Raw genomic sequence first — 71,249 nt, 5'->3', positions numbered from 1 at the left:
AGACTCTTGGCCTCTTTCTGTCGTAGCCCCGGCAAGTAGCTCATACTATCCATTGAGGCATAATAGTCCATAGCTGATAGATTAAAGACTGTTATGGTGTTTATATACTGTACAGCTAGCCCATTTTTATTTAATGCTTGGATTTTTAGATAGGATTTTAACATAGTTTCAGAGCCCATCGATCCTTTTTATCCATCTCATCCCTCATGTTCTACATGTGAGAGTAGGGGTGCAAATAAGGCAGGTCGAACTGGGTCATGAGTAACCCAACCATGTATAACTCAATCCTAACCTAAAAAAATCGAATCCAGTTCGCACATATGGAGTTTTAAAATGAAAGAGTTAAAAAATTTAAACAACAAAAAATTCTAGCTTCATCGTAAGATATGAATATCTCTTTGGAAACATGTTCGTATTTAGCATGACATTTTTTTCCAACAAAGCTCATAAAGCAATTGAAAAGAATTTCAAAAGTTGAGCACTCCCTATGTATTATACGAATTATTATGTTTAAATATATCTAGTAGACTGAAACAGAATATGGATAGAATGCCAAGGCAGTCACGATATCTATCTACAATATAAAAGTCACACTTTGCATCTAAGGGTATCACTGAGCTATCTAGTTTGCATGTAAATAAAAGTATATCAAGAAGCTTGGATTGGTAGGATGTTGACAACGTTTATTTCTAACCTATTAATCGATGGGATGTTGACTATTCTCTAATCGGAACTTTGGAGAGTAGACTGTAGATGATTGACCGACTTAACATCACCCTCCCCCATCTTGGGTTAATGGGTATATCAAGTTCGGATCAAATCAGGTCGGGTAATAGGTCAGAAGACCCAAATTAGACCTATAGAATAATCAAGTAATGTTGGATCAGATCCGGTCAGAACTCTATAAACTCAGACTCGACCCAAAATGTAGAATGTGTCCAAATTTGGAACCTAGCCTCATGGGTTCTTAAATCGGGTTCAAATTGAGTCTATCAAGTCATGTTGAGTCATGGATCAACCCGACCTATTTACAGCCTTACGTGAGAGGAAATGTTGAGGAATAATAGATGCTTGGGTTTTAAAATAGAATCTTAACTGGAATAGATTTCATAAAAAAAGAGAGAAAAAGAAAAGACTTGTTTCACATGCATAAAGAAGCCAACTAGGAAGCATTTAGATGCCTAACTAGCTACTGCAAACATAATATGTATATATTTTTTTATGTCAAGAGATTCTTTTTAAGAAAGGGCAGAGTTTGGTCAGCCCCTACCCAATTTATTAAGATAATTAATTTTAAAAATAGCATGTAAGGGATTGAAACCTAGATTGCTAATATAGAACCCCTTGTTAATTTTATCAAGTAAATCATTTGGCATTATCAAATCAAGAGAGAGCAAGTATTGCACCTTACCAAGAAAAAAAATATTGCCCAGTTATTAAGATAGATTCTAAGATTCTCTCTCATGCAGCGCCTCCCTTTTTATGTATGCATGCGCGCAGCGGGCATGCAATCTTATCTTTGTGCAATGGGATTAGGGGTGAAATCAAACCAGGCTCGATGAAGCCTAGGCTCAATAATGAAGCCTAGGCTCAATCAATTTTGGTTGAAATAATTTTAAGCTTGAAATTGCAAGCTTGATTCAAAGGAAGATTCGATAAGGTGTGGTAATCGTCATGGGTTAGGTTGGACGCGGATCAGGTCAAAAATTCGTCAATCCGAATCCGACCTATTTATTTAATAGGTCAAAACTTCAGTTCTAAGCACCATCTATTTATTAAACTGATAATCTGATCCGACCCACATAATTAGCTTATTAAATAGGTTAAGTCAGGTTAAATAGGTTTAACCGATCAAGTGGATTTTTAAGATGTTGAATAGATTTAAACAAGTTATATAGATTAAGCGGGTTCGGTTAAATATGACAAAAACGAGTTAAACAGATTTTTGATGGAGTAAACATATTTGAAATAGATCAAATAGGTTGGATCATGACCTGACCCAATTATTAAATATGTTAAAATAAGTTAAACGGGACAAATGTCTAAACCTGAACTCAACCCATTTAGTAAATAGGTTTAGACAGGTTGACCCGTTCATAACCCACATCCATCTATGTAAAATCTGAACCTGCGCGCTTAAAGCGGACCGTTTGGATGTTGGTTTGATTGGTATGATTATAAATTGCCACCCATAAGTTTCAATCAGGTTTATTTCAAGCTTGACTCAAGCTTGAAATTGAAGACCTAGCAGATTTTTACCTACGGTCCATCAAACCATTAAGCTAGCTATCAAACTTGTACACTTCAGCACACTATTAAAAAGCTATCACGTTTTTTTCTTTTTAAGAAAACAAGTAGTCATAACCATAACAACCACATCATTGGATTGAATTCACAACCTAGTTATAAATATATATCATTAAGTAACTTCTAAATAAGCACACCTATTTCCCGAGTGTCACCAAGCCAAGTTTGATCGAGCTGGAGTCTGCTCCATCTTGCGCCTAAAACAGGGATGAATCCAACTCAGCATTCCATTCAAGCTTGATAAGCCTGGAATCAGGTCGAACAAGAGAGGCTCATGAACTGTTTGAATCAATTGCCGGCCCGGGTTTGCAAGACCCTGCATGCTGTATTTGTTTCTAAAATTTCCAACATATTTGCATATGCAAGCCGGATGCCATCTCTTAAATTTTCCCATCGCATGTTTATTTGCTGTGCGAGTGCAAATGCCGAAATGGGCTCGCGTGTGACGGTCAACAATCTCTTGTAGCCACTACAAAAGTTGTGACATTAGCTGAACAATAGCCCATGCACAAAAGATAATACCGACTTGATTGTTTACGGACTTTCGAGAACCTTTATCTTTGTTTCGATAAAAAGTGAAGCCGACTTGCATGATTAAATAACACTGATGCTGCTAGGCTGCCTGACCTTTTTGAAATATAAGCATGCTAGTTGGTTAAACGCACACTTATATATATCTTCTCTTTTGTGTCGTCTCTTTCGGTGGAATAAAGCAAAAAGAAATCTTCTTGCTTTTTTTTAAAAAAAAATTTTTTGGTTACAACGGATGATTCATAAAATTATAGTATGGATATATCCAAAAAAGTCAAAAAATACTAAGTCTTGGAGCGCTCTAGGAAACTTCCTTTTCCAACCCGTATCTGCAGCTCTATTAGCCTCTCTATAAACAAGCTTAGCCTAGAAGAAATCTTTTTGATCTTTGACATTGATAGATGGAAGGAAGGGTAATCTATGCTAAAGGTGGCATTTTGGATTGAGGTGCCATCCAAGTGCTTTCTTGTTGCATGGTCGCAATCGCTACCATCCTGGTAAAGGAATTAGCACGTTGCCATGCATGTGCATGGTCATTGCGAATGCTATCGAGTGGCGATTGATCTCGACTGGGTGGTCCTGCTCGGACAGCATCGTTTTGTTTCGATGGCTGTGATAGCGAAAAGCTGAAAGGTATGGCCGTATAGAATGGCAGCTTGATACGTTGAGATAGCCCATTCTCTGGGAGAATCTGATGCTGCTGGAAAATAAGCAATTTTTTTAGGGAATTTCAAACCAATTAGAGGCATGTTTGGTTGTTGGAAATTGAATATTGGATAACTATATATAGTAAGCTGAATTAGTTGGCTGCATTTTAAAGCGAAGCTCGTTAATGCAGATTGCCCTATAATTGCATTGGTCATGGTCCAGATTGAAACACTTCTTTAGAAGCTCAAATCAGATATAGTCTTAGAAACATATATAATATAATTTCAGAATTTAGACAACCCCAGAAGAAGAAGAAGAAGAAGAAAAAAGTACAACCACACAACTTCTTCCACTAGCAAGCAGAGAATTAACTCAAGCTGGCACCTAGACTCAACACCAGCCATTTGGATCCCTGCATGCTGAAAGTAAAACTAGTTTCAACCATCAGCCTTGTTTACTATATATGATTGCTCTTTCGGAGCAGTCTGGATCTGATCGCCAAGAAGTTTCTGCAATGATATGCTAAAAAAAGTGGTGCAAACTGGGTGGATCTAGGTTTTCTCCACTGCTTTTACTATGATCTCACAATAATTCTTTCACAGCAAGAAGAGCCTTCCAGTCTCACAAACAAGATATAAAGGAGAGCATCCTTGAATGCGTCTTTCCTGTGTTTGGCATGTGTGGAAAATCACGTATCATTTGCATAAAGAAGCAAGGGCAATAGAAGAATTCTCCTTGCCGCATTTCTTGATATGTTCGAGCTTAAAATCCCCAATTAACAGTAGTCTTCTCATGTCCTAGCTTTAGTAAACTTGCACATGAATTAAAGATTTACCTAGTAAAGTCGGTCGGAAGTATTCGACAGTACATAAAAACACATACATACATATACATGCATACATAGATATATCACACGCACAAAAAAAAAAAAAAAAACGATGGGTTTCAACAATGAAGGAGGAGCTGAACCTACTTTCTAAGAGAAGCTCGATTGTAAAGTTGTGGACCAGCTCCTACAAATGAACCAATCTCCTACTGGTACAAATGAAAGCAGGTGCGAACATCCAAAGAAAACAAAGCATGTGGAAGCAAGCAGATGGCATGATGCAGGCTAGAATGATTGAGGGGATTATCTATGCGAAAGCTCCCTATCTGTGAGATTGTCGTATCAACCGATCCCTTCTTTTTGTTAAACTCACGCTTGCCTACCGATCATGGACCATCATCCACAAAGATACTAAAATTTGGCTTGAGATACAAAAGCGTAATCCAACAGAAATGACCCTCTTAACAGCTCCTGGTGGAAGAAAGCTTGGTTTCAATCAGAGAAAGAAATGGGATGCGAATCATCTTTCAGAGCTTACCAGGGAGTGCAAGCTAGAAAGGCCTGTTATATATGGACCAATAGATGCCAGAGGGAAAAAGTCGCCACCACAAAAGCCCCTCCTTTACCTTCTCATTTCATTCTTTATGGCTAAAAAACTCTGATCACCCAGCTCAAAACAGCATCGATAACAAAATATACTACGCATCACCGATTTGACGCCATTTAAAAGGACAAAACTCCGTGGCTCCTAGTGAGCTTAATCATGGTGTATCTCGTGCGTTTTCTATATCAAGGTGATCATGCATGCGATGTAAGAGCCACGCAATATCCTGCCTCCCAGCAGCTGGCTAAGAGCGTCGATCATGCTTGCTGTGCCACTCGCACGAAATATGCTTGTACGAAAGCGCAGTGCGTATCATACAAGCAATGGAGCGGGATCCAACTATTAGTACGAATCAATGGTATCTCAATCTGCACTCAAGTCCAAGGTGGCGCAATTTTGCAGGGGCCATCGATCCGCTTCACGCTCCAGAAGACTTGTATTCCACTTCAGTATTTTGAACTGGTCGATCTCTGTATTCGAAATAATGAGAGCGTTGCTCATCAATCCTAATAGATATCATTGGACATTTCTTAATGGGACTTTCGTTTAATATGATTTATCCGACATGGCATGAGAACCTCGCCTCTTTTAATGAATCTCGGGAGAAGATCCACGTGGAATGTTGGATTTTTTTTTTTTTTTTTTTTTTTGGTACACGGGTTTTTCACATCAAGCGTATATGAGTATAACCAAAAAAATAAGAAAAAAAGGTTGACTAAATGAGTAGGGAACATCCGCCTGGTTCACTCAGAGGAAAGTCTCCGAGTAATAAGCCGCGTAGGAGGCCATCTAGTCAGCAGCTGTATTAGCCTTTCGATAAACATGCGTAACCTGAAGGAGTTACAATCTTCTGCCATCCATCGTATGTCAAGAAGCGAGGACTGCCCATCCGACTTGAAGAGGCGCCCGCATATTTCCTCGATCTCAGAGACCGAGTCGCCCTCCAGGTGGATGCACTCTGTACTCAAAGCATGTCTCGCGTAGGAAAGGCCCTCCCATGCCACCTATAGATCTGCTTCAATGATAGAGGAGTTGTAGATCCGTCGATTCAGCTGAACGAGGGATCCAGATGTTCATAGCTATTTTAGGAGAAGAGGATGGTGTGCTTTCGATCATAACTCTAGCCGCCAAAATGAGGCAGCTGCGCGACTACACTGAATTGTTCGAGTGCTACACAGCCCCAATTGAATGCGTCAGCTAAAACTCAGCCGATACCTGAAAGCTGTTTGCTGTTGGACGCAATAGCTCTTTCTCCCGCCCGAAGAACGAGTCCATGTGAACATTTCGCTGGCCGTCGCTGCTCCGCTCCGCGTGTATAAATAGCCAGCAAACGGGGAAGTTGGATAGCCATAGGTTCGCTACTTGCTTTCCGCTCCTGAACAGCTTAAGCTCGCTTCCCAGCTCTCCCCCCCCCCCCGACAAGAAAGAGAGAACTCACACCCCATCATTAAAGAACCCCAAAGTTCCCAAAACTCACTCCCTTATCCGAAACAGAGCAAAAGGAGCACATCGCCCAATTCTCCGCCGCATGCCATTGCCTCTTCCGGCGATAGCACCACCACCACCACCACCATCACCAGAAGATCCGGCGGCGGCGGCATCGGAGGAATAAAAAGAGCGGCGGGGATGATCACGTGGCACGACCTGTACACGGTGCTGACGGCGGTGGTGCCGCTGTACGTGGCGATGATCCTGGCCTACGGGTCGGTGCGGTGGTGGGGGATCTTCTCGCCCGACCAGTGCTCCGGCATCAACCGCTTCGTCGCCATCTTCGCCGTCCCCCTGCTCTCCTTTCACTTCATCTCCACCAACGACCCCTACACCATGAACTTCCGCTTCATCGCCGCCGACACCCTGCAGAAGCTCATCGTCCTCGCGGCCCTCGCCGCCTGGACCCGCCTCTCCTCCCGCGGCTCCCTCAACTGGGCGATCACCGTCTTCTCCCTCGCCACCCTCCCCAACACCCTCGTCATGGGAATTCCCCTCCTCATCGCGATGTACGGCGGCTTCTCCGGATCCCTCATGGTCCAGGTCGTCGTCCTCCAGTGCATCATCTGGTACACCCTCCTCCTCTTTCTCTTCGAGTACCGTGCCGCCCGCCTCCTCATCGCCGACCAGTTCCCCGACACCGCCGCCTCCATCGTCTCCTTCCGCGTCGACTCCGACGTCGTCTCCCTCGACGGTGGCCGCGACCTCCTCCAGGCCGACGCCGAGGTCGGCGGCGACGGCAAGATCCACGTCACCGTCCGCCGCTCCAACGCCTCCCGCCGCTCCGTCTCCATGGCCATGACCCCGCGCCCCTCCAACCTCACCGGCGCCGAGATCTACTCCCTGAGCTCCTCCCGGAATCCTACTCCACGGGGATCCAACTTCAATCACTCCGACTTCTTCGCCATGGTCGGCGGCGCCCCGCCCCCCCTTCGCCCCTCTAACTTCGGCCCTGCCGACCTCTACTCTCTCCACTCCTCCCGTGGCCCCACACCGCGCCCCTCCAACTTCGACGACGGCGGCGCCGCCGTCGGATCCCCACGCTTCGGACCTTACCCGGCTCCCAACCCGGAGATCTCCTCTGCCGCCGTGACAAAGAAACCTACAGCCACCAATCCGACCCTTCCGGCGCCGGCTTCAGAGACGCAGCAGCAGCAGAACAGAGCGGCCCACCATGACGCGAAGGAGCTCCACATGTTTGTTTGGAGCTCCAGCGCGTCGCCGGTATCCGAGGTCGGCGGGCTGCACGTGTTCGGCGGCGCGGACTTCGCCGCCCCGGACCTCGCCGGCCGGCTGGACCATGGCGGCGCCAAGGAGATCCGCATGCTCGTCCCGGCCGATCTCCCCCAAAACGGCGGAACCAAAGGTAATATATGTTTTTAACTGTTAAATAATCTATATTTATCTGTTTGCTCTTAGCTCTATTAAAATCAACACTTCCAAAGGAGCGGCGATACCGGAGTGTGTGGATTACGGATGTGGAGGAGAAGAATTTAGCTTCGTAGGACGGAAGGGATTAGAAGACTTGGAGGAGAGAGACAGGGAAAGCGGACCGGATGGGTTATCGAAGCTGGGGTCGAGCTCGACGGCGGAGCTCCACCCGAAGGGCGGCGGAGGGCCGTCCGACGGAACGAAGCACACCCACCCCCTGATGCCTCCAGCTAGCGTCATGACCCGTCTGATCCTCATCATGGTGTGGCGCAAACTGATCCGCAACCCTAACACCTACTCCAGCCTCATTGGCCTCATCTGGTCCCTCGTCGCCTTCCGGTTCTTCTCCCGACCAACTATTTTTTCTCCCCTTTTTTCAAATTTCCTCCCATATTTTAACCTGATTAGTTAAACAAATAATTAATTTTTTTAATACTGCTATGTGTACAGGTGGCACATAGCGATGCCGAAAATAATAGAGAAGTCGATCTCCATACTATCGGACGCCGGGCTGGGAATGGCTATGTTTAGCTTAGGTTGGGTTCTGAATTTTATATACATTCTAAAATAAACCGTATATTTGGGTTTTATTTTAAATTCGGAAGCAGGTCGAAGTTTATCCGTCGACAGGTGGGGCCAGAGGGGTGTTGCAAACCCTCAACTCCTTCATCCCTGTTTCCTTTGGTCCCAACCCGAAATAATGCCGAATATAATTATAGAACGGACCGGAGTATTTACTGCGACAGCATTTTATTTCTATTGATGATAATAATGTTATCGGACCCACGCAACTACTGGGTGGAATGATGCGTGTCAGTTGGTGTTTGCGGCAGGGTTGTTCATGGCGCTGCAGCCGAAGATCATCGCGTGCGGGAACTCGGCGGCGACCTTCGCGATGGCCGTACGGTTCCTCACCGGCCCGGCTGTCATGGCCGCGGCATCCGTCGCCGTCGGCCTCCGCGGCGTCTTCCTCCACGTGGCCATCGTACAGGTACGTTTCAAACTCCTCCTCCTTTTTATCTCGATCTGATGGCCATGCCGTCCCAATCTCTGATTCGAGGACCCTAAGTGTACCCAAGAGTCTCCCTGGATCTAATTTGTCCTTCGGTTTTTAACAGGCGGCCCTTCCGCAAGGCATCGTCCCCTTCGTGTTCGCCAAGGAGTATAACGTCCATCCCGCTATTCTTAGCACGGCGTAAGTATATTTAAATTAAAACAATGAAATCGGAAATTATACTTTGATCTTATTTTTGTAGCCAATCTTACGATGTTTGAAAAAAATTGTCAGGGTGATTTTTGGGATGCTGATAGCTCTTCCGATTACGATGGTATACTACATCATCCTGGGATTATGACGCGGTTTAAAGCGAGGAAATGTTATCATCATAATGGAAGTATACGCAACACGTGCGAATCCGTGACGACGAATTGCTCCCTAGCGCATTGCGGGTCCCACTACCGGTAAACTCTGGAGGAGAGTCGGAAAGAGAGCGGCGCGTTTTTCGGCAAAAGAGAAGCCGAATTATTCGTTATTTAAAATATTTGCCTCTCACATCTGTGTTTTTTTTTTTTGGTAAATAACCATCTGTGTTCGAAACTCAACTGGAGAATTACTTTTTTTATCTGTAATTCCATTATAGGGAAAGATTTTGTTTGGCATGAAGCACGAAAGCAGATTTTCTTCTTTGGTTGAAGTTTTCCTATAAAAAAAAGATGGCATTCTTATAAAAATAAAATTTTATATTTTATAAAACAACATTAGAGACATAAAAAATTTATTTTTTTCTTCGGTTAGAAATTGAGATATTTTTTCAAAACTGTTCTTAAATTATCAAAAATTATTGATAAAATTCTTTATTTTTATCAAGGATATAATAGAAAATTTATATTTTTTTTCAAAAAATAGATTTTTAACTAACAATAACCATTTTGACATATAAATTTTTATGATCAATCAAATATATTATTTTTATTTTTTGAGGTATCACATTTTTTTAAAAATTATTTTAAAAAAAATATTTTGATGTGAAATTTTTTTTTTTTGCGCGAAATCTTGGAAGTCTTTTTTTTTTGGCTAAAAAAAAGGGAGCAGGGGGGAGGAAGGGACAAGCCCAACCCCGCGTAGCAGCCCTCACTGGGCCCCCCACCCCGCTAGGAGAATGTTCGATGCGGGCAAACCGGGTCGTGTGTTGGGCACGCCAACCTATTTTACTTATACCCTCCTCATCCGTGAGCCGGCATGGTTATCCGACCCGACCCTCCGTGTAAGTACGTCACACCTGGCACCACCCAGGCTATCAGCCGACCAGTAGCACTTCCAGACCCCGTGTCCAGGCATGGAGCATTCGGTCCCCAAATTTAATCGACGTCCGTGCGTTTCGAACCTGGAACCATTTAGTTAGAAGTAAATGCCCCGTTCCAACTCAGCTACCACCTTGGTGGTTTGGAAGTCTTTGCACTGCGAACTCTTTCAACGGCGGAGCAGTAGGGAACTCGGGCTTTCAGGCGTCCCGCTTCTTCCCGCAAACCCTTTATTGTAAGAATTCCCCAACACGTGCATTGATCGGACGGTAACTTGCGGGACGGTGGAACATCTAGATTGGACCTTCCCTTGTCCTTTCATAGTTTCTGGTTTTGATCAGAGCCCGTCCAACTGTCTTATCTTAGAAGCCTCTCGAGGGCCCACCACATCATGACACGTCCAATCAAATGGTGGGGTTCGAATATTAACGCAGGAGTGCACTGATTGGATGCCAGTAACGCTAGTCATCGGGTTTGAGCGGTTCAAAATTAAGCCCATCCGACCCGAATCTAGGGTCCACCGAGCCTAAGTGCGTTGATGCAGGTCCGTCGTGATGGCGAAGGCATCGTAATGGATGACGGTGGACCCGAGGGTTCAGGGCTACCGGTCGCGTTTGTACGGCCGGTGATGAATCCCTGTCCTCGTTGGTCCGGAGAAAATGATGTTCATCCTCCAATGACCGAATTTGAGCTATGTTCACCTCCTCTGAGAATTGATTTCAGTATAAGATAATGAATTTAATGTGATTCTGATCCTTGGAAACTTGCAGCAGCAAACATATAATAAGTTATAATAGGAAACTACAGTATCAGAAGCTTATTAATTCACAACGAAATCTTTATAAATAATATTTGAAAATAATGAGCAAAAAGAGGGTGGAAAAGCATCGCAAGCTATGTTCTTTCCCTGAGTCTCATAGTTCGCCTTTTCCGCTGGCATGCTGCTTTACTAATCTCTCTCGTAGTGGCAATTTGATCGTCCAGTTATTGAATGTTGACCAACTAGTCTCATATCTAGAGTTTACAAATTCTTTACAGGCTCGTTTGGTTCGCGAAAAAAGAAGGGAGGAAAAGTGTAGTCAATGGAAAAGTAATGACATGCCTCTTGTTTGGTTGGAGTTTTCAAAGGAAAGAAATGGAAAAGTTATATTTCCATGAAAATATGATTCCCACATTTCATGAGAAACTCTTTTTCATGAGAAACATGGGAAAGTAAGCGGAAATCACTTCATCTTTATTTTTTTTCCAAAAAGGCCCTTCAGCATTAAAGAAGCATTAAAGACCTAATTTTTATTAAGGGTATAATAGGAATTACACGTAACTTTCTCAGAAAATTTGGATGATCAATCAAACATAAGCATTCTGGAAATCTGTTACTTTCCCATGTTTAACTAAACATACCAAAAGTATATTTCGAGGCATTCTCTTCCTATAAATCTTCTTCTCAGGAATCATATTCCTCAGAGAAAAAATACTTTCCGCGAACCAAACGAGCTCTACATAAAATTTTTTTTTTGGTACATCGACGACTCAAACACAACAGACATAAGTGTAGCCTATAAAGTCAGAAAGAAGCAGAAAGTGCAAAGGAGACGGGATAGAGTCGTGTCTATCCCAATAACACCTCCAGAATGATGGGGCGCATAAGAAGCTACCGAATCTGCAGCACAATTGGTCTTCATATACACATGAGTAGCCCGAAATGCAGTACATTCAGCTAGAAGACGGTGAATATCATAGATCAACTGCATCCTCCCGTCAGACCGCCTAGAACTCAGGATCCCCTTGATCACCGTGGCAACATCCCCCTTAAGGATAATGTGATCCGCACCCAACACCCGTCTCGTATAGGAGACGCCCTCCTAAGTGGCTCTGACCTCGACCATGGCAGCAGTCTAGTCGAAGATGCGCCAACCTCCAGCCACCACTAGTCTAGCCTAATTATCTTTGATGACAAACTCGACGCCGCTATATCTACCCACTGTGACATTGCCGTCGAAGTTCACCTTGAGATAACTACGGGGTGGGAGCTCCCAGGAGACGAGCATCATCCTGGACGCTACGAAAGCGGAGTGAGAGCCCCAGATTTTCTTGGCCAACTCAAGGAACGACAACATAGTGATGTCAAGGACCTCCACCACATGAGGTAGGGCCCTATCCACCACTGCTCTCTCAGGCATTCCTGTCCGACCAGCAGTAGTAAGCCAAATAAGCCACCCTAATCCTCTACTCTAGCCAATCGAGCCGCCGAGAGGACTCTGCCAAAAAGATCAAAAAATCCTTGATCGACGCCCACCTCCGGCACAAATCAAAAGAATCTGGGGCGCACTCCCAAATCAGAGCAGCCTGCTGGCAGCCGAACAGGACGTGGAAGATAAATTTCTTCACCTCCTGACAAACCCCTCAGTTTGGGGTGAAACTTACACCCCTCTGAGCTAGTACTTTTCTTGTAGGCAGACAACCTCAGGCCACCTTCCAAACAAACAAAGCCACTCAGGGGTGGATACACAACCACCAGATCCACCCCTTCTCAATCTACCGTGTCTCAGACCTCCTGACCAGCCCAAGAAGGTCCCAGGTCTGCACCACTGACCTGGTAATCTGGCCTCACACCCGCCAATCCTCCATCGCACTTGCCGGGAGACTTGCTCAGCCAACTGCTCGCCAAACACCCGCCGCACATGGTCCACATCCCATCCTCACTCACCTATGACTAGTAGGTCACAGACCCTACACCCCTCCAGCCCTCCGGGATCGAAGTAGGTGGGCCACACTAGCCAGCCAGCAATCCCCCGAAGCATCCACTGCACGCCCATCACCAATCTCCCACCAAATCTCCAGTATCACCAAAGGGGCGCGAGAGCAAATCTCTCGCCATAAAAAGGAGCTGCGCCAACCCACGTAGAAGAAAGACGGGTCCGCAGGGTCTCCATATTTGGCCCTCGTTAGGAAGCCTCAAAGGCTTGTCGGCTCTAGAATAAATCGGGCTGCCAACCTGATGGCAAAGACCCCCCGCCGCTCAATCAAGGAGTGGATCCCCAGTCTCCCGTATCTAGTATGCTGACAGATCGTGTCCTATGCGAGTAAATGGACGTCGTTGCTGCCCCTTGCCTCCGCCAAATCAAGTTTATGAACCAACACTCCAGACACTGTAGTGCTACAATGGACACTAAGGTGTTGGATAAAAGATAGATAGGGATCGAGCTGAGAACTGACCCTACCAGTGTGATCCTGTCCATCATAGACAGAACACATGCCTATCAGCCCTCTCAATGTTCTGCTCCAAGGAAATGCACTCAACCTGCGCAGGCGTCAGCTAGTGATCAGGACCTTCAGATAACTCAAGGTGCCCTCCTGCTCCCCAATCTCCAAGATCCCCATGATGGCCGCCTTCACTCTGGCTTGATCTTCGGACTGAAGCATATAGTGGATTTGGCCAAGTTGACCCATTGACCCGAACCACACAATACTCCTACAGCACCCTCCGGAGCGCCCTAGCCGATCTCCTTGTCCTTTCATAAATATAATGTATAATAATAAAAAAAATAATAGTAATAGTAGTAGTAGTAGTAATGGGTTTGTTTTTATAACGCTCCTTTTTCTGTCGAGCCAAGTGCTGATCGATGATCAAGTCAAGTTTAACTTTGCTAGATGAATCATACATGGTGGAGGGGTTTTCTTTGATAGTTTGAGTCTAACCAAGGATTAAAAATCTCAAAGCATGGTTCATGCCTGCATATATTAGATCAAATAGAATTTATAACTTTAAAAAAAATAAGATTTTCGAATTTATTTGGCTTTTAACTCATAAGGTGCACCCATTTTTCCACTTGACAGAAAAATCCTTGAGAAGTACATTTTGATTCATTAATCATTGTTGGTAATGTGTCAATTAGAGATTATAAGGAGCCACATAGATTATTATGTAATCGGGAAATGGTGGTCTCAAAAGTGGATAACATTGAAGATGACTGGGTGTAATCCAAGGGAGAAAGTAGCTTCATCTTCCCGACCTCTACGATGATTGTTTTCATATGGAATTGTAGGTGGACCAAAAAGTCTTCATTTCCTTTGATTTTGCGAAGGCACATCGGGGATCAAAAACCTGTCGTTATTATCTTGATGGCAACACATTTGGGTGACGAATCGATTAGCTCTATATCCTGGGCTATTGGGCGAGGTTGGACCTGGTAACACAAATATCTTTCGGTTGAAGGACAATCCGGGGGGTTACTTGCGCTCTGGAATCCAAATTGTAGTGTGACAAGCGACGGGCATACAAATTCTTGAATTCCTTATTGTTCGTATGCAAGCTATGAGGTGGAGAGGTAGCTTTCTCGTGTTCTTCAACTTGGTTGGCCGATGCTTCTTGCTGGGGATCAGAATATTGTGGCTGAATCGAGTGACTTTTTTGATAGATGAATGGATTTCTAGATTTATCTTTATGGGGTCCAAAATTCACTTGGTGTAATAATAGATTCGGTTTGGCATTGGTTTGGGTTCGGTTGAATAGGGTGGTCCTTAACGTAGGCTGGCTTCAATTGCACCCGTGTCCAGGCGTTTATGTTGAAAGCTTGCTGAGGCCATGAGGCCGGGATGGGCACAATTGGATGGGGACACACCCCATTTGCTGTTCTTCTGTCCAGTGAACAAGATTCTGGACTGCAGTTAAATCAACACAATAATGTGGTAGATTTATAGGCCAAGTACATTCAAAGTTGCGGGCTTCATAACAAATTTATGAGGAGTTTTGTTGGGTATTTGATGTGGACCATATGATTAGCTTAAAACCAACAAGTTTTTCCAGGCAGTATTTGATGCGGACTATTTGAAGTCTCCCTGAACCTGGGAGCCACTGGCTTGAGGAGCTCTTCTTGACCGCCTTTATTATCTGAAGTTAATTATGTTCACTAACTGAAAGGTGCAGTAATGCATTCCCGCACCAAACTCCACTTGCACAGATTCGGTCAATAAACCGCAAGTACTCGAACAGATGACGAGACCAACTTGCAGCATATGCTCTGCTTTATGTGGTTCGATCATCTATTATTGGTTTGGTGAGATCAACTGATGTGATAGTACCAGAACCAGAGCAGCGGATCTTATCAGAATTGGATGAAATCAATCACGAACTTCCTAACTCCATTCATTTACCGGAGCGCATCGTAGGCTCGTAGCTTGCAAAGCATTAGCCATAGGGACCAGAAAACAAGCATCTTTTTTTTTTTTGAATGGGGGAGACGAACTCATCCGCGTAGCAGCCCCACTAAGCTCTCATTCCATCAGAAAATGTTCGATGCAGGTCGCAAGTTTTCGTGTACTCTCTCCGATCCGTGAGTTGCCCAACGTGTGAGTACGCATGTTTTAAACCTGAATCACTACGCTGGAATTTTTGCTCCGTTCCAATCGTGCTACCACTTTGACAGCAAAACAAGCATCTTTTCGAGGGCCATGCAAGCCATTGTGTGGGGCTCGGTTCGACTCAATCCATTGAAAAGCATGGAACGCGAAAAGGAGGAGCGCGTTTGGCCATCGGTTTCCCACGTCCCGTGCTCGCACTCCACGCAAGCCCACATGCCGGTTGGTCGCGGCTCACGGGCCCTTTTCGCCATCCACGAGGGATCACCGGCCGTCGCTGCCGTCTGATCATGCGTCACCAACCCGGGCAAGTACGCGTGGGGCCAGGACTTGGGGGCGCACGAAGGGAACAAGCGTGCGACATTCTCCCTTGACACAAGTTACGGAGCATTCAAGCACAGTTTTATCTTCTTTTCAGGCCGTTCTTGGGGAGCAACATGGTTCACTATTTCTACGCCAGCCTTGCTTTAGCTTTGGATACTAACTATAATTGATGAAGTATATCTGAAGCCAGAGCATAGGTATTGGTCTTCTTATAGAATAATTGCCGGAAAATATGGTGTGGTGTCTCGTAGTGCGCCGAGGTTTTTTCCTAATCCCCGTTCCTTTGATTGTGTCACTGTTGTGAGATTGGAGGGGAACATACGCCATGGTGGATACCGAACCAAGGGATTTGTTTGGGTCGCATTTTGGTTGGTGGAGGTTCGTCGAAGAGGTTGTTCATCTAATTAATAAGACTGTTTTTTCTGTGTGTGTGTGTGTGTGTACTTAAGATAAAAGATACTTGTAGGTCTTCATTTTATTACAAAAGCCATGCATATGAGCCAATTTTTGTTTCCTTCGTATTCTATTTTAAATATAGGCAATTTGTCACGTAGTTTAGTCAAAATACGAAGCAAGTAGGAAGATAGAAATAACTCATAAATTTTGCTAGCTTTTTTCATCATTCTAATTCTTTTATCCTATCCTGGTTATCCAGTAGTTTTTCGACCAGTCCAAACTATCTCACTGTTGTAGCACAGCACAAAACTGTGGTAATAGTCACTACTTCAACACTGTTGTAATGGTAACTACTTGCATAACTTCCGCTATAGTTATTATATCTCGAAACCACGGTACATAGAGTTGGAATAATTTGGGCTGACAAGGACGGGAATTGCGTGGATGGGGACCAACATCCTCCGTGCTGAAAGGAAAGACTCCCACCCTTGTGCTACGATAGATACTGTGGAGTTGAGAGGCTGCGAAAAAAGGTAATAGTTTAGGAGGAAAGAAAGAATTAAGACGCCAACTTCTTCGTAGATCCATCACGTAAACGTCGGAACTCCCGTGGACATGTTCCGGTTTCACATGTAAGCTGTCCCCCAAAGCGGGAACACTCACAATCAAGTCCCAACCATAAGAAATAAAGCTTAACCAAAAGCCAAATCCTATAAAAACTTATTTTTTTAAAAAAATAAAAACATAAAAAATTTGTTTAGTCTAAAGGGATGGCATCCGGGCAGACCTATATACACACACACACCAAGTGCAGTGCTTGTGACATATTCTACTTTCATTAATATGACTGCCCCATTAAATAGTGATCAATTTTCTTCTAGATAGTGCTGAAGTTACTTATGCACAGTAAAGCTAGGATCCTCTCTAAATCAAAATCATGTTTAATGTGGTATGGTTCATTGGCCAACAATATCTCGCAGAAGGTCCTACTAGTTTTGTCCGGTTGAGGCACCCATGGCTAAATTTAGGTTCCAAAGAAGTCTTCAGTGACGTGATAACCCAAGTCATTTTTAAGGCCACTTGAATTCGATTATGGAAATCGAATTGGTAGAACTATGTTTATTGTTTAGTATCAAACTCTAGTAGTCCGGTCACTTCCAGCCATGAACGGCCGGAAGACTAAGCTGCTTTCAGGCCATGGAGACTACTAAAGCGTTTGAGCTGGCTCAGGTCTCATCCGATCAAAGGTGATGTCTCTGAACCCAGGTCAATTTGGCTTGGTCCCAGGTCGAATGAGGAATTTGTTCCGAGTGTAGATTCAATAAGGACCCCAGTTTGATGCTTCGATTAGAGCAGTACTCAAATTGGCTTGGAATCTAGACTTGATGCGGCCCTAAATATATGTGGACGACCTACCTAACTAGAAATTTAATTGGGTATGTTTTGGTTTCATGGTATTCCTTTGAAGTCCAATATAGAACGAATTTGACCCACTTTTCTTGTGTGGGCAATACTGCATGCCACTCACCATTTAATTCGGGGTTCAAGTAGTTTTCCCAGTGATCTTGTCTCTTTAATTGGCATTCCTTTAGTGAAGTTTCTTCACTCCATGTTACTAAAAAAAAAAAAAAAAGTATGCAGAAGTTAATGGGCTGGATATAATGATAGTGGGCTTGTTTCAAGTCTGATATCTGGGCCTCCATAAAAGAAAGCCGCGAAGAAGCTAGACCGGAGAACACAGCCTCTACCCCCACCAAAATATAGATGTTGGAGTGAACATGATACGAGCGAATATTTGTGATTTCTTCCAATTAAGCATAAAAAACTAGATTACTGATTCATTGGGAATTTTTTTAAAAAACAATTGCTGCCTTTACACCACTAGAAATGTACTTGTGCTCTTGCAGCAGCTCCAAACAACAATTTCTTTTACAACCAAGCTCGCGAGAATTTTCTACAATATTAATAACTGCCAAAATATCATTATCTAAAATAATCTGGGTGAAATCTTCTTTCCCTCAGAAAACTAACCACCAGACTCAAGTTAGAAAACCGCTAAAGTTCTATCAAGTTTTCTAATTGTAAATATTTTCTCCAAAGATTGTAAATGATTCGCACTTCAAAAGAAGCCATTTCCATGTCTCAGTATTGTTGAGAACTCCATTATCTTCATTGAGGTAGGTAGCAAGAGCTAGAAGAACATGAAAATGTCTCAATCTATATTAAAAAGTGTCAATATCGTTTATCCACATCATGATATGACGGAGAGAATATAGAATGTAGATTGAATAATATCATTATGGGCATAAATTTATGCATCCAAATTAATGGGAGTGTCCAAATTGGCTGTTGTCGTCTTCAAAGAGCAAGCATAATTACCTTGGAAACTAAAGTTAGTACTTTAGAAAGAAAGGTAAAACAAATGAAAAAAAAATTAACCAAAACAATCAACAATCATAGACAACGACAAAGAATCCATATTAGCATCGAAGAAATAGGTCATGGTTGCTACGTGCTTAAGCTGACCCTATTTATTTGGTGTTGTCAACTATCTGACCACTGCTGAAAAAGAAATCTAAGGATAAAAAAGAACAAGGGAGGAAATATATTTAAAATATTAATAAAAAAAAGTATTGTAACTGTTACGGGGGAACTTAGCCGCCACGCCCCACGTGACCGGCACGCGCACCCAGGAAGACTACGGCAGTCCCTTGATCCAGTAATCCGACCCCGAGTCGGATATCTTCGGCTCCGCAGCCCGACCCCGAGTCGGCTGCCCCTTGATCCAGCTGTCCGACCCCAAGTCGGATATCTTCGGCTTCGCAGCCCGACCCCGAGTCGGCTGCCCCTAGATCCAGCTGTCCGACCCCGAGTCGGATATCTTCGGCTTCGCAGCCCGACCCCGAGTCGGCTGCCCCTTGATCCAGCAGTCCGACCCCGAGTCGGATATCTTCGGCTTCGCAGCCCGACCCCGAGTCGGCTGCCCCTTGATCCAGCAGTCCGACCCCGAGTCGGTAATCTCTCGACAACGACAGGCTGTTCCCCTGAAGCACGCCGCGGCCCTCTGCTCCACTACTCCCTGCAACGGTCGTATCCGGCGCTGCTCCACGATCCCCTGTAACAGCCGTACAAAGCGGAGCTCCACTACGCCCTGTCATGTCAGTGGCAGCTCCATCGTGCTACACGATGACCAACCCCCCAGAAGGACCCCCCAGCCTGGTATATATGCGGCTGGGGGGAGAAGGGGGGAGGTAAGAAAAGGTTTTCCAGAGCATTCTCTTACCTGCTACTGCTATCTCTCCTTCTCCTTCAATCCTCTCTGACTTGATCGTCGGAGGGCCCCCACTACCCCAGTGGTGGTGCGAGGCTTGCTTGCAGGTTTTCCGGTGGAAGGTGGAGCGCAACCAACCCAACTCCAAGGGAACTCCGTTCACACCGCTGTGCCAATCGTTCTCGGTTTGGACCACCAGCAATAGTTGGCGCTAGAAGGAGGGCCGGATCTTAGAGCGATCGTAATGGCACGGCGAGGTGGTCGTGGAGCTTCCAACGCTTCCGGTCGCGGGGCCTCTCGCGCCTCCGGCCGGGAGGCCGCTGCATCTCCAACGCGCTCTCAGCAACACTCCACCGCCCCACCGCCTATTCAGACGGTCGAAGCCGCTCAGTTCGACCAGCTAACCCAGCAGGTTCGCACCCTCGCGGAGGCGGTGCAGAATCTGCAGGGTGTGATGTCCCGGGCGCCGCAGCGGGCTCAGGAGCCGCTGCTGCCTGAGCGTTCGCCTGCTCTCCTCAACCCGCGCTCCTTCCTCTCCCATGGGGAGGAGCGCCGGCGCGAGGAGGATTCTCGAGCGCGTTCCATTCTGCCGGGACCTTCTCATCGGAGCTGCGCGGGGTACGAGAGGCGGACCCGGGCGCATTCCCAGACCCCCCAGTCCTCGAGGAACCCGCGCTCCAGTCGGTCTCCCTCCTGCCGCTCCTTGTCTCCCGCCCACCGGTCGCGCTCCCTGGACCGGCGGGTGGACGATCTCCACCGACAACTCCAAGTCCTGAAGGGCCATTCCAAAGATCCCTTCGCCGACTTGGAGATCTCCTCCCAGCCGGCGCTAGCCTCGAGGATCCTGCGGACCCCGAATCCGCCGGGGTTCAAGATGCCGGCGATCGAGCCCTATGACGGGGCAGCGGACCCGCGGGATCACGTCGAGAGTTTCAGGACCCTTATGCTCCTCCACGGAGCATCAGATCCTCTCCTCTGCAAGGCTTTCCCAGCAACCCTCCGTGGCCCGGCAAGGGCGTAGTTCGCCGGCCTGGAGGCTAACTCAATCCAGTCCTTCGACCAGTTCACTCGCCTCTTCATCACTCATTTCGCCGTCAGTAGCCGGCGGCGACTGGTCTCCGACTCCCTCTTTGATGTTCGGCAAAACGAGGGAGAAAGCCTGCGGGATTATCTCACCCGCTTCAACAAGGCTACGCTGGAGGTCCGGAATCTGAGCCAGGAGGTAGCTCTTTCAGCCCTGAAGCGCGGCTTCCGGAAGGGCAGACTCACCTTCTCCCTGGACAAACGCCTGCCGAGGAGCTTCCCGGAGCTGTTGTCCCGGGCGAACCAGTATGCGGACGCCGAGGAGGCGGCCGCCCACCGGAGCAAGGAGGCCGCCGAGATCCCTCCAAAGCTTGGGAAGAAAAGGCGAAAAGAGGCACGCAAGAGGAGGAGCCCGACGCCCCAGCGTCGGCGCAGAAGCCCGTCGCCGGCGAGGAACCACGGCGCCCCACGCCCTCGTTCTCCGCCCCGACGTTTCAACCGGTACACCCCTCTCCTGACTCCCCGGGCCCAGATCCTTATGGAGATCAAGGGGCGGGAGGACCTCCCGGCCCCGAGACAGATGCGGAAGATCCCTGGGAGGAGGCCCTCCCGGGCGTACTGTGAGTACCACCGGGACCACGGCCACGACACCGAAGACTGCTTCCAGCTTCGGGACGAGATCGAGGCTCTCATCCGCCGGGGGCGTCTCGGACGATATGTGAACGACCGACGTCCCCCCGCGGACCCACGTCCAGCCGACCTGGCTCCTCCGGAGCCTCGAGAGCAGAATCGACCCGTTGCGGGCGTGATCCACACTATCACTGGGGGCTGCTCACGGCCCGTGAGGAACGCAGGGGGCTCGGCGGAAGCGTCAGGGACGGCCATCGTAAAGAGGCAGAGGGTCGGTAATGTAATCACCTTTTCTGATGAGGATGTAAAGGGGGTTCAGACTCCCCACGATGACGCCATGGTGATCTCCCTCACTATGGCAAAGTATGATGTAAGGCGTGTTCTTGTTGATAGTGGAAGCTCAGCTGATATTTTGTTTTACGAGGCCTTCCAAAAAATGAGCTTGACCAGACAATTGTTGCACAAAACATCCACCCCCCTCATCGGATTCACTGGTGACGCTGTCCCGGCCGAAGGAGTCGTTGAGCTGCCTGTGACTGCGGGCGTTGCACCCGCAGAAGCCACGGTGCGACTCGGGTTCTTGGTCGTCCGTGTTCCCTCGGCCTACAACGCTATCCTCGGACGACCTGGACTGAACGCCCTTCGTGTGGTGGTCTCTACGTACCACTTGCTCATGCGGTTCCCCACGGCGGCTGGGATCGGAGAGGTCCGAGGTGACCAACCGACCGCACGGCAATGTTTCCTAGCGACTCTCAAAGGGAAGAAGCCCGTGGAAGCCCTAAGCGTCGAGTCCCTTGATGCCAGAGACGAGGTGGCCTTGCGGCAGGGGGAGCCAGCCGAGGGTGTGGTCGAAGTTCCCCTCGAGGAAGGCCGCCCAGACCAGACGGTCCGGGTCGGCGCCAATCTCGACTCGGGAGCTCGGGCCCGGTTGGTGGAATTCCTCCGAGCCAATGCCGATGTATTTGCCTGGTCGGCGGCCGATGTACCCGGGATCGACCCGAAGGTCATTTCTCACGCCCTCAACGTCGACCCGACCCACCGACCAGTAAAGCAAAAGAAGAGACACTGTGCCCCGGATTGGATCCGGGTGGTCGACCAGGAGGTAGACAAGCTCTTGGAGGCAGGATTCATAAGGGAGGTGAGTTACCCCGAGTGGCTGGCAAATGTCGTACTTGTCCGGAAGGCGAGCGGGAAGTGGAGGATGTGCGTCGACTACACCGACCTGAACAAGGCATGCCCCAAGGATAGCTTTCCGCTTCCGCGGATAGACCAACTGGTCGACGCGACTTCCGGATATCAGCTGCTGTCTTTCATGGACGCCTTCTCCGGCTACAACCAGATAATGATGGCCCCACAGGACGAGGAGAAAACTGCTTTTATAACAGACCGGGGGCTGTACTGCTACAAGGTGATGCCTTTCGGTCTGAAGAATGCTGGCGCCACTTACCAGCGCCTCGTCAACAAAATCTTTAAAGAGCAAATCGGCCGGAACATGGAGGTGTACGTGGACGATATGCTGGTGAAGAGCCGCCATGCAGATCAGCACATCGCGGACCTGGAGGAGACTTTCACCACCTTGCGGAAGTTTCGCATGAAGCTGAACCCAGCGAAGTGCGCCTTCGGCGCTTCGGCCGGGAGGTTCCTTGGTTTCATTGTCAACCAGCGGGGTATCGAAGCAAACCCGGACAAAATCAAGGCTATCCAAGGTATGTCCCCCCCGACCAAAGTGAAGGAGGTTCAGGAGCTCGCTGGAAGGGTTGCCGCGCTCGGACGATTTGTGGCAAAATCGGCCGAACGCTGCCAACCATTCTTCAAGGTGTTGAAACGCCCAAAAGACTTCCTCTGGACGGCCGAATGTCAAGCAGCGTTCGACCAACTCAAGGAATATCTGGCGTCTCCTCCCCTGCTGTCCAAGCCGCAAGAAGGGGAGATGCTCTACCTCTATCTGGCGGTCTCCCCAACCGCGGTCAGTGCGGTGCTGGTTCGAGAAGAGGCAAAGCTCCAGAAGCCCGTGTACTACATCAGCCGGGTCCTACGGGATGCCGAGACGCGGTACACGAAGGCTGAAAAGATCGCCTTCGCGCTGCTGACCGCGACCAGGAGGCTTTGCCCCTATTTCCAGGCCCATTCGGTCACTCTCTTAACCGACCAACCATTACGACAGATCCTCAGCAACCCCGAGAATGCGGGACGGCTGGTGAAGTGGGCAGTAGAACTCGGTGAGTTCGACATCCGCTACCAGCCTCGACCCGCCATCAAGGCCCAGGTGCTCGCGGACTTCCTCGCTGAGTGCACGGTGCAGGAGGCGGAACCTAGACCGCCGGAAACGCCCAGCCTCGACCTCCCGATCTGGACGCTTCACATCGATGGGTCGTCGAACCCCGAAGGAGGAGGGGCCGGGCTGGTCCTTACCAGTCCTGATGGAGTGATAGCCGAGTATGCCTTGAGGTTTGGATTTCCAGTGACCAACAACGAGGCGGAGTACGAGGCCCTAGTCGCGGGACTCAAACTCACCAAGGAGCTCGGCATCCGGCGTCTGAAGGTCTTCACCGACTCCCAGCTGGTGGTCGGGCAGGTCCGTGGGGAGTTCGAGGCCCGGAGCCCGACCATGCAGAACTACGTCCGGAAGGTGCAAGCGCTCATTTCCGACCTCGGCAGCGTCGACTTCCAGTAGGTCCCCAGAAGCGAAAACGCCAGGGCCGACAGGTTGTCCCGCTTGGTGGGCGCAGAGGCGCACAACTTGTCGAGGGCGATCTACCTAGAGACCCTGGATGCGCCGAGCATCGGCGAGGCTGGAGCGGTGATGGCGATTGATCCGGAGCCGTCTTGGATGGATCCGCTCGTCGCCTACCTCGCCGAAGGGATCCTCCCTGAAGACGAAGAGCAAGCTCGGCGACTTGTCAAAAAGTCCGCCCACTACGTACTCTATGAAGGGAGGCTGTATCGGACCTCGTTCACCGCCCCCCTTTTAAGATGCCTCCGCCCCTCGGAGGCGGTCTACGTCCTCGGCGAAGTCCACGAGGGCATCTGCGGATCGCACTTGGGGGCTAGGTCCTTAGCGCACAAGATCATGAGGCAAGGCTATTATTGGCCTACCTTGTTGGAGGACTCGAAGGATCACGTCCGGAAATGCGACGCCTGCCAGCGCCACGCCAACGTCCAGAGAGTCCCTTCTGTCCCTTTGGCCCCGATCACTGCACCCTGGCCCTTTGCACAGTGGGGAATGGATATCCTCGGACCATTCTCCGTCGCTTCAGCCCAGTGGAAATTTTTGATTGTTGCAATCGACTACTTCACCAAGTGGGTAGAAGCAGAGCCGCTGGCCACTATTACGGAGGCGCAAGTCCGGAAGTTCGTGAAGAAGAACATCATTGTCCGATTTGGGGTACCTCGGGTCCTCATCTCGGATAATGGTCGACAGTTCGACAAAAGCATTTCCGTGACTTCTGCGAGGAGTTGGGGATCGAGCATCGGTTCACATCTGTGTCGCATCCCCAAACCAACGGTGAGGCCGAGGTCACAAATCGGACGATCCTCCAAGGAATTAAGGCGCGAATCGGTCGGACAGGGCAAGCTTGGGTCGAAGAACTCGAGAATGTCCTTTGGGCGTATCGGACCACGCATCGGACCCCTACCGGGGAGACGCCATTCAGCCTAACCTATGGCACGGAAGCGGTCGTCCCCGTGGAGCTCGGACTCCCCTCACCTCGGGTGGCCGCGCACCGACCCGAGGTCAATTCGGAGCAGCTCCGAGGGAACCTGGACCTCTTGGAAGAAGCAAGGGAAATGGCGCAGGTTCGGATGGCGATGTATCAGCGGAGGGTGGCCCGATATTATAACTCCAAGGTCCGACCGAAACTTTTCAGAATCGGAGATCTGGTGCTAAGGCGAGCCAAAGCATCTCAACCCGCGGAAGGTGGGAAGCTGGCGCCGAATTGGGAAGGCCCGTATAGGGTTCGCTGGGTAAACCGACCTGACTCCTACCAGTTGGAGGCCCTAGATGGTCGAGAAATTCCAAGGAGCTGGAATTCCGCTAACCTGCGGGTGTATTACCAGTAGAACGACAAAACCAGGAAGACAGTTCGAAGAATGTACAACTCTTTTCATTTCAATAATTCTTGGTTACAACGGTGTGTTCGTGTGATTACAAAGAATTCCCAGGGGGGAATTAGGGAGTAAAGAAAGCAAGAAAGAGGTGGAGACTCCGTGGAGTTGAAGATCTGGGATCCCGAACCCTCTATCCGAAGCAGCTGCAATCCCGCCGGGCGTGGGTGCTTCTCCCCGGAGGCGCCATGGACGCCTCACGCAAAAAGACGAAGAGCCAGCACGGACGAAGAAGAAGTGGACGAAGAAGAAGTTCCCGCTGCCTCCAGAGGAACGCCACCTCCAAGGGATATCCCGGTCCTCCCCAGGTTAGGGGAGAGAAGGAATACAAGGGAAGAAGAGCGCGAGGAGGCGCGATCCCGGATGGAGCGTCTGGCGCAGAGCTCAATCGGGAGGGGGGACTGAAAGAAGGGGGGATGTGATCCCGGATGAAACGCCTAGAGCGGAGTTCCGCTGGGGAGAACCTCCTTGTTGATCCCAGATGAAACGGCTAGTTGGCGGAAGTCGCGAGGGGCGCGCCTCCCGTTCCTCCAGCAGGGGTTTCCCAGCCACACGCCGGAGAGGAGGTCCACGATCCATGGCAACCTGAATACCTTCGGCTTGGCAGACTCCACCGCACCTGCACTTATATTTATAGCCAAACTGAGGCCCCCCGGTCGTTCCGATGCGGGTGGCTCCAATAAAGGCGGGCGCACCGAATCCGGAGCCGTTCCGGCTCTCGAGGCGTATCCTCCCACGATCTCCTAAGCGTCGTTCTCCTTAATTGCATTCTTTGTGCAGGACACTCCGGGCGGCGTGTATCCCTCGGTCCACGTATCTCCGCTCGCGCCCAGGCCGCATCCGCCTCGAAGAACGCGCGTATCGCGGCCGCTTAACTGACACTCCTTGCAAGCAGCAACTGGCGGTCCGATTTCCCAGGTAACGCTTCAATTAGCATTTAATGCCCTTCTAGTGTTCCCTAGGCGACGCTTGGAGAGGAGGAGAAACACGATCGTAGCTGGACACGGAGAAATCCCGTCGAGTGGCAAACGACAGGCGCGTGGCCAACGAGCGAAATTTTCCGAGGCTCGGCCCTCGGATGCCAGGCTAACCCGATGACCATCCCGGGAGCAGACTAGCCTGAAGCCCCGACCGGTCGCCTCGGCTTGCGCCAGCCTTGGCCGACCAACGAGCGGAATTTCCCGAGGCTCGGCCCTCGGATGCCAGGCTAACCCGATGATCATCCCGGGAGCAGACTAGCCTGAAGCCCCGACCGGTCGCCTCGGCTTGCGCCAGCCTTGGCCGACCAACGAGCGGAATTTTTCGAGGCTCGGCCCTCGGATTCCAGGCTAACCCGATGACCATCCCGGGAGCAGACTAGCCTGAAGCCCCGACCGGTCGCCTCGGCTTGCGCCAGCCTTGGCCAACCAACGAGCGGAATTTCTCGAGGCTCGGCCCTCGGATGCCAGGCTAACCCGATGATCATCCCGGGAGCAGACTAGCCTGAAGCCCCGACCGGTCGCCTCGGCTTGCGCCAGCCTTGGCCGACCAACGAGCGGAATTTCCCGAGGCTCGGCCCTCGGATGCCAGGCTAACCCGATGACCATCCCGGGAGCAGACTAGCCTGAAGCCCCGACCGGTCGCCTCGGCTTGCGCCAGCCTTGGCCGACCAACGAGCGGAATTTTCCGAGGCTCGGCCCTCGGATGCCAGGCTAACCCGATGATCATCCCGGGAGCAGACTAGCCTGAAGCCCCGACCGGTCGCCTCGGCTTGCGCCAGCCTTGGCCGACCAACGAGCGGAATTTCCCGAGGCTCGGCCCTCGGATGCCAGGCTAACCCGATGACCATCCCGGGAGCAGACTAGCCTGAAGCCCCGACCGGTCGCCTCGGCTTGCGCCAGCCTTGGCCGACCAACGAGCGGAATTTCCCGAGGCTCGGCCCTCGGATGCCAGGCTAACCCGATGATCATCCCGGGAGCAGACTAGCCTGAAGCCCCGACCGGTCGCCTCGGCTTGCGCCAGCCTTTGCCGACCAACGAGCGGAATTTCCCGAGGCTCGGCCCTCGGATGCCAGGCTAACCCGATGATCATCCCGGGAGCAGACTAGCCTGAAGCCCCGACCGGTCGCCTCGGCTTGCGCCAGCCTTGGCCGACCAACGAGCGGAATTTCCCGAGGCTCGGCCCTCGGATGCCAGGCTAACCCGATGACCATCCCGGGAGCAGACTAGCCTGAAGCCCCGACCGGTCGCCTCGGCTTGCGCCAGCAATGGCCGACCAACGAGCGGAATTTCCCGAGGCTCGGCCCTCGGATGCCAGGCTAACCCGATGATCATCCCGGGAGCAGACTAGCCTGAAGCCCCGACCGGTCGCCTCGGCTTGCGCCAGCCTTGGCCGACCAACGAGCGAAATTTCCCGAGGCTCGGCCCTCGGATGCCAGGCTAACCCGATGACCATCCCGGGAGCAGACTAGCCTGAAGCCCCGACCGGTCGCCTCGGCTTGCGCCAGCCTTGGCCGACCAACGAGCGGAATTTCCCGAGGCTCGGCCCTCGGATGCCAGGCTAACCCGATGATCATTCCGGGAGCAGACTAGCCTGAAGCCCCGACCGGTCGCCTCGGCTTGCGCCAGCCTTGGCCGACCAACGAGCGGAATTTCCCGAGTCTCGGCCCTCGGATGCCAGGCTAACCCGATGATCATCCCGGGAGCAGACTAGCCTGAAGCCCCGACCGGTCGCCTCGGCTTGCGCCAGCCTTGGCCGACCAACGAGCGGAATTTCTCTGAGGCCTAACAACCCTCAGATGCCAGGCTAACCCGATGACCATCCCGGGAGCAGACTAGCCTGAAGCCCCGACCGGTCGCCTCGGCTAGCGCCAGCCTTGGCCGACCAACGAGCGGAATTTCCCGAGGCTCGGCCCTCGGATGCCAGGCTAACCCGATGATCATTCCGGGAGCAGACTAGCCTGAAGCCCCGACCGGTCGCCTCGGCTTGCGCCAGCCTTGGCCGACCAACGAGCGGAATTTCCCGAGGCTCGGCCCTCGGATGCCAGGCTAACCCGATGATCATCCCGGGAGCAGACTAGCCTGAAGCCCCGACCGGTCGCCTCGGCTTGCGCCAGCCTTGGCCGACCAACGAGCGGAATTTCCCGAGGCTCGGCCCTCGGATGCCAGGCTAACCCGATGATCATCCCGGGAGCAGACTAGCCTGAAGCCCCGACCGGTCGCCTCGGCTTGCGCCAGCCTTGGCCGACCAACGAGCGGAATTTCCTGAGGCCTAACCCTCGGATGCCTGGCTTAGCGCCGGAAGAATTTCCTGAGGCCTAACCCTCGGATGCCTGGCCTAGCGCCGGACGAATTTCCTGAGGCCTAACCCTCGGATGCCTGGCTTAGCGCCGGAAGAATTTCCTGAGGCCTAACCCTCGGATGCCTGGCCTAGCGCCGGACGAATTTCCTGAGGCCTAACCCTCGGATGCCTGGCTTAGCGCCGGAAGAATTTCCTGAGGCCTAACCCTCGGATGCCTGGCCTAGCGCCGGACGAATTTCCTGAGGCCTAACCCTCGGTGCCTGGCTTAGCGCCGGAAGAATTTCCTGAGGCCTAACCCTCGGATGCCTGGCCTAGCGCCGGACGAATTTCCTGAGGCCTAACCCTCGGATGCCTGGCTTAGCGCCGGAAGAATTTTCTGAGGCCTAACCCTCGGATGCCTGGCTTAGCGCCGGAAGAATTTCCTGAGGCCTAACCCTCGGATGCCTGGCCTAGTGCCGGAAGAACTTCGAGAGTCAGGAGTTGGCGAGACGCTACCAAGAGTTAAAAAGAGGAAGGATGTCCGCCGAAATCCGCAGACTGCCAGATCAGCGACAACCGCTATACGCCATAAAAGAGGCGGGGAGCTCGAGGTGCGCGCGCCTTTCCGAGGGATGGCGGCAATCTCGAAGCATCACTCCCTTCACCCGTTCCCCTCCTGGTTCCAGGCTCGGAAGTGGGGGGCTACTGTTACGGGAGAACTTAGCCGCCACGCCCCACGTGACCGGCACGCGCACCCAGGAAGACTACGGCAGTCCCTTGATCCAGTAATCCGACCCCGAGTCGGATATCTTCGGCTCCGCAGCCTGACCCCGAGTCGGCTGCCCCTTGATCCAGCTGTCCGACCCCAAGTCGGATATCTTCGGCTTCGCAGCCCGACCCCGAGTCGGCTGCCCCTAGATCCAGCTGTCCGACCCCGAGTCGGATATCTTCGGCTTCCCAGCCCGACCCCGAGTCGGCTGCCCCTTGATCCAGCAGTCCGACCCCGAGTCGGATATCTTCGGCTTCGCAGCCCGACCCCGAGTCGGCTGCCCCTTGATCCAGCAGTCCGACCCCGAGTCGGTAATCTCTCGACAACGACAGGCTGTTCCCCTGAAGCACGCCGCGGCCCTCTGCTCCACTACTCCCTGCAACGGTCGTATCCGGCGCTGCTCCACGATCCCCTGTAACAGCCGTACAAAGCGGAGCTCCACTACGCCCTGTCATGGCCGTACCCAGCGCTGCCCCACGACGCCCAGTAACGGCCATGTCAGTGGCAGCTCCATCGTGCTACACGATGACCAACCCCCCAGAAGGACCCCCCAGCCTGGTATATATGCGGCTGGGGGGAGAAGGGGGGAGGTAAGAAAAGGTTTTCCAGAGCATTCTCTTACCTGCTACTGCTATCTCTCCTTCTCCTTCAATCCTCTCTGACTTGATCGTCGGAGGGCCCCCACTACCCCAGTGGTGGTGCGAGGCTTGCTTGCAGGTTTCCCGGTGGAAGGTGGAGCGCAACCAACCCAACTCCAAGGGAACCCCGTTCACACCGCTGTGTCAATCGTTCTCGGTTTGGACCACCAGCAACAGTAACTAAGTGGTAAGTAGCACTAGAACATTAAAGGAATTCCAATATTGTAACCAACCCAAGATCTACAAAAATTATGGATTTCATAATTGTTGGTCAAAAATTGATGATTTATAACAATATTGAAAACTTAAGAGAAAACATTTATAAATTTCTTACTCGATCAAGATCTCTAATAAAGATATCAAATAAAGCTTGAGGAATATATGTACAAAAACATGCAAGTATTCTTGATATGGAAAAATATTCATTAGTTTTCTAAGGAAAAACACAATCTTGCATCACTCAGAGCCTTAAGATCATTAGGTCATAAATGACACTCCACGTACAGTGTTCTCTCTCTCTCCCTCCCTCCCACCATCAATCTTAAAACATGGTGTCCTTTTATTTATCATGGTCTCTAAATTTTTAACCCCACAAATGTGACTCTTTAGTTCAATTAACATTTTTTAGTACTGCATTATATAACATATTCGCTATTTAAAATTCAAGATCTTTTATGGATTGTTGGTGAAATCGTCCTTTTTAGAGGACACGAAAGAACCACAAGGGGGATATGTGAGGGTTTCTTTTGTGTAACTTTTTTTCTTTTTTTTTTTATAGGTACTTCTCTCTTGATAAAAAGGAATCACAATCATATGTCACATGGCTCTCCACCTAAGTAAACTCGTATGAGATGAGCCTAACCCTTTATGAACCCTCCAAGTTGTCAAAGTAAGCTAAAGTTTAATATGGATGGATAATCTTACCCTAGATGAGCAAATGCTTGAGCCAACTATGATGTCATGGTGGGTACATGGTTTTGCTTGCAACCGATCACAATCCCACTAGTTGGACTATTATTGAGCAAAATCTTGTGCAGCTGTAGAGGAGAAAACCAAGCTTCCAATTTAGTTTTTGAGCATGATCATTGGAAATGAATCCACCATTCAGCTTCTAAGCATTGGAAACCAAGCTTCCAATTTAGTTGGACGATTCACTGGGTACTTATTACACCTATTGAAGGACTGCCTTCACTTGCTCGAAAAGACATTTTGCAAATAGCAAGCATTTTTATTGTTAAAAAACAATACTAGCGTTCTGATTGCATCCCAATATTTCCCTGAATTTTCTACCAAGCTGTTGGGGGGAATAAGATTTTTTCCCAAAATGACATAAATGCCCCTAAGAAGCCGTACAACTTCCGACCCCGGACGGCCGAAGTCGGCATCCGACTTCGGAACGCCCGACCTCGAGACCTCCGACCTAAGAAAAACCCCGATATTCGAAGTCTACTCTTGTCAGCCACCTACTACGGCCGTGCGCCTCAGAGGTCTGGCCGAGGACCATACCCTGACATTTATTGCGCATGGTCGCTGTAACCCTCCGGCTTACTCCACAATAAATGCGGATCTCCGGCTTACTCCACAATAAATGCGGATCTCCGGCTTACTCCACAATAAATGCGGATCTCCGGCTTACTCCATAATAAATGCGGATCTCCGGCTTACTCCACCATAAATGCGCATGGCTCCTGTCATCTACGGACTCTCAGCTCTCCACGGCAAATCAGCCCAGCAGAGTCTAGTCAACTATGATAAGTCTCCGATCTCGGCCATACCTCCGACACCAATGCAATAATTCGTCTGACAGCGTGCTAGTTCGGGTTATACGACGCCCTCACCGCCGACATCAGAGCAATAATTCGCCTGACCATGCGCCGACCTGAACAACATGCCGAGCCGTACTACGGCCTCGCCCTGTTACATCGCAGGTAAACCGACCCCCGCCTATAAAAGGGAGCCTTGGCCTCTCAGGAGGGGGTTGGAAGATTGATACACTCTACAGACATTATTTATCTCCCTTTCTACACTATCTGCCCCCTCCCTGACTTGAGCATCGGAGGGCCGGCGCCGGAAAACCCGGCCACCGGTTCGTGTGCAGGCACCCGGACGGAGGACGCCGCCAACTGACGGATCGCTGCTTCGCCACGAGGACCTGCCGCCCCTTCTCTCCGACTGCCCCAGACGGAGGACGCCGCTCGCCGACGGACCGCCGCCCCGCCGTGAGAACTCATCGCCGCTCCCTCTCCTCAATCGAAGACTGCCCCCGGGTCCAATTTCCAGCAACACAAGCAAATGCTCCGTGGAGCCAATGCATCTTTAAGGCTGTCCCAAGTATAATAGAGTTGATTGAGATATTATCACAGTTTTGTGACTTAGGAAGGAAGCTTGACCAAAATTCAGGTGAGGGTGGGGCCAATCATGGACCAGACTAGCTTGACCATATATATTTGATCCCAATCACGGAATCACCTATGGCTGGCCGACCTCTCTAAGGATAAGGTTGGTGGGTAGCATGTCTCATTCCGGCTTAGGATTGGATTGCTTCCACGTTTGCATGCTATAAGCAATTTTTTTAATAAAATTTAGATTTTGACCCTAGATTTTGAACATATATCGAATCTAACATCTGGATTTTGGGTACTAATCTAAGCCGAATCAAGTTAGTTACGTGTTGGTCTGTTGGATCCGGATTGGTCTTGTTGGGGGGAATAAAGTTTCCCCCCAAATGACATAAATGCCCCAACCTCCGACCCCGGACAGCAGAAGTCGGCGTCCGACCTCGGAACGCTCGGCCACGAGACGACCGACCCCGAGACCTCCGACCTAAGAGAAACCCCGATGTCCGAGGACCGTACTCTAACATCCCTCCGGCATTTATTGCGCATGGCCGCTGCAATCTTCCGGCTTACTCCACCATTAATGCGGATCTCCGGCTTACTCCACCATTAATGCGGATCTCCGGCTTACTCCATAATAAATGCGCGTGGCTCCTGACATCTACGGATCCCCAGCTCTCCACGGCAAATCGACCCAGCAGGGTCTAGTCGACTATGATAAGTCTCTGATCTCGGCCATACCGCCAACATCAGTGCAATGATTCGCCTGACCGAGCACCGACCTGAACAACATGCCGAGCCATACTACGGCCTCTCCCTGTTACATCACAGGTAAACCGACCCCCGCATATAAAAGGGAGCCTTGGCCTCTCAAGGGGGGAGGGACATTGGTACCCCCAAAAATTCACTGTTTATCTTCCTTCTCCATACTATTTGCCCCCCTCACTGACTTGACCGTCGGATGGCCGGCGCCGGAAAACCCGGCCACCGGTTCGTGTGCAGGCACCCAGACAGAGGACGCCGCCCGCCGACGGACCACCGCCCCGCCGTGAGGACTCACATCCGCTCCCTCTCTTCGACCGAAGATTGCCCCCGGGTCCAATTTCCAGCAACAGTTGGCGCTAGAGGAAGGGCCCGAGTAGCAGTCATGAAGTTGAGAAGTAAGGGAGCCTCTAACATCTCCCGGCGTCCCCCGCAAAGTCCTGGACACTCCGTCCAGAATTCTCCAACTCCAGCTGATCCAGTTCCTCAGGTCCAGCCGGAACAGTTTAACGCCCTGGTGCAGCAAGTCCAGGCCCTGGCCGCCGTCGTTCAAGGTCTACGGCGCGAGGAGGCTTTACCCTCACTTCCCCCGCAGGCCCAGGCCCCGCCGGAGTGTCTCCCCAACGGCCCGGTTCTCCCCAGCCAAAATTTGCATGGCTCCTCCAGAGCCAACAATGGAGAACGAGCTTCTCCCCAGAGAGAGTCACCGGGAGAAGGTTTCGACCGGAGACCCCAACTCTCTGAGGCGGAGTCAGCCCCGGACCGCCGTGGGCTGGCGCAAACCACAGCGACAATCCCACGGGTGGGGGAGCTTGACCGAAAAGTTGAGCATCTGGAGCGCCAGATCGCGGCACTCCACAGCAAGAAGGCAAGACAGGAAGGGGACTTTGAGTTCACTACCAAGTCCCCCTTCTCCCGCCAGATCGAGGACGAGCCGGTTCCCGCGAGGTTCAAAATGCCTCAGGTGGAGCCCTACAGCGGAATCACCGACCCCCTTGACCACCTGGAGAGTTATCGGGCCCTCATGGCCCTACAAGGGTCCTCGGAGGCCGTACTCTGCAAGGCCTTCCCAGCAACCCTCCGAGGGACCGCCCGGCTTTGGTTTTCTGGGCTGAAGCCGAACACGGTGTCCTCTTTTGAGCAGCTCGGCAGGCAGTTCGCCACCAACTTTGCTGCCAGCCGGCGCCAGCGACGGACATCAGACTCCCTCCTGGACATCAAGCAGAAGGAGGGGGAGTCCCTCAAAGAGTACCTGGACCGCTTTACCGCCGCCACATGGGAGGTTCGCGAGCTAGACCAGTCGATAGCCATGTCGGCTTTGAAGACTGGGGTTCGCTCTTACCGATTCCTCTTCTCCATCGAGAAGAGCTTCCCGGCCGACTTCACCGAAATGCTGGCCCGAGCCCGGAAGTACGCCAAGGCCGAGGAGGCAGTCGCCTCCAGGCGGGGAGCAATTGAGCCCGCCTCGAAGAAACAGAAGAAACGCCGTGAGGAACGCGGCCGACAAAGGAGCCGGTCGCCCCGCAGAGAGAAAAATCTCCCCAGACTGAGGAGTCCGCCCCGTCAGCAGGGGCGACCTCAGCAGAGGACACCTCCTCGTCCGAGGTCTCCACCACGGCCCCGGATGTACCAGGCGAGGTACGAGAACTATACACCCGTTAATGCTCCCCGGGCCGAGATCCTGATGGAAATTGAGGGTCGGGACTTCTTCCGACCCCCGCCTCCTATGCGAGACACGGGATTTCCCCGAAATACCAGGAAGTATTGCCGCTTCCACCGAGACCGTGGGCACGACACGGAGGACTGCTTCCAACTCCGGGACGAGATAGAAGCGCTCATCCGACGGGGAGTACTCAACCGGTTCGTGAGAAATCGACCTGAGGAAAGAAGGCCGGCGGAGAATGTCGCACCAACCGAAAATCTAAGCGACAACAGGCCCATCGCCGGCACCATCAACATGATCGGGCGGGCCTCGGCAGGAACGGCCGCCCAGGGAACACCCCCGAAGCGCCCACGTACCGATGAAGTCATCTCGTTCTCGGACGAGGACTTAGAAGGGGTCGAGACCCCTCACGATGACGCTGTGGTCATCTCAATGATTGTAAATAGGTTTGATGTAAAGCGTGTCCTAGTTGACAATGGAAGTTCAGCCAACATTTTGTACTACCACGCCTACCAAAAAATGGGGTTGACAGAAGGACATCTCCGGAGAATCAGTGCCCCGCTAGTCGGGTTTACCGGAGATGCGGTCTCGGTTGAAGGTGAGGCTAGCTTCCTTGTCACAGTTGGCCTCGCCCCCCGGGAGAGCACTGTGAGGATGGACTTCCTGGTGGTCCGTCTGCCCTCGGTCTACAACGCCATCCTTGGGCGCCCAGGGTTAAACACCCTTCGAGCCGTGGTTTCAACTCGCCATTTACTCATGCGGTTCCCCACCGACCAAGGAGTAGGCGAGGTCCGCGGAGACCAACTGGTCGCCAAGCAATGCTACATGGCGGCCCACACAGTGAAACAACCAGCTGAGGCGCCAGACCGCCCGACGCGCCCTTCACTCCCCATAGAAACCCTCGATGCGAGGGACACCCCCTGGAAGAAGCAAGTAGAGCCCGGTGAGCTCCTTATTCAAATCCCACTACGAAAAAATTTTCCCGAGCTAACCGTGCAGGTCGGCTCCGACCTCGGCGCCCATGAGAGGGATCGCCTCGTCAGCTTCCTGCGGGATAATGCCGACGTCTTCGCCTGGTCGCCCGCGGACGTGCCAGGAATTGACCCTGAGGTCATGGTCCACCGACTTCAGGTGAAACCAACCAGCAAGCCTGTAAAGCAGAAGAAAAGAGGCTCCGCCCCCGAGCGACAACGAGCTGCGGCCGAGGAGGTGGACAAACTCCTCGGAGCCGGCTTCATCCGGGAGGTCTCCTACCCGGACTGGCTCGCCAACATAGTCCTCGTAAAGAAGGCCAACGGGAAATGGCGTATGTGTGTGGACTACACCGACCTGAACAAGGCCTGCCCAAAAGACAGTTTCCCCCTCCCGAGCATCGACCAACTCGTCGACTCCACCTCGGGACACCAACTGCTAACTTTTATGGACGCCTTTTCAGGATACAATCAAATCCGAATGGCGCCAGAAGACGAGGAGAAGACGGCCTTCATCACCGACAAGGGCACCTACTGCTATAAGGTGATGCCCTTTGGCCTGAAAAACGCTGGGGCCACCTATCAGAGGCTGGTCAGCCAGATTTTTAAAGACCAGATCGGCCGGAACATGGAAGTCTACGTGGACGACATGTTGGTGAAGAGCCGAGCGGCGGAACACCACATAGCCGATCTCGACGAGACGTTCGCCAAGCTCAGAAAATATCAAATGAAACTCAATCCGGCGAAGTGCGCGTTTGGGGTCACCTCGGGCAAGTTCCTGGGTTTCATAGTGACCCAGCGCGGAATTGAGGCCAACCCAGAGAAAATCCGGGCACTGCAAGAGATGTCGCCTCCAAAGACAATTAAGGAGGTGCAGCGGCTCGCGGGACGGGTAGCCGCCCTGGGAAGGTTCGTCTCTCGGTCGGCCGAGCGTTGCCTCCCCTTCTTCAAGAGCCTCAAACGGCCGAAACATTTCCGGTGGACAGAAGAATGCCAGCAGGCCTTTGAAGAGCTTCGGAGCCTTCTGGCTTCTCCCCCGCTGCTCACCAAGCCCCGGAAAGGCGAGGTCCTTTACTTATATTTGGCCGTCTCCCCAGCCGCAGTGAGCTCAGTTCTCATCCGGGAAGAGGAAAAGCTCCAAAAGCCGGTCTATTACACCAGCCGGGTTCTCAGGGATGCCGAGACCCGATATTCTAAACTTGAGAAGACCATCTTCGCTCTCATCATCTCGGCTCGGAGACTCAGGCCTTACTTCCAAGCCCACACGATAGCTATATTGACCGACCAGCCCATGAAGCAAATATTGCAGAGGTCGGATCGTGCGGGGAGGATCGCCAAATGGGCGGTCGAGCTCGGGGAATTCGACCTCGAATATCGGCCCAGGCCGGCTATCAAAGCTCAGATACTCGCCGACTTCATCGTGGAGTGCACCCTTCCGGACGACCCCGAGCTGCCATCTGAGTCCGTGGAGGAGACCCCGAAGCAGCCATGGGTCCTGCACTCGGATGGGTCTTCGACCCCGGGGGGCAGCGGGGCCGGACTTATCCTCACCAGTCCAGATGGAGTGGTGGCTGAGCAAGCTCTGCGCCTCGAGTTTCCGGCCTCGAACAATGAGGCCGAGTATGAGGCTCTCATCGCCGGGCTCAAGCTGGCGAGAGAACTAAAAGTGGGAGATCTGACGGCCTTCAGCGACTCCCAGCTGGTGGTGAACCAGGTCCAAGGAGACTTTGAAGCTAAAGGGCCATCCATGCAAAAGTATCTCCAAAAGGTGCGGGAACTCACATCTGCCCTGAATTCTTTTAATATTAGGTACATTCCCATAGCGGAAAACCTCAGGGCAGACCAGCTATCCAAACTGGCCACCTCCCGCATGAGCGAGCTTCCCAAGGGAACAGCGCTCGAGTATCTTCAGACCCCCAGCACGGAGGAACCCGAGCCTACCATGTACGTCGACTCCGAGCCAAGTTGGATCGATGGGCTCATCTGCTACCTTCAGGACGGAACCCTACCTCATGACGAGACGGAGGCTCGTCGAATCAAGCGCCAGACTCCCCGGTATGTCTTGTACGAGAATAAACTCTATCGACAATCATTTACTTCTCCCCTTCTCAGATGCCTCCGCCCCTCCGAGGCGGACTACGCCCTCCGAGAGGTCCATGAAGGGATCTACGGAAATCACCTAGGGGGTCGAGCCTTGGCCCATAAGATCCTGCGGCAGGGATACTACTGGCCCACACTCCAGAAGGACGCAACAGATTTCGTCCGCAAGTGCGATCGGTGCCAACGAAACGCCAATATCCAGCGCCGACCTTCAGCTCTGCTGACCTCCATCATCGCCCCCTGGCCGTTTGCCCAATGGGGGATCGACATCCTGGGGCCCTTTCCCCTGGCCACCGGACAGAGAAAGTTCCTGGTCGTCTCCATCGACTACTTCACCAAATGGGTCGAGGCCGAACCCGTTGCCCGGATCACCGAGCAAAAGATGCGGGACTTCGTGTGGAAGTCCATAATCTGCAGATTCGGACTACCCCGTATCCTTATATCTGACAATGGTCGACAATTTGACAATGTTCATTTCAGAGAATTTTGCTCTGAACTCGGCATTGATCACCGTTTCACCTCGGTCGCTCACCCCCAGACAAACGGGGAAACTGAGGTAACTAACCGAACTATTTTGCAGGGACTTAAAGCTAGGCTTGATCGGTCCAAAGGACAGTGGGTCGAGGACTTGTACAATGTCCTTTGGGCGTACCGGACCACGTTCCGACTACCCACGGGAGAGACCCCCTTCAACCTAGCATACGGCACTGAGGCCGTCATCCCGTTGGAGATCGACCTGCCTTCTCCCAGAGTGGAGCATTACGATCCCGACACCAACTCTTCCCAGCTAAGGAGCAACTTGGACCTTGTCGAAGAAACGAGAGAGATCGCCCGGGTTCGCATGGCGAGATACCAACAGCGAACGGCCCAATACTACAACTCCAGAGTCAAGCCCAAGCTCTTCAAAGTAGGGGACCTCGTCCTCAGGAGAGCCGAGGCTTCTCAACCGACCGAGCAAGGAAAGCTCGCCCCAAATTGGGAAGGGCCGTATCAAATCGCCCGGGTACAACGACCAGGGGCGTACAAATTGAAGTCCCTGGAGGGGACTCTGATCCCACGAAGCTGGAACTCCGAGAATCTACGGATGTATTACCAATGAAACCCTAAGGGGTTCAAAACAATCAGGACAATGGACTCAGCTCCTTTTTCTGCAAATATTTCTCTCACCTTGATAACTGTAATCCTCTTTTAATATTGGGTCGTCTGTGATCCTCAGATTCCCCGGCCAAAATCGGGATGCCTCGAGGCTCGACCGTAGAGTCCCAAACTCCCTCGACCTCGGGAAGAATCGCAAGAACGATGAGACGTGGAATGGAGCAGGATTCCTCGACTTAAGCCGAGATGCCCCGAGTGTCGACAGTGCGTGCCCAGACCCCTCGACACTTCGGAAAGACGGGGTAGTACCTTCGCGGCCCCCCGTGGCGCTCATCACCAACAACGGGGTAGTACCTTCGCGGCCCCCCGTAGCGCCCCCTCGACTAAGGTCGGGATGCCCCGAGGGTCGACCGTAGAGAACCAGACTCCCTCGACCTCGGGAAGGCGCCGTGAGGGGTGGAAAGGGTGGCTCCACCTGGGGCGCCACGAAGTGGACCCCCAGGAGCGGTCGACGATCCCCGATCCCCGAAGCGAGCGATCCCTCGACTAAGGTCGAGATGCCCCGAGTGTCGACAGTGCGTACCCAGACCCCTCGACACTTCGGGAAGACGGGGTAGTACCTTCGCGGCCCCCCGTGGCGCTTATCACCAACAACGGGGTAGTACCTTCGCGGCCCCCCGTAGCGCCCCCTCGACTAAGGTCGGGATGCCCCGAGGGTCGACCGTAGAGAACCAGACTCCCTCGACCTCGGGAGGTACCACAGGTCAGCAAAGCGTCCGCAGACCCGCCGACCTGACACAAGACCCCTCGACCAAGGTTGAGGTGCCCCGAGGTCCGACCACAGGGTCTCAAACTCCCTCGACCTCGCAAAGAGCTACAAATCAATAAAGTCTCCCCAAGCCCTCTCAACCTCGGCGGGTGCTGTCGGGTCCGTGAGAAGCCCGAGCCCCCTTAAAGTCAAAAATGACTCCGCAGGTCGACGAGGAAGGGAAGCAGCCTACTCCACCATGCGAAGCATAACTCTGAGAATGAAAGAGGTACATTCAACTGGACGCCCTCCTTGTCAAATTTTATTTACATATTACTGAGCGGAATCTTAATGTTGGAGCCTTATCTCGCCCCAAAGTCGGGCCTCTCTAACGGGTCGGCTTAGGGTCGACCTCCTAATTACATTATGCATGCACCGTTCGTCAAGCCTCCGAAACTGGTACAGAGGATTTCATAAATTAGTGCCCAACTCGGCTCTTCGACGTAAACTCCTACGTCCGGCTGAAAAAGTGGTCCCGGCCACGAATGTGCCAGCCAAACGCGGGTACCAAGGCAATCTCTGGAAACCCAGCCTTGCTCACCGAAGCCTCGGCAGAGTCCGAGAACAATAACTACGAAAACCGTCGGTAATGACCTGCCTATTGGCCCGCGCTCCCTCTGAGGGGTCTGGAGTTAAGTTCGGAGACCCGACTAAACTCCCCGATTAGCGGCACGCACAGACCTAGTCCGGTCTTAGTTAAAGGGCTAAGGCCCGACCTCGACGCCTTGGGACTCCCCTAAAGGCTAAACGCAATGACCTCCACGACTCCCAAATCCGAGCTATAGGACTTAGAGAAATTTTCTAAAAAACTCAAGACTCGGAGCTCCTCTTCGTCGGGATGACTGGAACCCGAGAAGGCTAAGATGTAGCCCGGGAAGAAGGACAACTTCGTTAAGCAGCCCGGAAATTAAAATGCGAAGCTAGGCCATCGAGGCGGTTCGCTAAGGCCCTGGCCTCGGTCATGACAACAGAGGGAAAGATGAACACGGAATGGCAAAAATACTTTTTCATTAACAAAGGGCCGGAAGGCCAATTACAAAATTGGAAGTCGGCCGCTCAAGGGCCGACCCCGGATACAATGAAAAAGAAAAGAAAAATATGCTAAGTCCTAAGCGGCGGGAGCCACATCCGGGGGGTCGTCCGGCACATTGATGACCTCAAGACCTTCCTCCGGAACAGGCTCGGGGTCGGGAGCAGGAGCTTCGGGCACCACCTCCGGGACAGCGTCCGTCTCGGCCGCCAGAGCCACCTCCATGACACCGTCCGCCTCGGCTACCCCCGTCGAAGGCTCGGCGGGGTCTTGCTCATATATTCCCGCCTCGGATGTCAGGATGGTGGGAAGGGCTCGCACGTCGGACCCCCAGCCCCGGTCCTCCCTCGGACGGACCGTCGAGAAGTCGTACTGAGGGCAGTACAGGCGCACCTGCTCTCGGAAGTTCTCGAAGCCTCGAAGGAAATCGTCGACCGTCTCCTCCTCCAACATGTCGCGGAACTCTTGCGACTCTTTGAAGAGCTCCACGGCGTGCTCGGCTCGTTCGAGAGCCCTCCTCTCCCGGGCCTCAAGTTGCTCGAGTCGGAGGCGAAGGGCCCTCTCCTCATACTCGAGGGCCGCGACCCTGGCCTGGACCTCCCCCAAGCGCGCCTCCGTGCCGCGCATGGTTGCCTTGGTCATGGCGTGAGCCGCCTTCTCCTCCTCAAGCGCCCCCACCACGGCAAGACGCTCGGCCTCGGTGGCCGCCCACCGAGCCTCGGCAGCGGCCGACACCGCTTCTAGCTCGGCGATTCTTTTCTTGGCCGGCTCCAGCTGCTGGCCGAGCTGCCGAACTTCTTCCCGATACCCGTGGGCGAGGAACGCCATGGTGTCGAGCTCGAGAATATGCTGAAAAAAAAAAAAAAAAAAAAGAAGAAGCGAGGGTATTGTGAGTTGAAAGGCACGTATGCACGCTAATAACTCCGGAAAATTAAGAAGGGAACTTACCCGGGCCGTGCTGCAGTAAGCACTGCCGGCGACCTCCTCCAGCGAAATCCCCCGGAACACGGCCCGGTCCGCTGGAAGCACTGCACGCCGCAACATGGAGCGTGCGACCTCGGCGTCCTGAAAGGCCGAGCTCCCCTCAGGAATGGAAGAGTCCGGCTCAACCGACTCTTCTCGGAAAGCTCGGGAAGAACTCGGCACGATCGAACCCGAGGTCCCGGAGCCGCTCGCCTCGGGGCCTCGGGCAGGCCCGGGTCCTGGCTGCTGCGGCCGGGCCACGGACGATTCCCCCCGCCGGGCAAGGGGGGCAGGGCAAGGAGGGGCCGATGGGCCTGCACCACTGACCACCCGCTCCCGCCTCGGGTCGGCCGCAGGGGCCCCCGCCTCGGGGCCACTCGTCCCGGCCGACGAGGAAGCGCCGTCTGTCCTCGCCCTCCTCCGAGGCTGGGGATTAGCCCCCCCGGCCTCGGCCTCCCGCCTCCTCAGGCGGGAAAAAAGCGACGTGTTACTGGTCGGCATACGGGGAATATCTGAAATCAAAAATTTTGTTAAGTGTCGGGCCAGTGGCAGTAAAAGCGAAAGACAAAGAATGAAAATAACGTAGCCGCCCTTACCCTCGGGGCGCGCCGAGCTCAGACCCACGCTCGCCAGGGCGTCCTCCCGCAGGAGCTCGGTCAGGTCGTTGCCCCTCCCGAGGGCTCGTACAGAGTCTAGGATCCTCAGCTCCCTCCCCGTGGGCTCGGAGAGTCTGTTGAGGGCCTTCAGCCGTGGGTGTCCCCACCTCGGCTCAAACCCCCAAGGCGCCACAGACGCCAGAAAGAAAAACTTCCTCTTCCACTCGTGGATCGAGGAAGGGGCGCCCCGGAAGAGTGACATACCGCCCCGAAAGGCGAAGTACAACCACCCTACGTCCGCCGGGTTTTTCTTTAACAGAAAACACCGACGAAAAAGGCCTACCGAAATCGGGATCCCGTGCCCGAGGCACAGGGATAAAAACCCGATTATGGTCCTCCATGAGTTCGGAGCTAACTGCGCCGGGACGAGCTGGTACTCGGCCAGTAAGTCGCTCACGAACTCATGGGCAGGAAAACGCAGGCCCGCCCAAAGTGTCTCGCGGTAGACCGCGATCCGACCTGGGGGCGGCTGCGTCACCCTGTCTTCCGGCCCTGCGGTTTCAAGGCGAAACCCGGGCTGGAAGAAGAAGCGGGAGCGGATTAATTCCAGCTCCTCTCCCGACAGACTCGACCCAACCTCTTCGGGACTGGAACCCATTCTCACGGAAGAGTGGAGCAAAAATTAAGAGTAGAAAATGGAAGTTGACGAGGAGGAAAAAAGAGGAAACCCTAGTGAAAACAGGAAGAAAACCTACTGGACATTGCCGGAAATCGCTCCGGGCACCACCAGCAAGATTCAGCTGAGGGAGGAAGCAGGGGGGAAAGACGACGAAAATAAGAGGCACCCAAGCAAGACCTTTAGGGCAGACTCGTGGGATTTATATGGACCCCCCTGACGGCCCAGATCGACGGGGTCGGTTCTCATCCCCCCGACCGAGTTGCGCCACGTGTCGACCTCGGAAGCCGAGGCACCGTATTCACTCCGGTTTAATAAATCAGATACGAAATCGAAGCGTTGTCCCATCGGATCTCGGGGCCTCATCATGGGTCCACAGAATCAAATCGTCCTGAGGAACGAGCGGACGTAACCCCCGCTCCCCTCGTTTAATAAGATCTGGGACACGTGGAGCCCCGATGAGGCCTCCACTTCTTCGGAATTATGATCCAGTAACATGAAATCGAAAGCGTCCGACCTCGGGCCGCGCCGCGTGTCCGTTTCAAACCCCGTAACGGCACACTCATTAATGAGCCAGAAGCGTCGATTACGGAATCGAGACATCGCCTCGACGAGCTCGAGGTCCCCCCTCATTAATCCGCCGTAAAATGATCCTGGCGATTCAAGAAGCATGATGATACGAGCCCCATCATTAGCTCACCGAATAAAGCAGCCTCGAGACGAGGGCGCATATCTCACCATGAAGACTCCGGAAAGCACAAGGGGGCGGGCGAGACCTTCCCCCCAACCTTAGTGACAGATTTTACTTCCCACGTCCGAGCCCCACAAGCTGCTCGAACTCGGAAGTCGGGGGGTAGTGTTGGGGGGAATAAAGTTTCCCCCCAAATGACATAAATGCCCCAACCTCCGACCCCGGACAGCAGAAGTCGGCGTCCGACCTCGGAACGCTCGGCCACGAGACGACCGACCCCGAGACCTCCGACCTAAGAGAAACCCCGATGTCCGAGGACCGTACTCTAACATCCCTCCGGCATTTATTGCGCATGGCCGCTGCAATCTTCCGGCTTACTCCACCATTAATGCGGATCTCCGGCTTACTCCACCATTAATGCGGATCTCCGGCTTACTCCATAATAAATGCGCGTGGCTCCTGACATCTACGGATCCCCAGCTCTCCACGGCAAATCGACCCAGCAGGGTCTAGTCGACTATGATAAGTCTCTGATCTCGGCCATACCGCCAACATCAGTGCAATGATTCGCCTGACCGAGCACCGACCTGAACAACATGCCGAGCCATACTACGGCCTCTCCCTGTTACATCACAGGTAAACCGACCCCCGCATATAAAAGGGAGCCTTGGCCTCTCAAGGGGGGAGGGACATTGGTACCCCCAAAAATTCACTGTTTATCTTCCTTCTCCATACTATTTGCCCCCCTCACTGACTTGACCGTCGGAGGGCCGGCGCCGGAAAACCCGGCCACCGGTTCGTGTGCAGGCACCCAGACAGAGGACGCCGCCCGCCGACGGACCACCGCCCCGCCGTGAGGACTCACATCCGCTCCCTCTCTTCGACCGAAGATTGCCCCCGGGTCCAATTTCCAGCAACAGGTCTAACCATAATCAATCCACCCGCATCCTTGGAAACTTGTATGCATGCCTAATTAAAAGAGAACTAATGACCGTTGAATAGAGATATCCGAGATGCGATAAAGTTACAAAACCTAGCACATCAAAAACTCATCCATGCAAGAGCTGATTCCACCTGCAACGTCTCTTGTACATGCCTCAACCATGCACGCAAGAGAACAGATGAAATTTAAATGATCTTCTCTCATGTCATTCTCAGAATACATATCGTTCCCATTCTTCCTATTGAGAAGGGGCTCCACCTTGACATTCTGGTCACCAAGTGTAAGAGAGAGACATGTATGTGCCGGTCCAATGCATGCAGGCATAAATCAGAGACCACTCTACAGCAAAAGGGTAGAAAGAGCTACTGACTAGATGTTTGGAGGAAAAGACCATGCATGGATACCGACATGATCCGAGGGAACGAGCCTAGAAGAAGGTTCTTACAGTGGATTCGATCTCATGAGAGAAAAAAAAAAGAAGAAAAAGGAAAAGGAGAAGATTAGAGGTGGCTACTATTCTTCATATAAAGTTCTGCCCATGCTGAGGCCAGGTGGAAGTGGGTCCAGTGTGGGTGCGATCTAAAAGCCAGCTTGGGTCTGTATTATTGAGGGTGGAAGGGAGGACCGAGATGGTACGTGTCATATGACTTTTGAAGCCATGCATGGAGAGATTTGCTTTTATGAGCTGATGGTGACTATTCAGGCCCACGCGGTGGAAGGGCTGCTGTCGACAAGGATGGGACATGTGCAGATGGGCCCAGATGGATTGGGTCAACTGATGTTGGCCCTCCTTTCACATCATAAAGTAAAAAAGAACAAAAAAAAAAAAAAAATCAAAATAAGTCTGCTGATATTATTTAACATCAGGAGGAGCTTCCCTCTGTCTCCATTCAATTTGGATGTAATTTTACAAGTCAGTATGTCAAACCTTTGGATATGGTGGCATCCATGTCATTCAGGTTAGGCCATACCAATTAGAGGGTGCTCTACCGGCCAATAAATATACAACTAATCTATCCTGAGAGAAAGATGCCAATATAAAGCTTGGTTGTGCTCGAAAACTACCGAATTTCTCGAAAGAGCATCTCTCAAGATAGTAGCATGATGGTAAGGGGGCGATAATTTTGTCCGAGTTGCTTGGATTCGAAATGCATGGGTATCGATTAAATTAGGAGACCGGATGCCCCACGCCTGATTGGCTCGTTGGCAGTTATGTTTTCATTTTACTTGTATCAATATGGCACTGAGGTAACGTACCCACACGTGAATGCGATGAGCTCAGTAGGGTGAGCCCATGGGTCGGGGAAGGCACGCGAAACTTACGACCTGTATCGAACATTTCCTGGTGGAAGAGGGGCCCAATGGAGGCTGCTATGCGGATGGGCTGGTCCCTCCCTCCTTCTTATTTTTTCACCAAAAAATAAAAGAGCATCTTTCAGTGTGTTTGGTTCGTGATCAAAATTAAAATCGAAATAGAATCAAACTAAAATTAGAAAGGCCGTATCTTTTGACCTATTTGGTTCATAACTAAAAATAGAATTAGAATCCAAAAATTAATTTAATAGAGAGGTACTTTTGAATAATTAGTTAAACAGAAAGATACTTTTACAAAATTAATTGTTTAGGATAAACCTAGTAGATTGGATTTGAAGACTAGGAGGAGAGCCGAAATTAAATTTTGGAGGATTAGAATATTTTCATTCTAAATGGGATTGGGACTCTTTCTAACCAAATGACTAGAGTGGGAGTCACTCCAAACATATTCTCGTTATGTGTCGGACTTCATCGTGGCAAGAGAAACTGGTGCTCGCTGGAAATGAGCCAACACATAGCTTGGCATGGCTTTTAGGCACCACAAATGAATACCGAAATGGTAAATCTCGTTCGATCTCTAGACCGTATAGCATGGACCAATTTCTGTTTCCTTGTACACAACCAAACCACTCCTTTTGCTGTAAATTTAACACCTCTAGATCTAAGCTTAGCTTGAATTGGCTTTGGTGTTTGGAGTAATCCTTTTGAACATGGGTGGAACTAATTTTACTTTTAGATTACATCGAGGATCATGTCTGGATCTTGAGCTCAAGAAATTCTTGTGATCATAAGTGATCTAAATTTGGAAAATCTGGGTGCCAAGGCAGCCTCGTTTGCTTCAGTGCCGTGTTTACGTTAGATCAAGTCAAAATTACCAAAACCCTTATATTGAGAAACATTAACTTCTAGAGCTTCCAGTTACTTCCAGAATTCCAAGAACTTCAAGAACTCTGTTACTGATCTTAACTACTCAAACTGTTTTTCGTTAGTTAGTTACCTTCTCTGTTAACAGGTTGTTCAGTCAGTATAATGTTATATATAAGTTGTATCTTGTATGAAGTCTTCAACGAGAATAAGAGAGAGTTTTCTTCTTCTCTTTCTCTGTTCTTTCAGAAACTTCCATGCTTGTTTCTTTACATGGTATCAGAGCATTGAGATCACCTTTCCATGGCTGCCTCCACTCGCAACGACGCCAGATCGGCTCCCACACCAGCACAGAGCATAATCGAGGATCCAACAAGCCCATACTACCTGCATTATGGTGATAGTACAAGTTTGCAGCTTACTTCCTTGATCTTGAATGAGGAAAACTATTCAACTTGGAGCAGGTCGATGATTATGGCATTGAGTGTCAAGAACAAGGAAGGATTTGTCGATGGAAGCATTCCTCAACCTCCACAAGATGATCCACATTATGCGGCATGGAGGAGATGTAACATGATAGTTTCCACATGGATTTTAAACTCTATCCCAAAGGAGATGAGCACCAGTGTGATCTACATGGAGACAGCAAGGGAAATTTGGCTGGACTTGAAAGAACGATTCAGCCAAAGCAATGGTCCAAAGATCTATCAGCTGCAAAAGACGATTTCATCTCTCTCTCAGAACCATGGAAGCGTGATCTCATACTTCACCCGCTTAAAAGGATTTTGGGAAGAGTTGGCAAACTACAGACCCCGGCAGCAAAATGAGTATCAATCCGAAGAACAAGTCATCCAGTTCTTGATGGGATTAGATGACTCTTACTCAAATGTTCGCGGACAGATTCTCTTAATGGATCCTCTACCCCCAGTTAACAGGGTGTTCGCCCTTGTGCTTCAAGAAGAGAGACAGCGTGAAGCTGCCATGAATCAAGGTCCTGAGGCTGCTGCGTTTGTTAGCAACTACAATGAAAGGTCAGTCAGCCTTTCGCTCAATCAAAATCCTGTCCAAAAACCTGTTCAAAAACAAATCACTATGGGTCCATTTCGCAAGAAAGATAGACCCATTTGCAGTCATTGCAGGAAGCCGGGTCATACAAGGGACAAATGCTATAAGCTTCATGGTTTTCCACCTGGGTTTAGCTTCACAAAGGGCAAAGTTTCAGCAGCAAATCAATCCTCCAGTTGTGTTGTGAACCCACACTCCCTGTATGACTATTCAAAGCTAAACATCACTCCGGATCAGTGCCAAAAGATTCTTTCAATCTTACAGCCCCAACTATAATCTTATGAGATGGCTTCTGTCAAAAATGAAGCCTCAGAGCATTCGGTGAATCAGGTTGGAAACTTACAACCAACAACAAATAGAACCCGAGCATCATCTATTCCAAATTTTTCAGGTAATATCACTCATTCAATGACTGCTGCTCATTCAATGACTGCTCTTGCTCGAAACCAATGCCATGCACCTTGGATTATGGACACCGGAGCCACAGACCATATGGTGTGCTCCATATCTCATCTATCCACAATCACAGGAAGTATAAATGCCACTGTCAGCCTTCCTACCGGTGAACGGACCATTGCGACACATGTGGGAACTGTAAAAATTTCAGAGTTGCTCACCTTAACGAATGTCCTTTGTGTTCCAGCATTCTCAATCAATCTTGTCTCTGCCAGCAGACTCGTAAATTCACACAATTGTTGCCTAATATTTTTGCCAAAATGCTGCATCATACAGGACCTGTTGAACTGGAAGACGATTGGATTGGGGAGACTTGAAGATGGTTTATATCACCTTCAAGTGACTGACATGCAGACTGCAGGTGGTACTATCAATTCTCCACTGCCATTGTCTCCTTCATTGTGTTCCTCTGCAAATTCAACTGCTAGTATTCATGAATTTGATCTCTGGCACCGTAGACTGGGCCATCTGTCTTTTTCTCGACTCTGCCTGATAAATAAGTCTGTACCTAAGATGAACATTTGTTTGAATAACCACTGTGAAATTTGTCCATTGGCCAAACAACAAAGGTTGAGTTTTTCTCACAGCACTCATGTCTCGAGTACATCTTTTGAAATGATTCACTGTGACATATGGGGTCCCTTTCTTACAACTTCACTTGAAGGTTCAAGAATTTTCTCACAATTGTTGATGACTATAGCAGAAGCACTTGGGTCTACCTCATGCAATTCAAGTCACAAGCTAAGGACATAATTCAGTCCTTTTATACTCTCATTGAGTCTCAATTTTCAGTTAAGATAAAGATAATTAGATCTGATAATGGTAAGGAATTCAATATGAAGGATTTCTATGCTTCAAAGGGAATCATCCATCAACTCAGTTGTGTAGAGGTTCCTCAACAGAATGGGATAGTGGAGAGAAAACACCAACACATCCTTAATGTGGCAAGGGCTTTAAGGTTTCAAGCAAACCTACCTTTGAATTTCTGGGGAGAATGCATCTTGACTGCAGTCTATCTTATCAATAGGTTACCAACTCCAAAATTATCTGGGTTGTCACCTTATGAAGTCTTGTTTGGCTCAAAACCTTCTTATAATCACTTAAGGGTGTTTGGTTGTCTATGCTATGCTTCAACTCTAAAAAGATCAAGGTCCAAATTTGATTCAAGAGCCACGCAGTGTGTCTTCATTGGTTATCCTCATGGCATAAAGGGTTATAAGCTTTATGACCTTAATTCAAAAAAGGTCTTCATTTCAAGGGATGTTGTCTTCCATGAATTTATATTTTCTTTTTATAACATTTCTCATGATGTTTCTCCTGCATTGAACTCCACATCCCAATCTTCTGACATGATATTTTTTCCATCTACAATCTCCTATGATAGGTCACATTCAAATAGACCTAAAGATTACCTCTCTATACCAGTTACTGAAATTGGCACGCCTACTGGCACGCCCAATGGCACGCCTGATAATCAAACTCATTTTACTCCTCTGTCTTCACCCTACTCCACACCAAAGTTACCAATTGTTTCCCCTTCAAATCACTCTTTTAGAAGATCCTCTAGGCTCAATCCTACACTGGTTTCAGAAACAACACCAGTGTCTACTTCTGCACCTATTCAAAACTTTAGGCGATCTCTTAGAATCAAACAACCTCCTGCATATCTGAGAGAATATCATTGCAGCTTGGCATCTTCAGCTCCTCCCTTTCAAAGGCAGCAAGGATTTCATACAGAATCGGAAAAGCCCTATGATATCTCTGCCTTTTCGGATTACAACAGACTCTCCTCATCACATCGTGTTTTCAATCTATCTATTTCCTCTTCAACTGATCCAAAGAACCACATTGAAGCATCTGCTTCTCCTGAATGGTGCAAAGCAATGGAAGATGAGCTAAAGGCACTCCGTGACAATCATACGTGGACCATAACTGAATTACCCAAAGGGAAAAAGGCAGTAGACTGCAAATGGGTCTACAAGACAAAATTTAAAGCAGATGGAACTGAGAAAAGGAAGAAAGCGAGGTTGGTTGCAAAGGGTTATACTTAGCAGGCTGGCCTAGATTACCATGACACCTTCTCCCCGGTTGCTAAAATGGTCACAGTCAAAGCACTACTAGCAATTGTTGCAATCAAAAATTGGCATTTATACCAACTTGATGTCAACAACGCATTTTTACATGGAGATTTAAATGAAGAAGTATATATGAACTTACCTCCAGGATATGAATTTCAGGGGGAGAAAGATAAAAAGATGGTTTGTCACTTGCATAAATCCTTGTATGGATTGAAACAAGCTTCAAGACAATGGTTCGCCAAACTGTCTTCATTCATTGTATCCCAAGGTTTCATTCAGTCAAAGGCAGATTATTCCTTGTTTACACGGAAAAATGGGTGCTCCTACACTGCAGTTCTTGTGTATGTCGATGACATAATCATTGCAGGGAATGATAGTTCATATATAGACAATCTTAAGAAAACTCTTGATGCAGAATTCAAACTCAAGGATCTGGGAGTTTTAAAATTCTTTCTTGGTCTTGAAATAGCAAGAAGCTCTAAAGGAATCTCTGTGTGCCAACGGAAGTATGCTTTAGAGATCTTGGAGGATGTTGGATACCTTGGTTCCAAACCGATGAGATGTCCTATGATACAGAACTTAAAATTAAGCAGATTTGAGGGAAAGTTGATTGCAGATCCTACAGTTTATCGACGACTAGTGGGAAGACTACTATATCTTACTATAACAAGGCCTGATTTAAATTACTCAGTGCAGACTTTAAGTCAGTTCCTTGAATCACCCAGACAACCGCACTTGGATGCTGCATATCGAGTCCTAAAATACTTGAAGACCACACCGGGACAAGGTTCGTTTTTCCCATCAGATTCTGAACTTCATATAAAGGCTTTTTGCGATGCAGATTGGGCATCTTGCTTAGATACGCGTCGATCAATCACAGGGTTCTGTATATTCCTTGGTAAATCCCTTATTTCATGAAAATCAAAAAAGCAGCATATAATTTTCCGGTCTTCTGCAGAGGCGGAATACCGTTCCATGGCTGCCACATGTTGTGAAATTCAATGGTTAATCAATCTTTTCAAAGATTTTGATATACAACATACCAAACCAGCATTGGTATTTTGTGATAATCAGGCAGCGTTACACATTACTGCTAATCCAGTGTTTCATGAGAGAACGAAACACATCGAAATTGATTGCCACATTGTGCGAGAGAAACTCCAACTGGGAATAATTCGAACTCTTCATGTTTCAGGAAGTCTGCAGCTTGCCGATTTGTTAACAAAGGCACTTGGAGCAAATCGTTTTCATGTTTTGATACACAAGATGGGTGTACACAATCCATACACTCCATCTTGAGGGGGAATATTGAGAAACATTAACTTCTAGAGCTTCCAGTTACTTCCAGAATTCCAAGAACTTCAAGAACTCTGTTACTGATCTTAACTACTCAAACTGTTTTTCGTTAGTTAGTTACCTTCTCTGTTAACAGGTTGTTCAGTCAGTATAATGTTATATATAAGTTGTATCTTGTATGAAGTCTTCAACGAGAATAAGAGAGAGTTTTCTTCTTCTCTTTCTCTGTTCTTTCAGAAACTTCCATGCTTGTTTCTTTACACTTAAGGGTAATTAACAATGTAACAAGGGCATAAAGCTTCATGGTGATAGAACTACTGGCGTTCAACGAATTACCTTTCATCAATGCCAACATGTTCCCAGCAATTAATAGAGTTTTTTGTTATCTTTTCTGAGTAAAATAATTAATACTGTCGTTCGTACATCTCATTAAAATAACTAATTATGTATTATTTCATATTCCATATATGAAAGCAGCTAGTATGTCTCATTTTTTTTGCGCAATAAGGGAAAAAAACCAAGGCATGCATAAAATAATTCAGCAAAGTTGATATATATGATTTTCAATAGCAAAATACAATTTTTGCCTTCAGCAAGAGCTTTGCATAGAGCCCAACTTAAAGCATTTTTTCACCATTTGGGCATGCGTCATTTTCCTACTCTAGCTTTCCTTATCAATACTAAAGTAGTCTTAATCATGTATCCATGAGGAATACTAATACATTCCTTGTAGTAACAAATTCGTTTCCAATCTATGAAAAATAATGGGTCGGGACAAATTGGTCACCGTATTCCAAGAGTACGATGGAAGGCCAATGACACTTTGCTCTTCCCAAACGTAAGGACACCTTCCACACTTTGCACCAAAGTTTTGTTTTTTGGTGACAGAAGTTGTCTCTTTGTACATTTTGACTATCTACAGACTTGGCCGATGGGGACAAACCTCATTCAAATTTAGCATTTTGGCAAAAGAACATCCATCGATAGATAGATATTTGCTTTTCTTCCTTCCTTTCTTTCTTTTTTGTTGGGTGGTGGGGGACAAAAAGAACGCTTGCACTTTCATGCACCTCGTCCAAATTTAAAACTAAGACACGGAATATAAACCAGTAGTAGTATTATGTCCCAAAAAAAGGGAGAAGAAACCATCTTACTATTATATGAGCAAAGTGCTCGCTGCACTGGAGAGGTGAATAACCGAAAAAAAAGTGCCATTGAAGAGGTGAAGAGCTATGATTGTGAGAAAAAATGGGGGTTGTAAAAAAGAGATTTCTGTTTCACAGCCGCCCTATGATCATAATTTTTTTTAAAACTATAAAAAAAAAAGGTCTATCTTATTGTTATGGGAATAAAGGATCCGAACTTAATCCCACATCGACTAGATAGCGGAGATGTATGTTTCTTAAATGGAGGGAGGCTACCACTTTCTCTTTAGATTTGCCTTTTGTGGGGCAAAACCGTGCATTGGGAAAAGACTATGAAACCCCCTTCAAAGCGAACAATACCTTTGAAGAGAAACAGTCGACAGATCCTTTCGTAGCGCTGGACGCGCAGGCCGGAGGCCGATCTCCCTTGACCTTATCAATGGTGCTTTCATTGAGAGTCCTTGACCCCGATACAGACCCCTCCGCTAGGGAGGCTATGTTGTGGGAATAAAGGATCCGAACTTAGTCCCACATCGACTAAATAGCGGAAAGATCTATTTCTTAAATGGAGGAAGGCTACCCCTTTCTCTTCGGATGTGTTTTCTGTGGGGCAAAACCCTGCGTTGGGAAGAAAATATAAACCCCCTTTCAAAGGAAACAATATCTCTGAGAAGAAACAGTCGCCTCCACTGTTTGAGACCAGTGGAGACGAGGTCGAAGGGCGGCAAATCCTCCATAGCACTGGACGCACGGGCTAGAGGCCGATCTCCCTTGACCTCATCACTTATCTTGGCTTAAAAGCATAAAAAGATAGTATGGCTCTTGTGGCTAACCAAGGCAAATCCCCCTAGCCATCCACCCTACAGCATTCACAGTAGATCCCCTTATCAGGCATATCTAGTGCTCCTTCAAATAAACTTTATTTCATTAAAGTCATCAATCTCAATTAATTATAGGCCATGGCACCATGCCCGACGACTTCTTTGTTTCTTCTTTTTTGAGAATATAATAATCATCCATCTCAGGCTTAAAACATTGGAGAATGAAGTGCCAAAGCTATAACAAGCAACGTTGCACACGACCAACATGTATTAGATCAGTTCTTCATTATATATGGTTCAATATGCGGGAGCTAGAATAATGCCTTGGATCGGGCCATCTAACTCCATGCTTGCCTTGTCTCAACACGAACACTCTTCAATGAGATAGCATTGAAGCAACCACAAGGGAGTTTATTCAACCTGTCTCAAAACGTCCAGTCTCCTTTCTAAAGTGGCTTTATAGATTGGAATAGGGCCTTACGTGAGGCTTCTTCATCCACATGGTCCAGTAGTAATTTCTTACGAGCGGCCAACTTAAACAACCATGTAGCCAATCCATTGAAAGCCAGGCACTAAGAGAAGTTTACCAAGTGAGCAGGGCGTGGGGAGGGAAAAGACCCCTTTCAACTTCTAAAGTTCTTCCATTTACAAAACTTATCACAAAGAGAAGTTACCATCTTTAGAGACAAAAATAAAAAAAGAGTGCACCTTCTTCTCCTCGCATGCGGCATCATGCTCAAGCCTAGCAGGCGGCGGAGGACGGATGGTGGCCTCGGGAGAGGAAAGGGGAGGCCGACGGCACCCTGGTGGAGGTGGCGGCGGAGGTAGCGGCGGCACGGGGAGTCGAGGTAAGGCGCTCGCAGCGAGGGCACATGGTGAGCGCAGAGGCAGGCATCGGCTGGCGGGTATGAGGGGAGAGGATGGTCGGCGGAGCCACCCGCAAGGCCCGCAGTTCCTCCACCTCGCGCTGGAGACGGCGGTTCTCCTCCGTCAGCGAGCCGAAGCAGCGCTTCAGGTACTCGCACTCCATCTCCGTCTGCTTAAGCTTTGTCCTGCATCCCATATCAGAATGCAGCATAGCTAGGTTTGTGATTTTACGTATGTTTTTTTTTTTCAAATCATGCATTATACTTTTATGCAGTTATATGCTCACGAAGATAATGCATAAAATATACGTACAGTTGTAAAACAGACATCTTGAGGAGAAAATGGACTCTCCCAACTGAAACAAAGGACATGAACCTACTGTTTTACAACAGTACACGAAGGTTGTTCAAGTTGATGAGTTGTACAACATATAGCTTGCGTCTTCCCATTTCTGAGAAGTAAACAAGCATAAAATTCCACAAGTTACTTTGAGCTCTACAAGTACGTTTCTTTCCATAGTCGAACTAATTCAAACACGTAATTAACAATCATAATCCTAAAACATCTCAATTCTTGGAATCTTAATTGCAGTTTAAAATAACAAAAGGAACAAAATTAAGATAAGCTTTTCTTTCCTTGTTAGGCCTAAAAACTTATTTTGTTGATAGTTGAATTTACCTTATGGTTGAAAAAAATCTAAAAAGATTTAGGTGACAACTGGCCAGATTTAGCTTGGGCTGGCAGGTGATGCAGGCCACTCGCAAGCAGCTTTTATATTCAACCCAACTCTTTCTTTAGTTAGAAACTTGAATCGAATGAAAACAAGCCGAGCTTGACCTCGGCTTCTGGGCTTGAAATTTATTTCTTCTCATGTCTGAGACGATGTCGAATGGACCAAGCTCGGCTCAGTAAAACTCACAATAATGGCTTATTTTAAGAGATTGATGGATTCATTAAATTATTTAGTTCATGCATGCTTTAGATTATAGACGCTAACAAGTTGAAGATTGAACACATGACGGATTTTATTAGTTTGAAATTTCCGGGCAATCTGAAGCTGAATACCAGTTGATTCGAACTTGATTCAAGACTGATCCAAATTTGGCTTGGTTTGAAACTAATGCCTGATCAGATAGAAAATGAGCCGAACATGATCCTAAACTTCAGCTTGGAGCTATATCAAGAGGGCTCGATCAGACTCACTCAACCTACCTCCTAGCTCGACTCAGTTTCAGCCCTAGTTATCACAAAAACACAAATGGTAAAACTAACTAGACACATTGCATGGAAATAATCTGAAGTCCAAGCGACGTTAGAAATAAACACGGATGAGATTCATGAATTGCATTTGCAAAACCATGATCCACATTTGAAGATTTATGTCTGATTATCATCTTAACCATGACTTTCTTATTCTTCTTGAAGACATTTTACGTGTTATCCACATGAACTTATGATGAAAATTTCTCATCACTTTAATCTCAAGCCATGACAACAAACCAAACAAATAAATAATGTCATTTGCATCATAATGGTGTTCGACCACTAAATGGGGAGTTTGACAAACGGTCTCCGCTTAAAAGCCTCAAGCCATACCATCTAAATCAGGAGACAGAACTACTTTTTTGCACCATTAGGTCCATAGTGAACACATGCGAAGCATTAGTTCAAAGTATTGGTCCTATCATCTTGAATAAGGTGGTCGTAATAAATGTCAACCATTAGTTCAAGGTAATGGTCCTATCATCTTGAATAAGGTAGTCAAAACTATGTGAATTATAAGAAGACCAAACATTATGCCATGTGAATAAGAAGACCAAGCATTATGCCATGTGAATTACAAAAGACCAAGCATTATGTCAAGTCACATCACATCTCCACCAACTAGAACAGAGCTGCCTATACGAGACCAGAAATTTCTGTTTGTGGCTTCAGTTTTCTTTTAGTTGGACTTTCAGAGCTGATTTTTCCCTCATATAGAAGTCTTGATGTTGAAAGGAAGAGAACAAAAAAAAGAAGATGCATGTTCTCTCGCTATTCTGCATATCGTATCCACCTTGTTGCCATGTCTCCTTGTTTTTCCTCTCTTTCATTAATTACATGACAGGCATGAGCATTTTAAAGCTTTTGTCACTAAAACGCCAAAATAAAAATTATTATAAAAGGTGCCAGCTTACTAAACTAGAAAATTCTTAACATTTGTATCAAAACTCCAATCCAAGATTTACGAGGTTAAGAGTTTAAAGAGGGCTATCTCCAACTTGTGTAGTCTATTATCCTGCGTCATTTCTTCCAAAAGAGAGAGAGAGAGAGAGAGAGAGAGAGAGAGAGAGAGAGAATGTTGTTATGTTAACCCAATAGTTTTCACACCAAAATTCTAATACATTTAAATATCAAACTTATAAATAGCAACTAATTAGTTATGCAATTAGCTCAAGTAAATGGTCTATGCGGCGACCGGCGACCAACTCTGGGAAAAGATCAAATCGACAAAACATTGTCACTTGAAAACTCAGCGATGGGCAAAGAAACTAAGCAAACATGCATATAATAATATTATTTGGTCAGTCTCCGAGGCCAAACCAGTAATCCCATCACAGTGTATGGAGACAAGTGGATGACTAATATCAAGAAGACCCTGCCTATCAATAAAGTGCTATTACTTTGATAGTAAAGTTATGAGCATTGCAATATCGCCACCTTCTGCAAAACCTGCAGAAAGATGCACTGAGGTTCACGCACCTGGCCCTGCGGTTCTGAAACCACACCTCCACTTGTCGCGGCCTCAGCTTCAGCTTCGTTGCCAACGCCCCCTTCTGCTTCTGCCGTTTCGTTCCATTCATTCAATATTTTTCCCCAAAACAAACCATCCAATAAATACTATATAATAAATTACACATAAATTACAAGATTATAAACATCATGAATGGATAGTCAATAAAAAGTAAATAACGCATAAGATGTTAGACCGCTGGTTTAAAATAAAAATAAAACCACAAAGATTGTTTCAATGGTTGAGGGGTTAAAAAAAAAAAGAATACTAGGAAATATAAGGGGGCTAATTGTTTCATGTTGTAATATAATAATATAAGAACTCACAGGGTTGAGGGTGTGATTCTGCCTGAAGCTTTCCTCCAGCAACCGAGACTGCTCCTTTGAGAGCCGAAGCTTCTTCGGCCTGGGGGTTCCCCCCTCTTCCTCCTCCTCCTCTACGCTTCCCATGGGGAACTCCTCCTCGACTCCACTAGCAGGTAGATTTATGTCCAACTCCCTCACATTGCAACCACCCCCTTCTACATATATATGTCACAATAAGATCAACAACTTGTGCCAAAAAAACAAAAACGAGAAGGTGGCGAAAAAGAGACACGAGAGGAAGCAAGCGTCCAAGGATCATCATCCATATATACTCATGCATGCAGCAGCACATAGCTTAACCAAAAACAGGAGAAATTTTCTTCTCGATCTTACCAGAGCCAGAAGAGGAACTGAGTCCAGGGACAGCAATGGTCAGCTCCAGCCCAGAAGGGCTCCCCCCAAAGTCCCCCATCAGAACAACCCCAGAACACAAAGAAGAAAGAACAAAAGAATAAAAAGGTCAAAAACTTTAATAATAAGAAAAATAATAGCATAAAGGGCGAAAGAGAGGAAAGGGTCCGACGGGGTTAAATACAAAGAGTGGGTAAGAATCCAGAGGGAAGAGAATAGTTAATAAAATTTAATGGTGGGAGAGGGGGCAATAAAGGAGAGCCGGGGTGTCGTCCCCTAGGCAGTGGTCTTTGGGTCGAGTCGTCACGTCAAAGGGGGGTGGGAGGGCGTAGGGCCATGGTGCAAGTGGGGAGCGGAGCGCGACACGTGTCCGGCGCATGGGGGAATTGCGGGGAAATAGCCGGCAGGTCGCCCCGTTCGGCGAAGGCGAGTCGTCTTGTCGGGGCTCGGGTCGGCTGCCGTAATCATTGACAGAAGAAAACCTCAGCAGGAATTGACTCCCCACCAACTCTCCTTCTGCCTCCCCACACCTTTTTGTTGCACGCTTCGCACCCCGGGGGCCTTTTTATTCACATCACTTCCCTGTTTGACCATGGCAATCCCCAGTGTCCTGGTACTTATCTTTCTTTTTTTCTTATTTTTAGTGTTGATGTATTTGGATTTGGAGCTTTTTATCATTATCGTCATCATCACCGCCACCAATCCAAATTTACCACTCTAGTTGGTCTAGTTTGATCTCTAGGATGGGATGTGTTTGTCGAGTCATGCTGTCAATTTGCACTAAATGTTAGGAGACTGACATCCAACAACTATCATTTACACCACATGTCATGTTGATGCATTATGAAGGTGATGAAATCATCCAGTTTGTACGGTCATCAATACTTGTAAAACTGGCATCACTTACCCTCTTAATTACGTCTGTTGTGTTTGCTTGACATAGTCCTCCGGCGAAGTTACTGCCATCTGTGCTTCCTCGATAGTTGGATTGCTCTAGTTTTTATATAAAATAGATAAAAGTATCAAATAGGTCATCACTTGGCTGGTTTGAGATGTATGCTTTATATTATCTCGCAAACCAAATCATTGAGCCAAAATCTACGATGAAGGGTCAAATGTTTACAAGGAATTCATTATCTTCAAGCAAGGATAATCGATAATTCTCGTTGTTTTGCAAGCTGCCTGTAAATATATAACAGTTGATGCAGGGATATTTATAATGTAAAGTTTCATAGTTTTTAGTTTGTTAATTTGAAGTTTCATATTTTTTTGTCAATATAAATAATTAAGTAAATTATAAAAATTTCTGTAAGATTAGACGTAAATTATACTAACACCTAATAGTATAAAAAAAATATGTATTTATTCTTCTATAGATTATTTTTATTCAATACTTTAACATATACTTTAATAAAATATTAGTCAAATCATTAAGTTTAAATGGGATCGAAATGCCACGTCATTTTTTTTTTTGAAAATGGCCGAATAACTTGACGTGATATAACAACCATTCAAAAACATAAGAAAAGATAGGTATCATCCTCCTTGCTCAAGAGCAATTTTGACTTTTCATATGATGTAAATGAATTCAGTGGCATCATTAGTTTAATTGGATGTAAGTGTATATTTTATAAAATATTAGATATAAGTGTAGATCTTATAAATTATTGGATATCGGTGGAATCAACCTAAACCTTCGTAAGAATTTTGGTAATTTACTCTAAATATTTTAATTCATTATTTTTTATTCTTATTTTTCATGTATATCTTTTTTATGATCGGCAAAGGAGATATTTGAATATTGTTACCAAAAAAAGAGAGGATATTTATATGTTCTTTCAATTGCCTCATATCTGACTTAAGGATCTATAGAGATGAATGAGAGAGTTAACCTCTGAAATGGACCACCATATTGCCATGCTTATAATTCGAGCAAAATACATTTGCGATGGTCAGAATAAACTTGCTAACTTTTGTTGTAAGGTTACGAGCCTCCTCTACGAAAAAGGAACCCACCTCGGATTCATCACAGCTACACTGGAAATAAATCTATTTTGCTGCTAAAAAAACCACGCATTTTCACAAGAAATGCATTGAGTTGCAACCAAAACACACACAAAAAAAAAAGGGGGGAAAGAAAAAGATATGCATTGGCTGGATCAATAATTTATTAGATGATGGCGTTTGAGATTCTGGCCATCAGGCTGCTCCTCAAAGTCAAGCCTCTCTCATGATTTGGTGGAGGGGCATTTCCGGGAAAGGCGAATAGTAACACCTCCCGAAGTCTTGTAACAAGCGAGGCAACCTTTAAATCAGATGGGACGGGAGGGGGGCCAATTGGCGTTTTGTCGTTTCAGGTACGCATCAATTCATATTAATTGTCTCATTTATATCAATCCCCATCTCTCCTTCCTCACAATCATGTAGTTTAATAAAGTAAAATCATATCCCTCGCCCTAGGGCTCTTTTTTGGATTGATTTAAGTTATCCGCGCCTGGCCGGGAACCACAAAAGAAATATTTGGACTCATTCAAAGTTTCAACTTATGCTACATTTAGATCAGACGTGAACTATTTCCTACCTGGCCTACACTTGCAAGTTGCAATGCCACTATGTCATGATTTAGCATTAAAGATATTAGTCTCTTTACAATTCACATTGTTTTGCCAAATCTTTTACCGCTATCTCTTTGAATATGGTAATAGATTAGATTAAGTTACCAAAATATTATTTTTAATTATGAGATATTTTAAAGTCTCATCAATTCAAGCAACGTTTTTTTTTTTTTTGATAACAATTAAACAATCAAAAGCAAACTAATAAACCAACAATAAAGAGATCTAACGCACCGGCACCTGAATGAATGACCTGCCTGGATGACCCATAATCCCAACCCCATCATCCTGAATTGATAAAGCTCCAATATGTGGTCACAGTCACCGGATCAGTGCAGCTCCATCCAAAACTTGCAGCGTTTTATCCGACCTGAGAATGAGGTGGGTCCCAGCATGGCTCCCGAGCGGGGCAAGACAGGAAACCCACAGATGGCCACGTGGAACGCGTTGCACCGTCTCTGGCGGACATGTGGACCCACCACGGCCTTACTCTTAACTTCTGCCTTGTAGGGCCCACAGCATCATGAGACATTGGGACCGCGTGGACCAAGACTTCCGAGTGCAGCAATCCGATGTGGCGTTTCCTCTGTCCAGCCAAGGAGGCGGCCCCGACCCGATTAAACTCAGATTCCTTTTTTTTTTTTTTTTTCCGCTTAGGAAAAAAAAAAAGAGGAAAGAAAAAAACAAGCCCATTCCGCATAACAGTTCCTATAGAAACCCTAATTCATCAAAAAAAAATGTTCGATGCGAGCAGAAGTGACCGTGTGTTGGGCACGCCAGCCTTTTTTATTCGTACCCTTTCCACCCATGGGTCCGGCTCGGTTATCCTTCTAAGCTTCCGCACGATTCTTCTTTGTGAGTACGTCATACTCGGCACCACCGAGGCTATCAGCGGACCAATAAGCCCTTCCATCTCACGTGTCCGAGCAGGAAGCATGCGGTCTCCATATTTAATTGACGCCCGCGCGTTTCGAAATCGGACCGTGTGAAGTGGAAGTAAAGGCCTAGTTTGACTGAGCTACCACCTCAATAGCAACTCAGATTCCATAATCATCCAAACTTTGGTGCAATGGTTCCGATTTTATCTTCCGCACAGAAAAATAATGATAATTTTTAATTTTTTTGGGTTCAACTGTTGGATCTCGTTTTGTACATATTCCAAACGCCCTGGCCTCTGCCTTCTATCCGTCTGCACAAATTTTAAAGCAAATATTACACAAGCCAATAATTAGTGTCGTAAAAATAGAGGAACAATTTTTTTCGCATGCAAGATTCTTCTCGAACCCGCATCCAAAATGAAGGTAATACCTCACTAGTAATCGACCTGTATCCGAATGCGGTGCAACAAGGTAACGGACTGGACTTTGAGCTACCGGTGAGCATTAATGTTATTGTAATCCACGCGAGGAGAACAATAATTGATGACTCACTAACCATCAGCATAATCTCCCTCCTAACCTCGAAGCAAAGGATAAATATCGATCACAAATTAGAGCTATAGATACGAGAGGACAATTATCAATATGGGGTTGCAAATGGAGACCAAAGTTTAGGTTTAAACTTCATAACGTAATTTTAATTTGGGTAGGACATAATTGGTCCTGATCCATTGTCGCCCTTAAACATTATAATAAACTACAAACTACGCTTATGACATCTTGAGTTTCTATTTATAGGAGAGCCTCTCATCCAAGAACATCACAATTACATAAAATGCTGGTTTTGTTTTCTTTTCTAGAGATTTCGTAATAGATAAGGCAGGGCACATGAGCTTTTGAAGGTTTATTTAGGGGCATTCTACTCTAGCAACATTCAGGATAGTGCTCGTCTCCTGTGTGCTCCCACCTCCTGACTTCTTTAAGGTGAACTTTGATGGCAGTGTTGTTGAGGATGGAAAAAGTGGAGGCATAGGGTTCGTCGTCTGGAACCATGGTGCCCAGTTGGTGGTGGCTGGGGTCCGGTGGATTTTTGACTCGTCTATAGTGTGCGCCAAAGTTCGAACTATCTGTGAAGGTGTTTTCTTTGCGAGACGAATACGAGTTGATGATCGCCTTCTTCTTGAGGGGGACTCGGCCACAGTGATTGAGTGGATCCGAGGTCGGGGCAACTCGAGCGAGGATCGTCCACTGTTCCATGACATTCGCTGACTACTGGAGGAGTGTGACTCTCATCAGGCTACGCACGTATACCGGGAGGCAGATGGTGCGGCAGACTGTGTGGCCACCTTTGCGGCCCATCACTTTGGAGACTTCATTTGGGTAGACTACGAGACTGTGCCCAAGCTTTTATGTAGCATGTTGTTTTCTGATTTAGTTGGCCGTATTCACACTCGCCGAGTGTGAGCCGCCAGTGTACTGGGGAAAAAAAAAGTTTTATTTAGGGGAAGTGGTTTGAACCTTTAACAGCTATAGTGCATCATACAGGATGAGAAGGATATCAATTTGTTGATTAATTAGTTAACCAGGATAACTATAATTAGTGATTAATTGTCATTTTTCACCTCGGCTCCGTTTTAAACTTCTGGTTCCTTGAGCACGAGCCCAAGAGGCTAGAGCCTAGGTTTCGGCCTAGATGTGATGGGCTCGGATTGGGTCGTGGAAAGGTTTTAGGTGCTGTTGGTAACCACCGTAGGAGGCCGTAGGGCGGCAGTTGGGAGCCATCGGGTGGCTAATAATTTTATCTTATCGGTCGTGGGCTTCACTCACTGGGATTACGCTCGTAGATGGAGTTCGATAGCATTTGGCTTTCGAAAACTGGTATTTGTTAGTTGGGCTCAAGTTCGGCCTGGCTTGTTGGGTTGGCTAATTAGACGGGATTTAGATTAAGTTTTTTACTCTAATGTTTGGTTATAAATTAAGTAGGTTCCATCTCAAGGCTTTATTTATAGGTTTGGTTGTAGGTCAGAAAAGCTTGGGCAGTGCAGGAAATGTTTATGCCACGGGTATGGATATACTAGAAAGGGTTTAAGATAGTTCAATTCAACTTGGTTTAGGGTTCAAGCACGAATAAGATCAAGACCTACCGAGTTGCTTACATTCGAAATAAGATCTTCTGAAAGTAAAAAATTTTTCGACTGCCTGTGTCTCTGTGTGTGTGCGTGCGTGTGTGTGTGTGAACATAAAAGGGTTGGATCAAGTGATGCCGTCTTAAACATGATATGGTGTTGTTGCAGCATGATGTTTGGTAGTGAAACTTCAATATATGGTGCTACTACTTCAAGTTGAAATAAAAAAAGGGAAGTCAACCGGTAGTTCTTTGGAATTTTACATTGATGGAGAGCAAAATAGATCATCCTGCCCACAACAAAAGGGCTACCCAATTTCGGCCCAATAGACATCAACGCTAAGCAGACGGAACCTCGATTCGGCCCAGAACCAGCCCGACCTCGGACTTCGCCGAAAGCTTCTTCGACCTCCGGGATAATCGCCGACCCGTCCCGACCAAGCTCGGGGCGCCTTATTCGCCGACTCGCCCCAACCAAGCTCGGGGCGCCATCTCCGTTCGCTGACTCGCCCCGACCAAGCTCGAGGCGCCTTCTACCATCATCGATCCGCCCCCGACCAAGCTTGGGGCGCCTTCCTTATTCGTCGACGCACCCCGACCCCTAAGCTCGGAACGCTCTACCGAGCATACCTCGGAACCCAGAATGCTAGGCTAGCCTCGGCACCCGTCAAACCAACTTTGCCAAATGCATGATGCGACCTCTCGACGAGCTCGGTCTTGCCAACGGCCGCACCCATGTGCATGCCCATGCCCTCCCACGTGGTTGTACACTGCGACACCACCACGCCATGCTTTGCTTACTGGCCTACGACTGTCAAGGATAGCGCCATGCAACCCAGGTCATACCCTACTACGACTGTCAACGCCTTATCGAGAATGGACTGCACCACGAGCCATCAACAAGCTCTAGCTGCGCGCCATCTGGCTTAGGGCCATCTCCTCTTATGATGAGAACGGGCTATACCACCGCTACCTGGGCATCTCCACAGGGACTATGAATAGCCTCGTCAGGTAACGCCTAAGAAACTTTTTGATGGGGACATCAGAGCCCTTCATCCAGATGATCCTGAGCCCCCGGATTGAGTCAAACCCGTTTATTTACATATTTATTTTATTTTTATTTCTGGGCTTGTTTGCATTTTAGGGCTTATTTGCGTTATTTGTGAGCTTATTAGAAGTTATTTTTATGTAAGGGGGTTTTATATTAATTGTGTTTATTTGACCCTTTATATAAGGAACTATTTTCATGATTAGGGTTTTAATGAATGATTAAGAATTTTTTTTTCCCCACATCTTATTCTTCTTCCTCCTCCTCCTCCCCTTCTCTTCTTCCTGCGTCCCTAGAACCTCTTCTTCCTTCTCCCTTTCTTGTTCTTCCTTCTTCTCCTCTTTTTCGGAACCGGTTCTACATCAACTTGGTATCAGAGCTTCGGCTTTGCCTCTGTCGCCAAAGCCCGGAGATCCTATTTCTGAACGGATCACCTCCGCCACCCCCACTTTCGTTCTGTTGCGCCGCCTCACCTCACCACTATCCTCCCTCAACTGCCCACGTCCCTCCCTCTCGGTTCTCACCAGATAAAAAAAAAAAACAGAGAGGAAAACCCGTCATCTATTTTCCAGAGGAGAAAAGCCCGACACCCCTAGCAAGCCCGCCTTTCCACTGCTCCCGTTGTTCCCTTTTCCGCTCGTGGCCGACCCACCCAGAAGAGGGCATGCTCGCCTCCGATTCAAAACCGGAGAACACCGCGACCCACGGAGACCCGCCGCCCCTGGTCCGACGGAAAGCCCTTTCGGCCGCGACCTGCCGCCACCGTCTGTGGCCGGATACGGGAGAGGAACGCCGCCACACCACCCCGCACGCCTCCGCCTCGCAGTACCCCTCGCCGTGCTCCACCTCCTCTATCTCACCGCCGGTCGCTGCTTCCCCTTCCACTGAGCACCACCGGGATGTGCCCATCCCCCGTTAGCAACGCCGCCAAGGATTCCAACCACGCGGTCCACAGTCGGCCGGAGAAGACCCCTCGCGCCACCGGCCGCCGCCCGTCGCCGCAGAACACGGAACCGCAGCCGAGATCACCGCCCTCCGCCACGGCTATCGAAGCCCCGCCCCGTAGCCGCCGCCGCAAGGGTCAGAGAACCCTCCCGAACCGTCAGGAGGTTTAAAGTTGCTTAACGGGTAAGCTTCACACCCGTTAGCCCACAACCCGATAACCCGGGTTCCAAAAAAAAAAAAAAAAAACCGCGCACGTGAACTGCACGTGCTGACGGTAACGGGTATCGGAGCGGTGTTGCGTCCGAAAACCCGAACCTGATAACCCGAACCCGAAAAGGTTCAAAAAAAAAAAAAAAAAAGAAGAAAAAAGGAAAAAAAAGGTACCTGTTCATCTTCCCCGATCGTCTGCCCGCCGCTGCTCTCGTCGCCCCGCCGCCGCTACCGTCGTCGCGGCTCCTCCGCCGCCGTCTTCGCCGAACCGCCGAGGTGCCGCCGCCGAGCTCCGCCGCGCGCCGCCCACCCTTCGCCGCTTCCGCTCCACCGGCCGAAGCCACCATCCCCTTCTTTCTTCGGTGTCCGCCTCCACCGTGCCGCCCAACCCCTCCTCCTTCTTCCCTCGAGCTCCGCCTCCGCCGTCGCAGCAGCTTCGCCGCCACCCGCCTGTCGTTTCCTCTGCTTCGCCGCCGCCCGTCACCATCCCGAACCCTCTCCCTTTTAGCCAACCAGCCCTTCTCCTCTTTCTCCAGCCATCGGAGACCACACCCGAGCCCAACACCAGGAAAACCCCCCTCCTATTCAGAGACCACATCAAACCCCCACTCCTCCAACCCATCTCCCACTCCTCCAACCCATCTCCCCCTCCTATCCAGGCCACGCAGCCCACACTCGGCATCAGTCCTCCTCACAGGTCCAAGACCAACTGGCCCAAAGCCCATAACTCGAGCCACTTCTCTCTCATAAGGCCAATCCATCATGCCTACAAAACCTGCAGCTCGTCAATTTGATGTGAGCAGACTCAAGTAGAAGCCAATTGAAGCCAACTGAAAGGGTCCATCAGCTGCAACCGCGCACCGATCGTCGCCCCAGCCCACGAGCACACATTCTGGTCGCCTACTTCACGACAGGTAATAAGGTTTCTACTTTTCTTGGACTTGTTCATTTAATTATGTTCTAGTTCTCTTGTATGATAGCCACATTTTGAAAACTTATATTGCTGTCACAATTCAGAACATTGAACCTTTCATTTCCGAACCCGCCCTATTACCCATTAAATCTTGATATTAAATTAGCACACCTTAGTAACAGGACATTTCTCAATATATTCGATCAGATTACTTTAGGATCAGAACAACTGTACTACTTCATTGCAATCTAATTTCTTAAATTGAATAATCTTAATCCTTAATTCTGAATAACCGAAGTAAAAAAAACAACAACATTTAAATTTTAAGTTATTCTTGTGAAAACTTGCTGATTTCTGAAATCATAATAGATTGCATTAGTAGGTTGTCCTGCATCAAATTTGGTCCTGCATCATATTTATTAGGGTTTCATTAGTGACACTGCATTTCACATCATCACCTAGTGTTGTTATTGCATGTCAACCTACAGTGACCGGGAGTACTATTTTAATCAACCTAAAACCTCTGTAGCTACCATGAACTTCAACGTTTATAGATCTCTCATAGAACAGTTCGATGCCATGCGGGGTGGACACGAGGAATTCAAACAAGAGATCCGTGAGCTCATGCAAAATTCTAGGACCCCTAAACCGCTAACCCCCATTACAGCTCAACCTAAAATCGGTTTGGCCGCACCACCTATAGTCCTTCCCCATCCCCCTAGGAACCAACCACCTTCTGATCACCAGCGCGATCTAGATGAGAGGCTGCTGCGTACCGTAAGAATAGATGCCCCTACCTTTGCTGGTCAACCCGAGCCAAGCTTGTATCTCGATTGGAGAGCCGCCATGGACAATTACCTTGAGTGGAATGAGATGACTGATGATAAAAAAGTACGATTTGCCAAAATGAAGCTTATTGGGCAAGCTCACTAGTACTGGCATAATGTTGAACATATGCGTGAGACCCAAAGGCTTCCTCGTATAACTACATGGGAGGATATGAAAAAAAAGCTAAATGAGAAGTATCTGCCATTTTCGTACCGACAACGCCTTATGGATAGGTGGCAGAAGCTAACTCAAGGGACATCGATGGTTGCTGATTATATCGCCCGATTTGAGGAGTTTCATATAAAGTGCGGTGTAATAGAAGAGGAGACCGTTATCCTCTCTAGGTTTCGGGCAGGACTCCGCGAGGAGATCCAGAAAGAACTACTCCTCCGAGAGATTACCACTCTTAACCAAGCATACCAGTTGGCCCAAGATGTTGATAGTTTCTTAAGACTACCTATGGTGAGGCCCATCGACCCTCGACCACTAGCCCTAGGAGCCCGACCTAACCAAAATTATCTCCCACAACCTAAACCGCTTTTCAATCCTCCTAATCAGCTTGGCCTAACCCCAGCACCGACTAGGACCTCCCCGATGCCTGTCCCGAACCCTTCAACTGATAAGGAAAAAGGAATATTAGGTTCCTACCCTCCTTCTCGAAGCCAAATCCAATGCTTCTGGTGCCAAAAGTCCGACCACATTGCGTCCCAATGCCCTGCCAAGACTTACCTGATTACTGAGCCAAAAGCTGGGATCCAAGAGACCGAATATCTCGAAGAAGTCTATGAACCAAGTATAGAAGACTATGTAGAAGACTTTGAAGACGAATCCACAGAATTAGACTTTGTCCAAAATAATTTCCAAAGGGAGACTATTAATCTAAGTACAACAAAGCCACTTCACATCACTACTATCGAAGAGGTAGTGACAGATATTGAGAGCCAGTCATCTGAATTGGCACTTGTAGCTAAAGATACCTATGTGGCGTCCAATTTTGAACATTCTCCTATAGTAGTTTTTCTTCTAGAGGAGTTTCATGATGTAGTCCCTGATGATCTTTCGGATGCACTTTCTTCAATGCGTGATATCCAACGTGCAATTGATCTAGTTTTCGGAGCATCTCTGCCCAACCTTCCACATCATAGGCTCAGACCGAATGCATATGCTAGGTCCTGAAATTTAATGTTACCGACAGTTGAGTTTGCATGTAATAGTTCGATTAACAAGTCTATAGGTATGAGTCCATTCGAAGTGGTGCATGATTACAAACCTAGGCAACCCATAGACCTGTTTTTCATGTCTCATCAGTATAGAGTCTTTGAGTCTGCACAATCAATTGCATCACATCCACATTCATTGCATCAAGAAATCAGCAATTGTAGTCACTTTAATAACTTAAAATATAAATTTCTTGCTGATTTACACAGACGTTATAAAGAGTTAAGTGAAAAAGATTACGTCATGATAAGAATTAGGCTTGAACGATTTTCTTCAGATATGTTTAAGAAATTGCAAACTTGTAGTGCAGAACCGTTCAAAATCTTAAAGAAAATTAGTTCGAATGTATATGTTGTGGATCTTCCTGATGACTATGTGATTAGTACGACATTTAATATTGAAGATTTAGTCCCATACAAAAAGATAATATTCATGCCTTCTGACCTCTTTATTGATATACCTGCCCATGTTGGACACCCTGACCTATTACCTGCTGTTGAGCCACCACCTTCCAAATTTCATGCACGCAGAGAACAAATAGAACATATATTGGATGAGCAGGTTATTTCAACCAGGAACGGTGGTTACCAACGTTACCTTGTTCGGTGGAAAGGTCGACCAAAGTCTAATGTGACGTGGATTTCCAGAGCACAGTTGCAGCGCCTCGACCCCGATCTTCTGGAGCAGTACGACAGCCGGCCAGACCTGTACTCGACGGGATCGAGTTTTTCTCACCCGGGAGGAGTTGATGGGGACATCAGAGCCCTTCATCCAGATGATTCTGTGCCCTCGGATTGAGTCAGACCCGTTTATTTGCATATTTATTTTATTTTTATTTCTGGGCTTGTTTGCATTTTAGGGCTTATTTGTGTTATTTGTGGGCTTATTAGGAGTTATTTTTGTGTAAGGGGGTTTTATGTTAATTGTGTTTATTTGATCCTCTATATAGGGAACTATTTTCATGATTAGGATTTTAATGAATGATTAAGAATTTCTTTTCCCCCACATCTTATTCTTCTTCTTCCTCCTCCTTCCTTTCTCTTCTTCCTGCGTCCTTAGAACCTCTTCTTTCTTCTCCCTTTCTTGTTCTTCCTTCTTCTCCTCTTTTCCGGAACTGGTTCTACATCACTTTTGGTTGGACCAACTGAGCACCACTCTAACTTGATCGTCGGAGGGCTCTCACCGGAAGCACCGATGAGGCTTTGTGCAGGTACACCGCCGATCGTGAGAGGTGGCTCTCATCCTCTTCCTCCACACTCCGGAAGCTCCTCCGACTCCTCCGGCGTGGTCACCCTCGGGCCAAATTTGAACCCCAAGTCGAGGGGTCGGCGAGATCCAAGGAGATCAGTCGGCATCAAAGCAATGTTACATGACTGCACTCAAAGGCAAGCAGTCGGCCGAGCTCCCTCCTCAAACACTACCCATTGAAGGGTTGGAAGTGCAGGATGAATCAAGGAAACAACGGAGCGAACCCCGCGAGCCCCTCCTTCACATTTCCCTGAGGGATTACAGACCCGAGCAGACTGTGTAGATCGAGTCAAGCTTGAGCTCGGAGATCCGAGCTCATATGATTGAGTTCCTTTGGGCCAATGCAGACATGTTCGCCTGGTAGTCTGCCGACATGCCTGGGACAGACCCCGAGGTGATGGTCCACCACCTCAAGGTACATCCGACCCACAAGCCGGTCATATAGAAGAAGCAGAGTCTGGCAGCAGACCAGCAGCAAGCGATAGCTGAAGAAGTCGACAACCTCCTCAAGGCTGGCTTCTTCAGGGAGATCACCTACCCCGATTGGCTCGCCAATGTTGTTCTTGTGAAGAAGGCCAACGGGAAATGTGTTGCCCAAGATAACAACCCAAGAGGAGGGGTGAATTGAGTTTTCCAAATTTTTAGGAATTTAATTTAGTTGATAGATGTATGAGTAGTTTAGCTTGTGTTAATTATATAGGTGCAGTGGAACCAAAAAGAACACAATGCAAACACACAAGAAATATAGTGGTTCGGTGCTCTGCAAAGCACCTATGTCCACTCCCCAAGCGTCTCCTTAGGAATTCACTATAATTCCACGGATTACAGTTGGATTGTTTTGCCGGGCTCACAATCCAAAAATCCTACAATTGGTTTTACGGGATCACCAATAACCTAACCGTCGGTTTTACGGGCTTACCAACAACCTACACCGTTAGTTTTATGGGCTCACCAACAAACCTTACAAGGAATAAGTAGAGAAGAAGTTTAAAGCTCCTAAATGAGCAAGTAATACAATAATGCACTTAAAGAAGAGGTAAGAGAATATTTATCGTTTTATAGATTGCTCTTCTCTTCTTTGCCAATATTGCTTCACTCCTCAAGGGGTTGGTAGAGCTCTTGAAGATACTTAAAGACTGCTCAACCACCTTCTTTCAGAATTTGAATGAAGCAAATTAATGAAGAACACTTGGACTTTCTTTTCTCTTGAATGCTCTCTTGATTTTTGCAAAAGATTATTTCCCCTGATGAATAGTGCCTCTTAAATACTTCTCCAACCTCAAAT

At 48.7% G+C, this 71,249-nt stretch overlaps 3 protein-coding genes across 4 annotated transcripts; 1 reads left to right on the top strand and 2 right to left on the bottom strand.

Annotated features, from left to right (window-relative positions):
• The first annotated feature begins 6,018 nt into the window (after nucleotides 1–6,018).
• Nucleotides 6,019–9,494, top strand: LOC103695681 (auxin efflux carrier component 3a-like). Its single transcript, XM_008777062.6, has 6 exons — nucleotides 6,019–7,770; nucleotides 7,850–8,174; nucleotides 8,286–8,371; nucleotides 8,669–8,826; nucleotides 8,954–9,030; nucleotides 9,124–9,494. The coding sequence occupies exons 1-6, from the start codon at nucleotides 6,543–6,545 to the stop codon at nucleotides 9,188–9,190; spliced, it is 1,941 nt and encodes a 646-aa protein (XP_008775284.3). The 5' UTR covers nucleotides 6,019–6,542; the 3' UTR covers nucleotides 9,191–9,494.
• Nucleotides 9,495–40,570: 31,076 nt separating this feature from the next.
• LOC148699905 (uncharacterized) lies at nucleotides 40,571–41,933 on the bottom strand. Its single transcript, XM_088711812.2, has 2 exons — nucleotides 41,621–41,933; nucleotides 40,571–41,521 (listed from the first exon to the last, which is right to left on the bottom strand). The coding sequence occupies exons 1-2, from the start codon at nucleotides 41,714–41,716 to the stop codon at nucleotides 40,751–40,753; spliced, it is 867 nt and encodes a 288-aa protein (XP_088567938.2). The 5' UTR covers nucleotides 41,717–41,933; the 3' UTR covers nucleotides 40,571–40,750.
• A 12,229-nt stretch (nucleotides 41,934–54,162) lies between these two features.
• Nucleotides 54,163–58,182, bottom strand: LOC103695680 (homeobox-leucine zipper protein HOX3-like). 2 transcript variants are annotated; one of them, XM_008777061.6, is made up of 4 exons: nucleotides 57,919–58,154; nucleotides 57,547–57,740; nucleotides 57,190–57,269; nucleotides 54,163–54,632 (listed from the first exon to the last, which is right to left on the bottom strand). In XM_008777061.6, the coding sequence occupies exons 1-4, from the start codon at nucleotides 57,995–57,997 to the stop codon at nucleotides 54,323–54,325; spliced, it is 663 nt and encodes a 220-aa protein (XP_008775283.3). In that variant the 5' UTR covers nucleotides 57,998–58,154; the 3' UTR covers nucleotides 54,163–54,322. The 2 variants fall into 2 exon arrangements, with proteins under 2 accessions (XP_008775283.3, XP_088560280.1); XM_088704154.2 differs by having other exon boundaries at nucleotides 54,471–54,632; nucleotides 57,190–57,327; nucleotides 57,919–58,182.
• Nucleotides 58,183–71,249: the final 13,067 nt, after the last annotated feature.

Source organism: Phoenix dactylifera, chromosome 1 (assembly GCF_051530095.1).
Source record: "Phoenix dactylifera cultivar Ajwa chromosome 1, Ajwa_hap1_PhDact_Kaust_v1.1, whole genome shotgun sequence".
In the NCBI taxonomy this organism is placed as follows: Eukaryota; Viridiplantae; Streptophyta; class Magnoliopsida; order Arecales; family Arecaceae; genus Phoenix; species Phoenix dactylifera.
This window is presented reverse-complemented; position numbering and strand designations above follow the sequence as displayed.

Coding starts and splice junctions, on each gene's coding strand:
- LOC103695680 (XM_008777061.6), bottom strand. CDS start 57,997: ATGGGGGACTTTGGGGGGAGCCCTTCTGGGCTGGAGCTGACCATTGCT. Junction 57,270..57,546: donor AGAATCACACCCTCAACCCT/GTGAGTTCTTAT, acceptor ACGAAACGGCAG/AAGCAGAAGGGGGCGTTGGC. Junction 54,633..57,189: donor TTTCAGAACCGCAGGGCCAG/GTGCGTGAACCT, acceptor TATGGGATGCAG/GACAAAGCTTAAGCAGACGG.
- LOC148699905 (XM_088711812.2), bottom strand. CDS start 41,716: ATGTTGCGGCGTGCAGTGCTTCCAGCGGACCGGGCCGTGTTCCGGGGG. Junction 41,522..41,620: donor CTTACTGCAGCACGGCCCGG/GTAAGTTCCCTT, acceptor TTTTTTTTTCAG/CATATTCTCGAGCTCGACAC.
- LOC103695681 (XM_008777062.6), top strand. CDS start 6,543: ATGATCACGTGGCACGACCTGTACACGGTGCTGACGGCGGTGGTGCCG. Junction 8,827..8,953: donor TCCACGTGGCCATCGTACAG/GTACGTTTCAAA, acceptor GGTTTTTAACAG/GCGGCCCTTCCGCAAGGCAT. Junction 9,031..9,123: donor CCCGCTATTCTTAGCACGGC/GTAAGTATATTT, acceptor AAAAATTGTCAG/GGTGATTTTTGGGATGCTGA.